The sequence below is a fragment of the Diceros bicornis genome, chromosome 7, assembly GCF_020826845.1.
Source record: "Diceros bicornis minor isolate mBicDic1 chromosome 7, mDicBic1.mat.cur, whole genome shotgun sequence".
NCBI lineage: Eukaryota > Metazoa > Chordata > Mammalia > Perissodactyla > Rhinocerotidae > Diceros > Diceros bicornis.
Genome location: NC_080746.1, coordinates 12,300,368 through 12,372,456, shown reverse-complemented (window position 1 = coordinate 12,372,456; position 72,089 = coordinate 12,300,368). Strand labels below are relative to the sequence as shown.

The window sequence follows — 72,089 nt, the reverse complement described above, 5'->3', positions numbered from 1 at the left end:
TCTTCAATTCTATGAAGGCTGAGAGAGGTGGAGAAGCTGCAGAAGAAAAGTTTGAAGCTAGCAGAGGTTGGTTCATGAGGCTTAAGGAAAGAAGTTGTCTCCATAACACAGAAGTGCAAGACAAAGCAGCAAGTACTGATGTAGAAGCTGCAGCAAGTTATCCAGAAGATCTAGCTAAGATAATTAATGAATCTGGCTACACTAAGCAACGGATGTTCAATGTAGATGAAACAGCCTTAAATTGGAAAAAGATGCCATATAGGAATTTCGTAGCTAGAGAGGAGAAGTCAATGCCTGGCTTCAAAGGATAGGCTGACTCTCTTATTAGGGTCTAAGGCAGCTGATGACTTTAAATTGAAGTCAATGCTCATTTACCATTCCAAAAATCTTAAGGCCCTTAGGAATTATGCTAAATCTACTCTGCCTATGCTCTATAAATGGAACAAGAAAGACTGGATGACAGCACAACTGTTTACAACATGGTTTACCGAATATTTTAAGCCCATTGTTGAGACCTACTGCTCGGAGAAAAAGATTCCTTTCAAAGCATGACTGCTCATTGGCAATACACCTTATCACCCAAGAGCTCTGATGGAGATGTACAATGAAATTAATGTTGTTTTCATGCCTGCTAATACAACATCTATTCTGTAGCACATGGATCAAGGAGTAATTTTGACTTTAAGTCTTATTATTTAAGAAATACATTTCATAAGGCAATAGCTGCCATAGATAGTGATTCTTTTGATTGATCTAGGCTAAGTAAATTGAAAATCCTTACCAAGAAAGGATTCACCATTCTAGATGCCATTAAGAACATTTGTGATTCATGAGAGGAGGTCAAAATATCAACATTAACAAAAGTTTAGAAGAAGTTGATTTCAGATCTCATAGATGACTTTGGGTGGTGCAAGACTTCAGTGGAGGAAGTAACTGAAGGTGTGGTGGAAATAGCAGGAGAACTAGAATTAGAAGTGGAGCCTGAAAACGTGACCGAATTTCTGTAATCTCATGTTAAAACTTTAATGAATGAGGATTTGCTTCTTATAGATGAGCAAAAAAAGTGGTTTCTTGAGATGGAATCTACTCCTGGTGAAGATGCTGTGAAGATTGTTGAGATGACAACAAAGGATTTAGAATATCACATAAACTTAGTTGATAAAGCAGCAGCAGGGTTTGAGAGGACTGACTCCAATTTTGAAAGAAGTTCTACTGTGGGTAAAATGCTATCAAACAGCATCACATGCTACAAAGAAATCGTTTGTGAAAGGAAGAGTCAAGCAATGCAGCAAACTTCATTGTTGTCTTATATTAAGAAATTATCACAGCCACGCAGCCTTCAGCATCCATCACCTTGATCAGTCAGCAGCCATCAACAGTGAGGCAAGGTCCTCCATGAGCAAAAAAATTACAACTTGATGAAGCCTCAGATGATGGTTAGTATTTTTTCGCAAAAAAGTATATTTTGATTAAGGTATGGATATTCTCTTTTTTTAGACATAATGCTATTGCACACTTAATAAACTATAGGTTAGTATAAACATAACTTTTATATGCACTGGGAAACCAAAAAATTTCTGTGACACACCTTATTGAAATATTTGCTTTATTGTGGTGGTCTAGAACCGAATCCACAGTATCTGCAAGATATGCCTGTATTGCATTTTTATTGTGGAAAAATACACGTTTATAACAATGTAAGGTGCATAATTCAGTGACATTTATTATATTCACAAATTTGTGCAACCATCACCACTATTTCCAGAACATTTTCATCCCTCCAAAAGGACGCTCCATGAGGTAGTTACTCCCAATTTACCTCTTTCTGCAGCCCCTGTAAACCACTAATCTGTTTTCTGTCTCTATGGATTTACCTATTCTGGATATTTTTATAAATGGAATCATAAATATATGGCCTTCTGTGGTAGCTTCTTTCACTTGGCATAATATTTTTAAGATATATGTATGTTATAGCATGTATCAATATTGTACTTTTTATCATTAAACAAAAACTTGGAGCTCAAAGGAACTTAATATATCTCCTAGTATTTTTTACCTCAAAAAATATGATAAAAGAGGCCCTACCTATTCTCATTGACTGCACTAAAAGGGCACGCTATTCTAGGAGTTCCAGGCCAGTCTGAGTTGCGAGATTTAGAAGGAAAAATAGAGGATGCTAAGTTAAATTTGAATTTCAGATAAACAATAAATAATTTTTAGTGTAAGTGTGCCTCAAATACTGTTTATTTAAAATTCAAATTTAACAAGTTTCCTCATTCCACTAGTTAAAGATGAAGATCAAGAGGAAGAATAAAACGAGACCATCACCACCGTTAAGGTGATAAACATATCCATCACCTCCAAAAGTTTCTCCTTCCTTCTATTTTGTGTGTGTGTGTGTGTGTGTGTGTGTGTGTGTGTGGTAAGAGCAGTAGCTGACAGGACTCTGCGAGATTGCAAGAAGGCACAGATCCTGAGGCTGATCTCCTTGGAGGAAGGCAGAAAAGTGCAGCAAATGTCCCATATCCCTGGCCTTTCATGCACCACCTGAGGAGCAGGTTTCTATCTCGCCCCACACAGAGCACTGACAGAACCGTGTCTCTCTGAAAAGGACATATGATAGCATTTAGGGTCCACTGGAATGATCCAGGGTATTCTCCTCACCTCATCATCCTTAACTTAATTACATCTGTGAAGATCCTTTTTCCAACTAAGGTAATATTTACAAGTTCAAAGGATTAGGACTTGATACATTTGGGTAGCCATTATTCAACCTACTACATCATGGGACAGCAAATGACTTTATGACCCAAATTGCACAGCATAAGCATGATGTCACTTGATCCATCAAACCATCAAATTAGATGAACACAGTCATATTCCATTATCTAATACCAGGCTGAGCAGTCCAGAAAACATAAGTATACTGTATAAGCAGGTAGCTTAGATTCCCAATGTAGTTAATTCTATAGTTTCACTGCCCCTGCCATAGGCCTGGTTTACTGATGGATCTATATGATGTAACAGTACCAACTAGAAATGGCCAGCTGTTGCAGTATAGACTTACTTAGGGATGGCTATGAAAGACGGTGGTAAAAAAAAATCATCCCCGCAAGCAGAACTTCAGGCAGTATGGGAGAGATGCCTTGAAGGACAGATCAACATTGATATGCAGCCCACAATATTCACATGCTTAACAGAATGTGCAATGCATTGCCATAATATCCAATAAAATATTGCACTAATCACAGGGCACTTTTTACAGGAAAGGAAGTAGAGTGATGGACACCTACCCGTGCATTTGCCATGTCCGTGCCTAGGAGTAGCTGGTGTGATAGTCCCAGTGACGAGAGGCCTCAGGATACTACACCTGAGGACTTTCCTCTTTAAGGATACATGTGAGGTTACAGAAGCCTCGTATACAGGTGTCATCTTGGAGAATTGCCATGATGGAAGGGGACTTGGGAAAAGACTGAGCAGTATGAAAAACTAAATTTTTTTCCCCAAGAGAAGGTTTGTTTAAGTCAGAGGTCAGTAATAGTTTACTGAGGGCCATGTAGTAAATATTTTACACTTTGTGGGTCATTCAGTCTCTGTTGCAATTACTCAATCTTGCCATTATAGTGGGAAAGCAACGGTCTACAATATGTTAAGGAATGGGTGTGTCTGTGTTCATTAAAACTGTGTTTACAAAAATAGGTGGCAGGCCAGATTCAGCCTGCAGGACATGGTATGCTGATTCCTGGTCCAAATGACTGGCCAAAGGTTCAAATAGAGTTCCATTAAATGTACTAGTTTTTTTTTTTTTTTTTTTTTTCCCAGTTAAGTAGCATATGGAAATTCTCGAGAATGATCAGATCAATTATAAAGAATTTAAATAACTTCCATTTTCTCTCCACATATGAATTCGATTTGAGTAAATATATGATCTCACTATATTTTCATTTTGAGGTCACGAAAAGGTCAGAAAATTATGCAAGAAATTATGATAGATTCTGTGTTTGGAGGACTGAGTGTGTAATTGATGTTATCCAAGCTAAAATAAAGTATACACAACAAAATATTACCATCTTTTGTGTTTTTACTTATGCTGTAGAAGCTGTCAGGATCTCCCCTGGCAGTTATATTCCCTCATCACCCAACATCGTCCTACTGCAAGCACCTTTGTCTCTCTGCCTGAGGACTTTCTCTTGACCTGTGCAAAGGGTGGGGTGGAAGTGGCTGAGAGTTAATGTTCCTGGGAGAAGCCCAGAACCACTGACAGGTGTGAGGTGGAAATAAATACCCCAGTTCCCTCAGCCATGGTGTGGAAAGATTGCATGAAAGCCAGAAGTATGTGGGTATTTTCCACAACAGTAACCTGCTCATTAATACACCCATATTGTCTTCCTTCCCTGTGCTGTTTCACATTCCTGCTCCCCTATTAGTACTTCCCTACTTTCTGATGATAACTTCTGGCCCTGGAATCCTTGCCTCAAGATCTGTTTGTGGGGGAACTCAGCCTGAGATTCTTTGTTCATTAGTTTCTCTAAGTGCTACTATATTTATTCTCTAAGTGCTATATTTATGCTCTCTCTCTCTCTCTCTCTCTCTCTCTCTCTTTCTTTTTTAATTGCATAGCTGTTTGCAGTCATTAGGGCTGTTCATGAATTTCTGGGTGTCCTTTTTCTGAGTTCTTGGTAGTATTGCAATTCCCACCCTTGAAGTTAGGAATGGCCACATGTAACATATTCGTTCTCCCTGCTATAGAGTGACATTTCAAGATGAAGACTCTCCGTTATGGCCCCTGACTATGATTTCCAAAATTTTCCTGCCCTTCCCTTGTTGGACATGCAGTAAGAGTTAGGGGAAAAATCTTCCTTTTAAACCCTTGATAATTGGAGTTGTTTCCTCAGTATAAACTAGCTTTTTCTGATTGAATAAAAATCATCATGTTTTTACCAAGAATTGTAAGATGTACCAATAGCAGAGGTATTGGAAAATGGATTTAGGGAAACTGAAGTTTCAGAAAAGGTCATCCCCACTTAGTCAAAAGAAATAAGGCACTGTAATTCTCAGTTTAATGTCCAGTCTTTCTTAGACTGAAGATCTTTCGGTTAAGAATTTGAAATTATACTTTTATATTTTGTGACTACCTAAAAATTAATATAGTCCTTTTAGAGGTATTTCAGATAACTAACTAGTAATTGAATATTGCTACTTAATTTTAGTGCCTATGTTTAGGTTTTTGCTGAAAACTCTTGTCCCACTGGGTAATGCAAATGACATCACATCATGATACATGAAGGAAGTTTACTCAGTAGTCAAATGGAGAAAACTGATGAACAAATCGAGTTGTCACATTACATGTACTAGTATAGAATTTCCATACTCAAAGAATCTGTGCTAGAGCATTAACTAAATATTAATAATTTGCAAATCCCACCATTGTGGATGCAAACTTTAAAAGATTTATTGCCATTAAGTGAAATATTGATATGCAGTGAAGAATCTTTTGGTGACTATTATAAGTTAATTGTTATTATATTTGTGTATATACAATTAATTGTTCAGTCAAAATAATGCATTGGGAGGAGCTAAATGGTGCACAAAAAATATTTGTTTAACACAAAAAGAAGGGAGTGAAGGAGAAACAAAGGAACAAATGAGACATGAGCCATGTAGAAAACAAATAGCAAAATGTCAGAGATGAATCAAATCATGTCAATAATTATATTAAATGTGAATTGAGTACTCCAAGCAAAATGTAAAGGAATTCGGACAGGATTAGAAAAAACAAGGTCCAACTATATACTATCTACAAGAGACACACTTTAGATGTAAAGGTACAAATAGGTTGAAAGTAAAATTTTTCAAAAGGATTTACAATGCAAACAATTACCATAACAGAGCTGATTTGTCTATATTGACATAAGACAAAAGAATTCTTTCATTCCACCTAAGTCATCAAATGTATGAGGATAGAGTTGTTCATGCTATTTCCTTATTACCCTTTTAACTTTTGTAATCTTTATACTAATATTTTCTTTTTCCTGATTTGGAATTTGTGTCTTCATTTTTTCTTAATTATTCTGGCCAGAGGTTTATCAAATTTATTATTTTTTTTTCAAATAACTTATTTTTAGTATGTTTTTTTTTTGCTGGTGTTTTTATATCTGAATTTCCTTGATTTTGTTCTTTTTTTATTGCTATTTCCTTCCTTGTGCTTACTTTAGCTTTAATTTGGTCTCTCTCTCTTTTTGAGTTTTATAGTGGAAGCTTAGATCATTGATTTGAGAGCTTTATTCTTTCTTTGTATGAGCATTTAATGCTATAAGTTTCTCTCTTAGAACTGTTTTCACTGCATCCCATAAAATTTGGAATTTTGTACTTTCATTTTCAACCAATTTAAAATATTTTCTAATGTTCCTTGTGATTCTTTCTTTCCCTGTGCACTGATTAGACACGAGTTGCTCAATTTCCAAATATACGGGAATTTTCCATGTATCTTTCCATTATTTATTTCTATTTTAATCTGTGTATATTCTGAGAATATATTTTGCATAATTTTAACTCTTTTAAATTTATGAAGTTTATTTTCATGGCCCTGACTACAGTCTATCTTTGTGAATATTCTATGTGCTTCTGAAAATAACATGTATCCAGTTATGTGATTTGTTCTATTGATGTCCATTAGGACAGGTTTATTTGATACTGTTTTTCAAGTCTTCTATCTTTACTGATTTTTCTATCTACCGTTCTATCAATTACTGAATGTGGAGTGTTGACGTCTCTAATTGTACTTGCAGATTTGTATATTTCTCCTTTTATTTCTACCAGTTTTATATTTTGATAATTTGCTAAGTGCACAATACTTTTACGTATTTAAATTTTCTTGGATAATTGACTCCTTTATCACCGTGCAATGCCCCCTTGATTCCTCGTAATGGTTCCCATTCTGAAATCTATTTTGTCTGATATTAATACAGCCACTCCAGCTCGTCTGATATGAATAGAGGCACTCCAGCTTTACTTTCAAGCTACTTGTGTCTTTGAATCTAAACTCTTTCTTGTAGACAGCGTATGGTTGCATCTTGTTTTATACAATTTTACAATTTCTGTCTTATTTGCCTACTTACATTTTCTACTTTTTATCATTAGTTTCTCTTAAATGTCAAGTGAAATATCAATGTAATCTGTAAGCCTTTGAGACTCAAAGTAAATTCCAAGTGATCTGGCCTCTACCAACACCATTCTGTTAATACCTGATGCACAACTTATGTGCCATTTCTGGTTAGGTGTTGGAGCCTATTGGCATGATCTGAGGATCAGTGGGACCTAATGCAGTAGGTAAGACTAGAAAGATGGAAACACTGTAAATCTATTAGCTCTAAGGCCAAGTTAAACTGTAGGAGGTAACCCAGAACATCATCTATAAGTGGCACCAGGAAAGCACAAGAGAATAAGACTTTATTTGTCGTTGACTTTATACATTGTATCCATGAAGGGTGTAAGAAGAGCTTTATTACATACATTGCTTTTCTTTCATCTCTCCTACCCTTCTCTTTCCCTCTCTTCTTGCATCTCTCTTCTATTTCTTTCTTCTGGTCTTTTCTATTTATGAGTTTCACATTTCATTGCTCACATCTACTTTAGAAAAACTTAAAACAGTTATGCTTTAAGCTTTCACTCTATCATGCTGAATTTTAAAGTTCATGATATTTTTTCTTCAACTCATTCTATAAAAAATGGCCCCTATTCATTTTGGTTGTCACAAATGCCTTAAATAATACAATGAACATAAGTGGACCCTTTCCCAGATGTAAAGACATTGATATATATACTTTTTAGAAAAGGGTAATTTAATTTTAAAAACTTTTTGTAGCCACCGATTCAGAATCCTTATGAGAGACATATGAATTTTAAATGAAGTAAACTGATTCTACAGGTTATGTCATTGTTAGCATAGAAGACTCAAAGTAATTAACAACAACAACAGTAATTGAGTTTAGCATTGTTTCAGGATACAAGGTCAATATACAAAAATCAACTCTATATTCTGGCAGTGAATAACTTAAAAATAAATTTAAAAAATAATATTTTATAATAATTTCAAAGAACATTACAAAAATAGAAATAAAATGTGTGTAAATTCTCTACACTGAAACCTAAAAATCATTGCTGAAAGAGAAAGTTGATTTCAAGAATTACCATAAAGCTGTAGAAATAAAAATAGTGTGGTTTTGGTACAAAGTTTGATGGATTTATCAGTGGAATAAATTAGTATCCAGAAATATGTGCAGTTATAACTCAATTAATTTTGACAAATGTCCAGAAGTAATTCAATGGAAAAAGAAATGTCTTTTTTGAGAAATGGTGCTAGAACAAGATATATGCATGGAACATTAAGGATAGACATATATTAGTCCACCCTTCCCCTGAGAGGAGCACCTATTCCCTTCCTTGAATCTGGTGAATTCTGTAACTGACATGGCCAATAGAATGTGGTGGAAAGACACTGTGCTTGTTTCCAGGTCAAGGCTGTAGGGAATTGGCAGCTACCACTTCCTCTGCCTTGAAACAATTACTCTTAGGGAATTAAGGCTCCATGTTAGAATTCTAACAATTTTGTGGTGAGGAAGCCAAAGACAGCCAATTGAGAGACTATCTGAAAAAATAGATGCCTACCCTTTGCTCAGAAATCTCCAGATGTTCCAGTCATCTCAGCTTGGCTATGATGCGTGTTGGGGAAGGAGAGGAAGCATCCTGGACACTTCAGCCCCAGCAGATGCAATTTAGAAAAGAACTGAGAAAGTAAGGTTCTAGACATATGGAACCAGCCACACTGAGATACCACTACAAAACATAAGAATGGCAAAAATTAAAGTCCGGCAACTCTGGAAATTAAAGAGATTGTGGAACAGTGGAAACATTCATATGTTGCTAGTGGGAATGTAAATTATGTAAAACTATATTGGAAGTTTTAATTGTTTTATAAAGCTAAACAAAAGCCTATCATTTTCTCCTCAATTCCACCCCTAGGTATTTTTCCCAAGAGAAATTAAAATATGTTGACAGAAAGACTTCTACAAGAATGTTCATAGCAGCTTTATTCATAATAGCCAAAAAGTGGAAATGACCTAAATACCCATCACCTGCTGGATGGATAAACAAATTTGAGGTGTTCCTGCCATAAAATATAATAATACATATTTTATAATAATAATATATAATTTATATATAATTATAATTATATTATATTATATATAAAATGTATAATAATATAATATATTATATGATTATACTATATAATTATATAAATTTATATAACTTTAATTATATGAAATATATTTAAATATATAATTACATTATATAATTATATAAATTTATATCTTTGATATTGTAACATATATAAGTTAAATTATATAATTATAATTACACAATTGCATAATTATATGTAACTGCATAATTATAATTATAACATTATATATTATATAATTATAGTAATGTAATATTATAATATATCTATATAATATAATTACAATATGCATTTATTACATATTTAATGCAATAATTATATATATTTATATATAATTTAAATATTATATATATAAAATATATACTATAGATATATATTAATCAATGAAAAAAATGAGCTAGTGTCACACACAGCAACATAAATAAATCTCACAGACGTTACGCCGAGTTAAAGAAGCTGAGCACAAAAGAATATTTCCTACATGAGCACATTTATATTGAAGTGCCTGAACAGGCAAAACTCATCTAAGGTGAAACAATGAGAACAGACGTTTTAGAGGAGCGAGACTGACTGAGAAAGGGCATGAGGGAACCTTTCGGAGAGAGAAATATTCAATATGGTGACAGTTTGTGATTTACACCAGTGCATCTGTTTCTCAACACTTTACAGCCCAGATTTGTGCATGTTCTCATATGGAAAGTTTACTTTTAAAAACTTTAAGATGTTCTATAGTTGGAACTCACAAAAGGTACTTTCTCAAAGTCCTGAGATAGAAAGGAAGAAAGATCAGTGGTTGATGACTCTGGGGACCAGGCTGTTCCTTATGCAACCATCCGCTTAAGAATGTTGCCTCCTTCTATCCTCATTTACCCCGTAAGAAATCCTTGCTTATTCTGGGCTTAAGACAGCCAAAGCAAAAGTTGACAATGGAGTTCAAAAAAATTCTCATCAGGCGAGATGGTAGAGGAAAAAGGAGGTAAAATTTGAATGGTGGGAGGCATGGATACAGTTAGATTGTGCCCACCTTTTTATGGTATGCAAAGCTCTTCTATGTATACAGTATTTAATTGATTTTCAAAGTAACTTTGCTAAATTGATAAGGCAGGTAATATTATTCATCTTAGAAGATAGGAATCAAAGCAAGACTTCCACCAATAACTTAGGAATCAGCAAATTACATTCCCTTCTAAGAGTTAAAATTCTATATCAATTCATGTATTATCACAGAAAAGACACAAAGTTACCTTCATGAACACAATGACTCTTAGGACAGTATTAATTCATTATAATGTATTGAATATACTAACATCTTAAAAATAATCAGTCTGCAATGGTGAATCGGAGGTGCGAGTTGATCAGTCACAGAATTTTAGAAAAACAAAAGTCATGGAGACAAATGCTGGAATCTAAGGAAAGAAAGGAAGCTTAATCAATAAACTTGCATTATCCTAGTCTCTGTCAAGACCACCTTTCACAGAAAAGGAATGTAGGAATTTAGAGGTACTGTATTCCAAGTATTCTTCTATTGCCAAATGATTCATAATGTAAAATATCGGCATCAGACAATCAAGTTATTGAACTTGATCATTTCCCAGCTCTGGTTCCTGCCTGCTACGAGTCTGCAGTGACATTTTCACCAGTCTGTGGTGAAAATGTGGTTGAATGTTACTTCTATCCCTTCATGGGCATGGGCTTTTAGAATGAAAGTGTATGCTCCCCAAGTGTTTAACGTTTAAATATCTTTTTTTGTGATTGTAGTTACTTTTAAAAAAACGATTTCTGTGTTTTTTAATGCAATAACTTTGAAAAATAAGAATAGTTAATCCTACGCCTGCTCCCAATTCTCTTCCTCCTCCTTCTTCAAATTACTGATCCATAAAACCCCAAAGTTTGAGAATAGGGGATTTTTTCACTTTGCTCCATTTTCCAACCTAATCAATTGTACTTATTTGACTTCAAACTCAGGCCTCTCTACAGGGAAAGAATAAGTCATGCAGACTGCATTATGCAAGTTCTTGTAAAATAGAGTTCTATTTTTAAATTAATGTATTGACCTTCAGGTTGTGGATCAATCTCCCAGTAGCGTGACTGCATCAGGAGACTGATAATACCTTCAAGTGTCCTGATTTTGTTATAATTTAAAAAACAGCCTTCTGCTTGCGCGCATCAGCTTATCGAGCTTCGTTATTGTGAGATCCATTTCCAAAGAACAATTTCCTGTCTCCGTGCAGACAAAATTAGGTTTCTAATCTTGCAGGGACTGAGGGCAGATTCTAGCCCATGACTAATATTCCAGGGTTGCAACTGTCATTCAGTGGAGCCTCTTGGAACAGCCTGTCAGGCTTCTTGTGAGGACACATGTCTATATTACAGAATCTCTACAGATTCTATCGGCAGAACTGTGGAAGGCAAAGCTTAAGGCATTTTGTGGTGGACGCATTTCAAATGTAAGTCTTCTAAGTCTTGGTCCTATGCTTTTTTGATAATTCTTAAATTTTCCCTAAAGTAGCTCCGCTGGCACACAAGAGAGGATATTAGGTACAGGTTATGAGAAGGGGAAGACTGTTAAGTTTGCTGCAATTTTTAAAAGCCTCCTATTTTATATTCTGTTTGCTAGTATATCTACAATTTTCAATATAAAAATTGCTGTTTTTTCATCATCACATTTTTAAGTAAAGTTAGGTTTTTAAGAAAATGAGCCCTATTGATTCTTTACGTGAAGCTTTCCCAAACCTACTTTTAATTGCACCCTGTTCACAATTTGAGAAGCACTGTATTTTTTCCCTCTGGCTTTTTAAAAAGAAACCTGTGCATATTTGTGAGGGATTTGTGTGTGTGGATAATGTTATCATTCCTATATAGATTGTAAACCTACGGGCAAAAATATTTATGTATATTTTATATATATTTGGTGTGATATTCTGTTACAAATGACTCTGCTTTTAAACGGACCATATATTGAGACTCTTATGTAACTAAGGAGTTATAGTGATTAAACAAATACCTTCCTGAGAGAGGAACACACACTTTGTTTGTATCCATTTTAGAGAAGAATATCCAAGCCCTAAAGAGAAAAGTGTTTCATAATGCTCAAGTCAGAGAAATAATAACAATGATGTGTCAAATTTGCAGCGATTTGCAGTTTAATTTTTTCAAAACTTTAACTCCTCTTACTCTCACAATGATCCTATAACATAGGAAGGGTTGGAGTAGTGCGATATTTTCATTGATGAGGACATTCAGGGAAATCATTTCACAAGTGAATCTGGAGCCAGATTTTCCTGTCTCCCAACTTACTTAGAGCATTTTTCCTAAGAAAGAAGTGGGAGACCAACACTATGGCCAGTGTAGCACTGAGTCCTTGAAATTTGGTATCCTGAGCACTCATGTCAGGCTGATTCCATGAAGTTTAATTCTCTCCACTTATTTAGTGACCACTGGGTTTCCTGTTCTGAGAAATGGCTGCTTGTACCCTTTGCCTATTGTTATATTTGGCTGTTTGCCCTTGTCAATTTGTGGAGGTTCTTTATAATTCCAGATATCAATTCTTTCCTGGTTATATGTGTATCAATTATTTTTTCCCAGTTAGTAGCTTGTCCTTTAATTTTATGCATGACACCTTCTGTTGTGCAGATTTTTATGTGGCTGTATTTATGAGTCATTTTCTTTAAAAATTATGCTCACTTGAGGATATATAGTCTTCTTTTTTATTTTTATATTATAATCATTTTTAGATAATTATATATAGTAAAATGAACATGCATTAAGGATATAGTTCAATGAGTTTTGATGAACATAGTCACTCAAGTAACTAGAACACCTATCAAGATACAGAGCAGAGGTTGGCAAACTGGTCCATGGGCCAAATCCAGCCCACAACCAGATTTAGTACTGTTCATGAGCTAAGATCTTTTTTTTTTTACATTTTCAAATAGTTGAAAATATCAAAAGAAAATTACATAAAATCCAAATTCTGGTAGCCACAAATAAAGTTTTATTGGACATGCCCATCGTTAACATGGCTGCTTTCTCTAGAGAGAAAGAGTTGAGCAGTTGCAACAAAGATCCTGTGGTTCACAAAGGATGAAATATTTGCTATGTGGTTCTTTACAGAAAAAGGTTGTCAATCTCTAATGTAGACTGTTACTATCGTCCCAGAAAGTTGTCTTGTGTTTATTTTTCCTATATATATATTTACTCCACAGAGACAACCATCACTATGATTTTTATCTTCATAGATCAGTATTGCATATTTATTGTACTTTAAATAAATTGAATCATACTGAATGTGCCCTTTTGTGTATGGCTTCTTTTGTGTATGTTTATTTGTCTTAATGCATGCACAGATAGATTGTTCCTTTTTATTACTAAGTAGTATTCCATCATGTGTATCCATCATAATTTATCTATCTCGTCACCAGATGGTGGGCATTTTCCTGATTTTTTTTGTTATAATAAGTAAAGTTGCAATAGCATTCCTGTATGTTTTTATTTAAACAGTGTTTGTAACATTTTATACTCCAATGTGTATACTTGAGAGATACTATTGCTCTGAATCCTCTCCAATATTTGGTATTTTTAGTCTTTCTAATTTTAACCCTTTTAGTGGGTGTGTAATGGTATCTCCTTGTGATTTTAATTTGTATTTCTGTTGATATGGAGAATGTTTTCACGTGTTTGCTAATCCTTGTATGCCCTTTATTGTAAAGTATCTGTCTTTTACTCATTTTTACTGTGTTTTATTAATTTTTATAATTGGTTATAGAAATTATTTACAAAAGTTGATTATAAGTCCTTTGTTGGACACGTGTGTTTTTTGTTTGTTTATGTGTGCTTTATTTTCTTCCAGCCTGTGGTGCACGTTTTTTTTTTCTTTTTATAATGGTGTCTTGATGATCAGAAATTTTTAATTTTGATGAAGTCATATTTACTATTTTTTTTTACTGTTATTGTTCTTTGTATTCTATCTAAAAAATTTTTGCCTACTTTCCAGTCACAAAGATATGCTTCTATGCTTTTTTCTGTAACCTTTCTCTAGTGAGTATGTGTGTATGGAGTGAGGTATAAAACCAGGTTCAGTTTCTGTATGCAGATATCCAGTCAATAAGCATCAATGTCGAAAAGATTTTCTTTCCCCTATTAAATTGAGTTGGTGCCTATATCAGAAATTATTTCTACTAAGCAATTAAGGATTTATTTCTAAATACTCTATTTTGTTTAATTGATGTATTCGTCTACACTTATGCCAGTTCTACACTGTCATGTATATGGTAGCATTATAGTAAGTCTTAAAGTAAGGCAGTCTAAATCTCCCTATTTTGTTCTTTGAGATTGTGTTAGCTATTCTGGGTCCTTTCTGTCTTATATAAATTTTAGAACCAGCCTGTCAAAAAGGCTGAGGAGATTTATATTACTTCTTCATTTGAATTCATAAATCAATTAAGGAGGATTTACATCTTAAAACAGTGAGTCTTCCAAATCATAAGCATGGTATATCTCTCCATTTATGTCTTCTTTATTTATTCTCAACAAGGTTTTGAAATTTTCAGTGAAGATATCTTTTATATATTTTGTGAAATTTATTTCTGAACTCTTTCTGGTTTTGATGCGATTGTATTGAGATGTAATTTCATTTTCCTATTATTTGCAGAAAATAAATAGAGCTATAATTATTTTTTGTATGTTGACTTTTAAACTGAGACCTTGGTGAATTCATTCATTAGATTTAGAAGCAGTGAGTATATATTTATGATAGCTGTGAAAAAAGAGAGTTTTGTTTCTTCTTTTCCAATACTTATTCCTTTTGTTTCTTTGCTCTTTATGTCATTGTTTTGGACCTAGGACCTCCAATACAAAATGGAATGTAAGTGGTAAAAGTACATATCTTTGCCTTGTCCCTAATTTTCAGCGTAATACCTTCAATATTTCCACATTAAATATAATGTTAGCACTTGGTTTTTCATAAGTACCTTTTATTATATCAAGGAAATCCCCTTCTTATCATGATTTACTTAGTGTTTTTGCCATGAATGAGGGAAGCTAATTTTGTCGACCACTTTTTCTGTGTCTATTGACATGGATAGATGATTTTTTCTCATTTAATGTGTTAAGATAGTGACTACAGTGTTTGTTTTCAAATGTTAAACTGAACGTGCATTCCTGGCATAAACTCACTGGGTCATTATATATTATATCTTTTAGATAGTGATGGATTCAGTTTCTAATATTTTGTAAAGAACTTTCACATCTATATCCATAGTACACTGAACTGTAATACTCTTTTTTGAAATGTCCTTTTCTGGTTCTGGACTGGGTAACATGGGTCTCATAAATTGAGCTGGAAAATGTTCTTTATCTACTATTTTCTTAAATAATTACCTTAAGTTTTAACACAATTTCTTCTTCAAATATTTGAAATTATTCACAAACAAAATCATGTAGTGTAGGATATTTTTTTGAGAGAAGATTTGTAATTACAAATTTAAATTGTTTATGAGAATAAGACTATAAGTTGGAAAAAAAATAAGTGAAACAATACAGAAATCTCAGAAAAAAATATATTTATGTTACCTCACTTTTACTCTTAAGATTCCTGTTTTTCTCAATTTTGGGAAATTATCATCAACTATCTTGTCAAATACAATATTGTTTACAGACCTTCCCTCCATTCTCTTCTTCTGGAACACCTATTAGATTAAAAGTGGTGGTTCTCAGTCTACCTTCTCTGTCCCTTAACTGCTTTTTAGCTTTTTAAAATTCTTTTTTCCTCTCCTTGATACATTCTGAGTAAATCCTCAAGACTCATTTTTCTGATTCTCTAATTCTTCAGTGATAAATTCTAGTCCTCTAACTATGTCCAGTCTAGAGTTTAAGCCAGATATTAATTAATTTTTATTTCAATAACTATATTTCATCCTTAAGTATATAATTGGCTCTTGTTTTATTTCTTCTAGCTTTTATTTATTTTATTTTTTCCTTTTTTAATGGAAGTTTGTTCTTTTTACATTTTAATAGAGACTATGTTTACTTTAAAATCACATTCACTATAAATAAATTAAAATGAAATTTTAAGAAATATCAAGCAACCCACAGGAAGTAAAGAAAGTGAATCAGAGAAAAGAGAAACAGAGAAAAATAAAAGAGAGAGAAAAAAATAATAAAATGGCAGACTTAAGCCCTAACATTCCCAATAATCAATTTAATTGCAAATGATCTAAATTTGCCAATTATTTACTTAGCTAAAAAATAACTCAACTATATGCTGTCTACAAGAAACTCACTTCAAATAGATTGAAGTAAGTAGGTGAAAGTAAAAAGATGAAAAAATATATACCAAAGTATATGTATCTTACAAACATCAACTTCAAAAAATTAGGAGTGGATATATTAGTATTAGGTAGACTTCAGAAAATAAAGCAAAATGTCAACAACAACAGACTAATAACGTTCATGTCATCCAGAAAGAAACAAGTAAAACTTTTCAACGATACATGATTGTCTATGTATAAAACCCTATGGAATCTACAAGAAAAGCTCCTGTAAATAGCAACTAAGTTTAGCCAAATTGTAGGAAACAAAATCAATATACAAAAATCCATCATTTTCAGTAAATCACCAATGAACAATAGAAAATTAAATTTAAAAATACCATTTGCATCAAACATAAGAAATCCTTAGTGATAAATCTAGCAAAACATGCAAGATCTTTATAAGCAAAACCTTGTTGAGAGAAATTAAAGAAAACCTAAATATACTGTCTGCATCAGAAGATTCATTATTAAGATATCAGTTTTCCTCAAATTTATTCATAGATTCAATATAATCCCATTCAAAATTCCAGCAGGCACTTTGTAAAGATTGATAAGCTGGGCCGGCCCCCTGGCTTAGTGGTTCAGTGCACGCACTCCACTACTGGCGGCTCAGGTTCGGATCCCGGGTGCGCACCGCTGCACCGCTTCTCTGGCTGTGCTGAGGCCACGTCCCACATACAGCAACTAGAAGGATGTGCAACTATGACGTACAACTATCTACTGGGGCTTAGGGGGAAAAAAAAAAAAAGGAGGAGGATTGTCAATAGATGTTAGCTCAGAGCTGGTCTTCCTCAGCAAAAAGAGGAGGATTAGCATGGATGTTAGCTTAGGGCTGATTTTCCCCATTAAAAAAAAAAAAAAAAAAAGGATTGATAAGCTGTTTCTAAAATTCAAAAGGAAATGCAAAAGGCCTAGAATTGAAAAAACAACTTTGATGAAGAACAATGCTGGATGATTTACATTATAAACTTCAAAAGATTATGAAGCTACAATTAACAAGACAGTGTGATATAGGCATCAAGACAGACAAATAGATCAATGGAATAGAATAGAGTCCAAAAATAGACCCACCCATAGATGGTCAACTGCTCTCAATAAAATGAAATGCCAAGGCAATCACATGGTGCTAGAAAAATTAGACATCCTTATGCCAAAAAAAGAAAGAAAACTATGGACACAAATAAAACCATAAATGAATCTCATAATAATTATACTCAATAAAAGAAGTGAAGCAAAGAGTATATACTGTACAATTCTATATGAACAAAATTCTCAAAAATGCAAACTAATCTACAGTGACATAAAGTGAATTCATGGTTGCCTGAAAATGGGTGGAAGAAAGTCGAGAGGGAGGGATTACAAAGGGGAGTGGATATGTTCATTTACATTTTTGGTGATAGTTTCATGGGTAAATACGTCAAATTTACCTAATTATACACTTTAAACATGTGCAATTTATTGTATGTCAATTAAACCTCGAAAAAGCTCTGAAAACTTCAAAAAAGAAATGAACAGACATTTCAAGATAGTTTAGATTGACAAAAAGTCACATTTTTGAAATTAGGACTGACTTGGAAAATTGTGTGGACATATGCTTTCCATGGACATATGACACTGTAAGAAAATGCCTTGGAGCCCAGGTTACACTTTTTGAAATCACAGAAAGGAAACAGGTCACTTATTCTTTTCCTTCATGTATAATCCTCCAAAAGATGTAGATAAGTTAAGAATAAAAAAGTTTTTCTATGTTTGGAGATGATGGAATGGGTTTGGCTGAATTACAGAAAATTAAAAATGCTAAGAAAAAATTTAATACTATACTGTGGTTTTGATAAAGCAATTTAATTTTTAACATGGTGTCAAAAATTTGATATTTACTATGGAATCATTATTAATCTTAACACTCAGGAAAAATATTCGATGTTTGTTTTATATACCCCAAGGATCAATAGGAATGCCACTATAATACCAACAAATACATACTTTGTAATTTTTTCTTCCCTATAGAGTGCACCCACTGGGATGACAAGCCCATAAGGGGAACTTTTGCTTGCCATTGTCTCCTTCCGGTCCAAATAGATCCAAATAGAATTTTCCTTCAATAATAGAGGACTTAAAAGTTGGTAGCATTACATTTCTTGCTCTGCTTAGTTGGTCTGAAACCGTTACTCTTCATCAGTACTTCTTGAATTCTTACGCAGAATCAACCCAATGATTTTGCCAAACTCGGAAAGATTCTGGATCATTTTGGTTTGTTGATAAAATGATTTTATAAGTGTGTGTGTGTGCATGCATGCACATGCACGCACAATGTGAGACCAAAGATAAAAACTCCTGTAGGAGCAGCAGGTGATAATATTCAGGTAGGTCATAAAATTATATCTACCTTTGATAAGATATTGTAGTTGCAATTCAATTTTGGAAGGCAGTTAAAAATTCTTGTTACCCATCCCATATGGACAAGACTCAACAGGCAGGCAGTGTCTGCTTCATGGCAGGTGGGCATAAAGAATGCAATGCAATGCCTAGAGATCATTTCTTCTTCCGGTAGTTCTATATCTGTTCTTCCGTATTCAAACTCTTGGCCTTCTTCCCAGTGAAAGCCCAGTGATATTAATAACGTCTCTCATTTATTTTGAACTTTGAAGTTTACAGAGCATTCACACTTGTATTAATAACACGATATTATAAGATTTAGGTCAGGAATTCCTCTTTTACTAAACAGACACTGACATTCACCTACTATGCCATATCTCTGAGTTAACAATGGGTCAATCTATGAATTAAAAACTCAAGTTCCTGATTCCTAACACCCCTCACAAACTGCTATATTCAAGGTCAGAAATGATGTCTTTCCCCACTTTATGCTTTTCCAACAGTGGATTCACAAGAGTCCCCAAAGCTAAACTTAGAAACGAAAGGGAGGAACTCCTGGCATGGTCTCTGACACCTCTATTCATTTTTTCTGCCTGCTCTTCTCTCCTGGTTGTAAGTCTAGGATTAAAATCTTATTCCAAGATTTTAACTAAATAAAATGTTTCTAATGAAAAATATTAAATTTTTTTGAGGTGTAAACATCCCAATATTTAAACTTCTTCAAGCACCCAAACTCCTCAGAAACACCATCACCCAGAGTTCCCATTATGTTAGGAGTTGTTTAAAAATCTGTGTATCTAATACTTTGTCAAGGAAAAAAAGATCAAACTGGTTTTTTGTTAATGTCACAATCCACAGAGATATATGCTTTCAATATTTATCTGAAGTATGCCAACTTTGGAATAGCACTGAATTAAATCTTGTCTCTATTTCTGGTACTCATTATTTAGATTTGTCTAAGAAAGGATAGAAATGTAAAGAACGTAAATACAACTGAAGCACAGACAAAGAATGAAAATAAATATAGGTACTTTTATGTATATACAGCATACTCTCTAGATGTGTTGCTTTATTTGAAGATTGTGAAAAACTGAGGAACAGAAAGCATGCAGAAGTCAGTTTGTAGGTAGAATTTGAAAGAAGAGGGAAAATAACAAATAGGTACAGGATCTCTACTAGGACCTAGATGAGTTTCCAACTCATTATGACAGATGCTCTGTTGGACTATTGCTCTGGATATATCGCAGTTGGCAGTAAGTCAAGAAGATGAGAGATGAAAATGAATAGAAAAAGCATGGAGAAGAGGCTGTAAAAATCCTTAATGTCTAGCTTGATACCTGGTAATAACAGTAAAAATGACCAAGCCAAAATATATTGATAACTTTCTACATGCAAGCATTGTTGTAAAGTGTGTGCACACATCATACCTGATTGATCTCATCCAGTCCCCTGACTTTAAATATCGTGTATGCACTGATTTCTCAAAAAATGATGTCCAAGCCAGACCTCTCCTCTAAACTCCAAACTCATATAATCAATTTCTTACTTAACATATCTATTTGGTGGTATAATAGACATCAAACTTGAAATGTACAAAGGAGAAAAATACCTCCCAAACCTGCTCTTCTACCACCATTGATACAATCTCAGGCCCATACCCTTGATCTCTACCTGCTACTGTTTCTCAGATGCACAGATCCAATTTGTAAATTAACGTCATGCATCCTAGATTTTTCTGACTTCTTCTTACTGTCTCCATTGTTTACAGTCTGGCCCTCGCTGGACTATCATCTCTCAACTGGACCACATTTTGTCTCCTATCTGATTTCCCTGAATCTACGTCTTTATTCCTTAATAAATGTTCCTGACAGAGTAACCAGAGCCTGAGCAATCCTTTTAAAAATACATCAGAACATATAACACTCTACTTTCTGCAAACTCGCCAACAGTGTCCCATGATAACTAAAAAAAATTCACAGTTTTTACCAAGGCCTGCATCTGGCATGTAGCTTCATCTACATTCCACTTATCATTCTCTTCCCTGCTCTCTCTGGTCTAGTCACACTGGCTTCCTGCCTGTTCCTCCAACATGCCAGGCATGCTCTCTCTCAGAGCCTTTATGCTTAATTTTCCCTTTGCTGAGAACAATCTTTTTTTTTCCAGTGTTATTTAGATGTAATTGGCATACAACATTGTATTAGTTTTAGGTGTTACAAAATGATGATTTGATATATGTATATATTGAGAAATGATTACCACAATAAATTTAGTTAACATTTGTCACTTCACAGTTACAATTGTTTTTTTCTCATGATGAGAACTTTTAACATTTACTCTCTCAGCAACCAGCAAATGTGTGATACAGTATTGTTAACTATAGTCACCATGCTGCACATTATATCCCCAGGAGTTATTTATCTTATAACTGGAAATTTGTACCTTTTGACCTTCTTCACCCATTTTGCCCAGGACAGTCTTTTATCCGGATACTGAAATGGGTGCCCCTTTATTGGTTCACAAACTGGTCCCCATACATGGAGGGTAAGGAGAGACTGAAGAAACAGGCAGACCACTCCAGATTGGTAGATGACAGTTTAATAAGTAAAGGAACTTACTTAGAAGGCTTGTCCTGGGTGACCAAAAGATGAGTAGATCTCTACACCTGCCTGCCAGAATCTTAAAGGTTTATAGGGAGGAGTTTACCGGGTTCAGTCACATATTCAGTTCAGATGGTCTCAACACCTTACTCTCTCATGGCTCCATCCCTGAAAATGGATCCACTGTGGGAATGGTGGACAGAGTATACATTCCGATGAGAGGGGAGGAGGTAAGGGGCCTCCAATTGCCCCGGTCCAGCTCGAGGGTCACCCAGCGGTCACATCCTCTTGATGATCTCCTCTAACACCCTCTCCGTCATTCAGGACTCAGTTCAAATGTCACCTCTTTAGAGAGTCTTCCCTTGACTACCCTCTCTAATTACCAGCTTCTGCCCTTATACTGCTTTATTTTCTTCATATTTCTCATTACGTGACTCTAAATTCTACATTTATTTCTTTGTTGATTTATCAACCTCCCCCATTAGAATGTAAAGTTTATGAGAGCAGGAATTTGTCTCATTCAATATTGTATCTTGAGCACGTAGAAGACTCTCAATAGATAGCTGCTGGGTGAATAAATGAATGAACCATTTCAAAATATGTATGTGTAGTAGGAATTACTATCTCTGCTTTATAGGTGAAGAAACTGGAGTATATATTAGAGAAGTCACTTATTCAGGGTCACATAGCTAGGAGATGACCATGCCTGAAAACTAATCCAGTTTCAGATGACTTAATAAATGAAAACCTTTACCAGCTCACAATGAGTAAAGTAAAACTATAATATAAGAAATTATATGACCTAAGAGAGTCACAAAGTGCCTTTGGGGAGGAAGAAGTTTCATGGAAGATGATACTTTTAAATTGGTTTTGAGAAGAGATGGGTTTTCATCTTTTAATATTCATAGGAATATGAACGAAATTACACATGAAAGTGGGGAAGTCTGTGAAACACTGATAAATCTTATCTGACCAGAGAGAGCTACTTTTTGGTTTTGGAAAGAGTACTGAGACAATCTGCTCACATACTATCCAAGCAACCTAGAAACAATGTGTTATTTTTCAGAGTCCCTTTACTCACTTGCTACATTGTTTCACTGGTGCCCACCTAGTCTTGTGATCCTTGGCCTTGTTTCATCCCTGCCTTTGTAACTGGAGGCGTGTTTTATTACTATTTTTTCTTACTCTCTTCAAAGAGGAAATATTTTTATTTCACATCGTATCCCCAAATTGAAAAGCTAAATGGAAGAGTTTGCAAGATCAGCTGTTTCTTCTTGTTGCTGTTGTTATCTAACCAGTATATAGTGTAGGAATTGGGCATTGGAGTCATTTTTCCACAGAATTGTGTGTGTGTGTAAGAGTGCACATGCAAATATTTCTGTTTTTTCACCTTAAAGCTATTGAAGAGACAACACAATCTTACCTAAACATGAGAACAAATGGTTTAAATGCTTATCAAAATCTACAATAGACTACTCTAATCTCTTGCTAACGACAGGAAGAAAATACTAGAGAAAGTGATTTAACGATAATAATAATAAAAGTAACATAATAACTAAAACTGCACAGAAGTTACAGTAATGGGGTCAGGTTCAGAAAATAAAAAGCTGGTTAACAGGGCACATTGGTTTTTGTTGCTGTTTTTTAATAAAATAAACAAAGATATGAGTTCTGGCTCTAACAATTACTGGCTGTGTGAGCTTGGAATATTTACATAAACTCATTTGTAAAATAGTGAAAATAATATTTCTTTCAAGTTCTGTGACCATAGGGCAAGTATTTACTTAACCTCTTTGTCTCTTAGTCAATTTATAAAATAGAGATAATAGCAGTATCTATTTCATGGGGTTATAATGAAGATTAAGTGAGATCATAAACAAAATGTTCTTATTGTGCCTGGCACATGATAGGTGCTCAATAAATGCAAGCAGCTCTTTCTACTGTTACTACTCTTCCTTTTCAGTTTCCTTCGGCGCATGACAACAGCTTCCCGTGTAGTATTGACCTCTTCCAACTGTCTCCAGCCTGCCTTAATCCCTCTCCTATCTGTGTAATAACACAGGTAGAAGAAAGAAAAGGCAGAGTAAAAACCAGTAACTCAGAGGGGAGATGGAAAGCTTGGAGAAACTAAAGCTCTTTGTGATTGGAGTCAGGGACAGAATGAGCAAATTAAATGCCAAGTTAGATGCCAAAGCCAAAAGGGGAAACTCAAGAGATACCAGTAAGAGTGAGATTAAGTTCTGAGACGTCAGAAGAGAGCACAGACTGTTACAGATTGAAAACCAACAAAACAGGGCAGCAGCTCTGTACAGTTTCTCTAAAGGTGACTGACTAACAGAAGGGTTATGTTTCATTTATAGGAGAATCTAAATCTCAATTTGTGGAGACAAAATGATTTTCACTTCTAAATGTCACATGGGAGTAATAAAAACTGAAGCCAAATGAAGCATCAACATCTCAATAAAGTCTTCAATTATAAGTAGATTTTAGTCTCTTGGTTTCCCGATATTCTGTATCAGTCAAAAATTATGTCATTTATCAGATCTTGGATCACTAAATCCTGTTGGATGACAATGTTTGTCTAATGAGAACCTCTTCCCCAAACCACTCAGCCTATCACAACTGGAAGAAGAATGGGTAGAGGAAATCATTCTTTGGTAACTGAGTTCATCCTTGAGGGGTTAACAGACCAGCCAGGACTCCAGCTGCCTCTCTTCTTCCTGTTTCTATTGATCTACATGGTCTCCATGGTGGGAAACTTGGGCTTGGTCTTTTTAATCAGGATCAGTTCTCAGCTTCACACGCCCATGTATTATTTCCTCAGTAATTTGTCCTTCATAGATCTCTGCTTCTCCTCTGTCATAATTCCCAAGATGTTGGTGAACTTCATCACAGAGAGGAATTTCACCTCTTTTCCCCACTGCATGGCACAGCTCTTTTTCTTCTGCTTCTTTGGTATTGACGACTCCTACATGCTGACAGCCATGGCGTATGATCGTTATGCTGCCATCTGTAACCCCTTGCTCTACAATGTCATCATGTCCCACAGAGTCTGTTTTCTACTGGTCATGAGTGTGTATATAGTGGGGGCCATTGGAGCCTTGGTTCACACCAGCTACATATCTAGTTGCTCTTTCTTTTTTTTTTTTTTTTTTTTTTTTTTTTTTTGTGAGGAGATCAGCCCTGAGCTAACATCCACCAATCCTCCTCCTTTTTTGCTGAGGAAGACGGCCCTGGGCTAACATCGGTGCCTATCTTCCTCCACTTTATATGGGACGCCGCCACAGCATGGCTTACCAAGCAGTGCGTCGGTGCGCGCCCGGGATCCGAACCAGCGAACCCTGGGCCGCCGCAGCGGAGCGCGCGCACTTAACCGCTTGCGCCACCGGGCCGGCCCCTCTAGTTGCTCTTTCTGTGGAACCAATGTCATTCACCACTACTTCTGTGACATCCTTCCACTTCTGAATACATCTTGCTCAAGAGACTACACAAAGGAACTTCTGGTGGTGATTTTGGTTGGATTCAATGTATTTGCGTGTGCTTTAGCCATCTTCATCTCTTACACTCTCATCCTTTCCAGCATCTTGTGCATACGGTCAGCCGAAGGCAGGTCCAAAGCTTTCAGTACCTGCAGCTCCCACCTTGCAGCTGTTGGGGTCTTCTATGGCTCCATCATCTTTATGTATTTTAAACCATCTACTAGTGACATAACGCAGGAGAAGGTGGCCTCTGTGTTTTATACCACAGTGATTCCCATGCTTAACCCCTTTATCTATAGCCTTAGGAACAAGGATGTCAAAGAATCTCTAACAAGCATCCTGAATAGTGGGATACTTTCTGAGTCTCTGTAGAAAACCCACTGATTTTAGTTTCCATTGATGATTCTTACTTAAATCAATTATTAGTATGGTAATTGCAACATGATGAGTTTCTAATTTTATCATTCCTTTTACATTTATTAGTTGATGTTGTTCTGTAAAAAAAGAGCTTTCCCTTTTCTACTACTTTTTTATTTTATTATTGTCATTATTATTTTTATATTAGTAAGGACTCATGATTCTCATAAGCCATCCATTTTGGTGTTCAAATTGTCCTAAATTTGTCCAGTATGAGCCCCATTTATGCTGACTCGTCCTTTTTGGTTTAGCAAATTATATATTATTATATTCAGTTTTTTGCATGTGGGTATCCAGTTGAAAAGACTATTCTTTCTCCAATGAATTCTCTTTGTTTCTTTGTCAAAGATCAGTTGACTGTATTTTTGTGGGTTTATTTCAGGGCTCTGTATTCTGTTTTGTTTATTCTTTTACCAATATCATACTGTGTTGATTATTGTGGCTTTATAGCAATATTGAAGTCTGGTAGTATCAGTCCTCTGACTGTGTTTTTCTCTTTCAATAGTACTTGGTTATCTTGGTCTTATGCTTTTCCATATGAACTTTCCAATCAGTTTGTAGATATCCACAAAATAACTTGATGGACTTTTGATTGATATTGCATTGCCTCTACAGATCAAGTTGGGAAGAACTGACATCTTAACAATATTGACTCCTTCTATACATATTAATGGAATATCTCTCCATTTATTTAGATTTTGTTTGATTTCTTTCAGCAGAGTTTTGTAGATTTCCTCATATGTATCTTGTGCATATTTTGACAGATTTGTACCAAATATTTCATTTTTTATTGGTGATAATGTGATGATATTGTTGTTTTAAATTTCAAATTCCAATTGTTTACTTCTGGAATATAGGAAATAAATTGATTTTTGTATATTAACCTTGTATCCTCCAACTTTTCTATAATCACTTATTAGATCCAGGAAGATTTCTTTTGTTGGTTTTTGGAATTTTCAACATAGAGCATCATGCCATCTCTGAATAGAGACAGTTTTATTTCTGCCCTCCAATTTACATATTTTTATTTCATTTTCTTGTCTTATTGCATTAGAATTACCCATACAATGTTTAATTAGAGTGGAAAGAACAGATAATCTTGCCTTGTTCCTAACCTTAGCAATAAAAACATCTAGTTTCTCAACATTAAGTAAGATGGGGCCCTGTAAGTAAGTAAGGAGGCTCTGATAAACTCTGTTGGGAACCTCCCTATATAAATACATGAAAACCTGTAGGGAATATATTTAAGAGGGATCCTATCTGAATTTAATATAGTTAAGAGGGCTTCCTCTCTGGATCAGCTTTCTGTTACTAGGATGTTTATTCACTAATCCAGGAGAATAGATCTTATTTGACCTAAAAAGTTAAAAATCTAAAAACAAGCATTACTATACTGTGTTTTTGGAGCACAGGGATGAGAGTTAGGACCTCTGCTCACTGAAGAGAGTGAATGACCTTACCAAACTGCTGCATATCTGTTTGTAATAATCCTATAATCATTCCACATGGGATTCATTCCCATCATCTGCAAAAAGTTTTCTCCTTCCAAAAAGCAAGGTCAAAACTTTCATTTTGTACATTGGTAACGCTAAAATTCTGTGTATGCCATTATTCTGTGTGCAAATATCACTTATTCATTGCTTTTCTTCGTCTCAGGAGAATTTCACGTCTGAGAATCTCCTTTAGATCTTGTGGTCCTGGAAGAAGACTGTATTCATCCATCTCTTTGGAGGTCAAAGACCTGCAAACAACCAGTCAAAGTATTCTCTTTCTTAGGAAGGGCTGCTCAGGATATATGGGTGCAGAGGGATCTTTTTATTGCTCACTCAGTGTCACTAAATGTTAGAGCTATAATAAACCTTAGAGGTCATCCACCAAAGTCCATCTTTTTGTGGAAGAGGAAAGGTGAGGTGCCTTTCCCAAAATTACACAGTGAATTTAGTGACACAGCAGGAGTAGGACCCTGGCTTTAGTGATGGTAAGAATGGGGCTTATTTCTTTTTCATTTCTAATAGTTGTCATTCTAAACAAGATCAACAAGGCTCTGGACAGGTAATGCCTGCCATGCAGCTAACTGTGTGAATTTATCTCACATTATAAGAGTGAAAACATAAACTCTTAACAGCATTCAAGTAAGTACACAAACTCTGAGCATCTTTTTCCTAAAGCATTCACTGAGAAGCATAATTACTTAGGGAGAATTTCATATTTATATTCCAATGAAACTACAGTTTGGCCCAAATATATGTGGCTATCATGTAACCCAATGCAACTGAGGTTGGAGAAAAAGAGTATTCTAGTGCCTGTGGGTGTGCTGTTGGTGGAGCGATAGGAAAAGGTCTTTTTCTCTTTATTTCATTGATTTCCTAAGACGTACCCACAATATATTCCAAAGCTCTTCCCAGAAAGAAAAATATATAGCAAAGTGTTCCTTCATTTGAATCACAGAACTCAAGAATTAAGTTAAAGTCTTCTTGAATTTGGATCATCAAGTCCTCTGAGCTCCCCTCTGTTACTATGAACTTTGGTCCTAAGATATACGTTCCCTCCCAGTTTCCGCTCAAGGAGTACTCTGTATTTCATGGTAGATACCAGCCCAGTGCACATGAAAGACACGATACTCACCTTGAAATTACTTTCTTTTTTCTTTTTTGTGAGGAAGATCAGCCCTGAGCTAACATCCATGCCAATCCTCCTCCTTTTGCTGAGGAAGACTGGCCCTGGGCTAACATCTATTGCCAATCCTCTTCCTTTTTTTTCCCTTTTTCTCCCCAAGGCCTGAGTAAATAGTTGTATGTCATAGTTGCACATCCTTCTAGTTGCTGTATGTGGGATGCCGCCTCAGCATGACCTGACAAGCGGTGCGTCAGTGCGTGCCCGGGGTCCGAACCCAGGCCGCCAGTAGCAGAGCGCGCACACTTAACCACTAAGCCATGGGGCGAGCCCCTGAAATTATTTTCTTAATACTTAATAAAAACTGCACGTCACCAGTACTAAGGATTCTAGCTCTGTAAGATGTTTTCCCAGTTCAATCCATAATTGGTGATTGCCTGTTTGTTCCTGACACCAATGTAATCTTCAAAGGTACAAAAATTATTGACAGTTTTGACCTACTCAGATATTCTCCAATAATTTTTAAGATTACATTGTATTGGCTTTTTGTTTCTGTGTGCTTTATGATGCTCTTTGGCTACATACGATTCTGACATGAAAAATATAATCATCAGTGTAATTAAATTATAATATAATTATAATTCATCAGCTTAAAACAAACAACTTGTTTTAATTTAATGATCGATTGTTTATTTTTTCTGTCACAACAGTAATAGTACAATTACCAATCAGGGAAACATAGCTTTCTTACTTCCTATGATGTTTCTTTTTCCTTGTTTCATATCCCCTGTTTCCTGAAGGAAACGACCACATGCAATTATTTCACCCTGACTGAGTTTGTCCTCAAAAGATTAGTAGACCAATCAGAACCCAAGCTGCCCCTCTTGCTCCTGTTTCTAGGGATCTCTGGGGTCTCTGTACTGGGAAACCTGGGTATGAGCCTCCTAATCACTTTCAATTCCAAGATCCAATCTCCCATGTACTTTTTTCTTGGCAATTTCTCATTTCTAGATCTTTATTCCTCAATTGTTACCCCCTAACTCCTGGGAAACCTTGTATGGGAGCAAAATGTTATCTGCTATCCTGGAAGTAGGACACAACTTTTTTTCTTTCGTGTTTTTGCTATTGCTGAGTGCTTTATGGCGTTTGCTATGGCATGTGATAGATATGTAGCTACCTGTAGTCGATTGTTCTATAATGTCACCGCGTCCCAAAATGTATGCAGTGTGTTGAGGACTTGGGTCTATACCATGGCAACATTTGGAGTTGTAGCCCACACGATCTTCATGATCAGGCTTTCCTTCTGTGGGGACAATATCATCCACCATTACTTTTATGACATATTTTTTCTCCTAATGCTCTTCTGCTGCAAAACCTACCTAAATGAGCTTCTGGTGATATTTGTAGATGGATTCAGTCTGCTGGCAACAACTACGGCCATCATCATCTCTTATGCCTTCATACTCGCTAACATTCTTCAAATACCTTCAGCTGAGAACACATCTAAAGCTTTTAGCACCTGGGGCTCTTATTTTACAGCTATTGGGGTCTTTTATGGATCCATCATATTTATGTATTTTAAGTCGACATCCAGCAGCAGCAACATGGCCCAGGAGAAGGTAGCCTCTGTATTTTACACCTCAGTGATCCTCAAACTGAACCCTTTGATCTATAGCTTGAGAAATAAAGTTGGAAAGAATGTGCTGAGAGAAGTCAGGGGGAAGAGGTATGGACCACTCCAGACTAGTAGTCAGAGTCACTAAAGGTCATGGTAATAGTGTGTTCCTTTCTTTTTCTTAAAACTGTCTTTGCTTTCTGTTTTTCAAAAGTAACAGTTCATTCTCATTCCCTCTATCATAGCTGCTAGATGTTATTGCTTTTACTGAAGTTTGTGCAAGCACACACACACCTATCCCTTAAGCAAACTATCACATGATGTCATGATTCAGTGGGTCCTTGATAAATTTTGATGGGGTTTATTTTGAAAAATTCCTCTCAAGTGAATTTTCATCGTCCTTCTTCCTTCTCTACTGAGAACAATTGGAGTAGAATATTTTTTCCTTGAGGTAGGCTGCAATGACATTCACCTCCTTCTGCCTCACACAAGTAACTGCACAACCTTCAAGATAGGTAGTATCAGACTAGGCTGTGAGCAAAAAATAATAATCTTAACCATTTATTATGGGGTGAGTTAAAAAAAATTGTGTACTTAGCTGATTTGATGGTCTCTTTATAGGTTCTCCTTTTTCATTCTGTCATATATCTTTCTTCTGAAAAGCATAGTTCCTAAATTAATGAACCTTCACAAAAATGAATGAAGAGATCATTAATAGTAAAACGTCTAGCACATAGTAAGCCAGTGAAACTGTTTTCTGAAAGGACACTTCATCCTAGCAAAATCCATAGACAACTGACAATTCTGCCCTTCAGAAGTTCAGCTTCAGATGTCATCATCATGGTGGTGTGAGAGGATCCCTTTCCTTCTCCCCTTCAACTTACAGAAAGCAAAATATCCATAACCCAACAAAGCCTACATTGCCCAACACACCAGGATGCCAGAGAGATCCACACATCAGTACATAGGAAGGTGGGCAGATTGCAGCACTTACAGGAGGTGAAACGGGAAAATAGTGGAGGCAGTTCCCAGGATCCTGGCCCACTGACCACAGCAGCTGAGCCAGCTAGCCTTTGCCCCAGAGAACCTGGTGGGCAGCAACAGAGGCACATGTGCAACTCCAGCCTTCCAGTCATAATGGCACCTGTGGCCACAGGGAGTAGAGCAGCAGCAGTGGTGGAGCTCCACGACCCTCTGTCCCTGGCCGTGACTCAGAGCCTGGTAACCGCAGTGCGTGTGTGTACTAGACTCTGATCTCCCAACCGCAATGGTGCCTGTGGCCACAAGGTAACAAGCAACTGCAGAGGCAGTGCCCAGCAAACCCAGTTCCTCCCCACCCTGCCTTCCCCTTCCACGGCAACAGAGCTTTCCACGCAGGTAATTCCAGATGCAATGGAGATGTCAGCCATCCCTGACCCCTGGTGGCAAAGCCAGTGACTGTAGTGACACCAGCAACAGCAAGGTATCAGTGACCCCTAGAGGTGGAGGCAGTGACAGTGACAGTACCAGCGACACTCCTAATAGAGACAGTGGAAGATGGAGTGTGCAGCAGCTCAAATATAGCCAGAGGAGCACAGGTAGGAAAAACCAAAAACAAGCACTATGGTGCCATCTACTGAAAAACAAAAGAAAAGCCCCTAATCTCCAACAGGTTGAACGGTTTCTATCAAAACAAACTAAGCCATAACTAAATAAGAAAAATGTTTGCTACAACAAATATGCTGGGAGAGAAATAACTCAGCAAGAACCGTGAAAAGCCATGGTAATACGGTATCACAAAAAGAAAATAAAAATTCTCCAGAAACCAAATACATAGTCATGGAAGATTACAATCTAACTGATAAGGAATTCAAAATAGCTATCATGAAGAAACTCAATGAGCTACAAGAAAACTAAGGATGGCAGTTCAATGAGCCCAGGAAAGAAATCTATTATCAGAAAGAATACTTTACCAAAGAGATTGAAACTCTAAAAAGAAACCAAACAGAAATTCTGGAGCCAAAGAGTTCAATAATTGAGATGAAGAATGCATTAGAAAGCATTGGATAGAGCAGACAGTACGAAAGAGAGAATTGGTAAGCTCAAAGATAGAAATCTAGAAATGATGCAGGTAGAAGAGGAGAGAGAACTAAAATTTTTTAAAAATGTAGAAATTCTATGAGAATTATTCAACTCCACCAGAAAGGGCAACATAAGGACAATTAGTATCCCAGAAAGAAAAGGAGAGAAAAAGGAGAAGAGAGACTTTTTAAAGAAATAATAGCTGAGAACTTCCCAAATCTGGGGAAGGAAATAGATATATAAAATTCATGAAGCTAATAGAACACCCAGTTATCTCAACACAAAAAGAACTTCTCCAAGACATATGGTAATAAAACTGTCAAAAGTCAATAACAAAGAAAAAGCTAACATCTGTGCCACTCTTCCTCTATTTTATATGTGGGTCACCATCACAGCATGGCTGATGAGTGATGTATGTCCACGCCCGGGATCTGAACCCCTGAACCCAGGCCACCAAAGCAGAGCATGCCAAACTTAACCACTACACCACAGGGCCGGCCCCATAGGAATTTTTACTTTAATGAAGTCCAATTTATCAATGTATGTTCTTTTTTCCCCCAGCTTTATTGAGATATAATTGATATATATATAACAAAGTCTAAGTTTAAGGTATACAATGTGATGATTTGATACATGTATATATTGTGGAATGTTTACCAAAATAAGATTAGTTAACACATTCTTTACCTCACATAACAACCTTACCGTGGTTGTTATTATGGTGAGAACATTAAAGCTCTACTCTCATAGCAACTTTCAAGTATACAATACAGTATTATTAACTATCATCGCCATGCTGTGCATTAGGTCCTTGTAACTTATTTATCTTATAACTGAAAGTTTGTAACCTTTGATCAACATGTCCCCATTTCCCCCACCCCTCAACCCCTGGCAACTACCATTCTACTCTCTGTGTATTTTCTTTTGTGGATCATGCCTTCATTGTTAAATCTAAGACAGCTTTGCCTAAACCAAGGTCACAAAAATTCTCTTGAATGTTTTCTTCTAGAGGTTTCACAGGTTAAGGTTTTACATTTAGGTCTATGATCCATTGTGTATATGGTATGAGATATGTATCAAAGTTCATTTTTTTGCACATTTACATACAATTTTTTCAACACTATTTGTTTAAAAGACTTTTTTTTCTTTGGCCCTGAGTTGCCTTTGCACTGTTGTCAAAAATCAGTTGTCCATGTACATGTGGGTCTATTTCTGGACTTTCTATTTTATTCCATTTGTTTACTTGTTAATCTTGATGCCAATATCACACTGTCTTTATTACAGTAACTTTATAATTTGTCTTGATATTAAGTAGTGTTAATTCTCTAACTTTGTTTATTTTCAATGTTGCTATGGTTATTTAGCATATTCTTTTGTATATCTACACAAATTTTATAATCAAGTTGTCAATTTTTACACACACACAAAGTGTATGATACTTTTGGGGGGATATATTGAATATAAAGACCAATTTAAGGAGTATTGCCATCCTAATTCTGAGATTATCAACCCAGGAACATGGTATACAATACCATATATTTAAGTGTTCTCTTAGCAATATTTTGCAGTGTTCAGTGTAGAAGTTTTGCACATTTTTTGTCAGATTTAACCCTAAGTATTTCCTACTTGTTTGATGCTATATTAAGTAGTTTTTTTTAATTTCAATTTCTGATTGCAAACTGTTAATGTAGAAATGCAACTGATTTTTGTGTATTGGTATTTTACCCTGCAACCTTGCTGAATACACATACTAGTTAGAGTAGCTGTTTTGAGGATCTCATTAGATCTTTCTACAATTTTACTTCTTCCTTTTCAAAGTTGATGTCTTTTATGTGTTTTTCTTATTTAGTGAAATGCCTGGAACTTTCAGTAAAATATTGAATAGAAGTGATGAGAGCAGATGTCGTTGCCTTATTACTGATCTTAGGAGAAAATCATTCAGTCTTATACAAGTAAGTATGATGTTAGCTGTAGGTTATTCATAGATGTCTTTTGTCAGGTTGAGGAATTTTTCTTTTATTCCTGTTTTGCTTGTCAGAAAATAGCTGTCGGATTTTGTCAAAGCTTTTTCTAAAACTATTGAAAATATAATATGATTTTTATTTGTAGATTTTTTAAATATCATTAATCATATATATTGATTATCAAGTGTTAAATCAATCTTGAATATCTGGACTAAATTTCACTTTTACATGATATATTTAATGATTGTGGTATATCCATACAATGGAATACAACTCAGCAATAAAAATGAGTGACCTGAGGGTACATGCATGGATGAATTTCTTATTTATTTGTTTTACTGAGGTCACATTGATTTATAATATTATGTAAATTTCAGGTGCACATCATTATATTTCAGCTTCTGTATAGACTGAGTCATGTTCACTACCACAAGTCTAGTTTCCATCCATCACCTTTTGTAAAAATATGGAACACTTCCTGAATTTGCACGCCAACCTTGCGCAGAAGCCATGATAATCTTCTCTGTATCATTCCAATTTTAATATATGTGCTATCAAAGTGAACACTGGATGAATCTCTAAATCATTATTTTGAGTGCAGAAGAGCAAGGTAGAAATAAATACATATTGTATGATTCCACTTACATGAAACTATAGAAATTGCCAGCAATCTACAGTAACAAGATGCCAATCAGTTGTTGCCTGAGAACAGAGGTCAAAAGACCACTTGACAGTGAAAGAAATGTTTGTTATCTTAAGAGTGGTGATAATTTTGCAGATGTATACATGTGTCAAAACTAATCAAATTGTACATTTTGCATATTTGGAGTGTAGCGCATTTCAATTATACTTCAATCAATGATGTACACTTATACTTCAGTAAAGTTGATAAAATTGTCAAGAACCATTAAAAAATCATACTTTGTGATATTATATTGTGGTTGCATTAAATGTTTTAATTAATTAGAGACAATTGATATCTTGAAATGTGGAGTTTTCCTATCGAAGAACAATAAATGTCTTGTCATTTATTCAAGTCTACTTTTGTATCTTTTAGGAGTATTTAAATGTTTCTCTCATGTAAGTTTTGCACATTTTTTGGTAAATTCATTCATATGTATTTTATCTTCTTGTTGCTATTATAAATAAGATTTTCTATATTATTATATTCTGTAACTGGTCATTGTTGTATTGATTTTTAATGTTAATTTACTTCCCATTACCTTACTGAATTCTTTTTATTGTTAGTTTTATCATTGATTCTTTTGGATTTTCCAGGTGTGCTATCATATCATCTGCGAATTAAGATAATTTTGTTCTTTTTTCCTCTATTTTTATACTGCTGGTTGATTTTTCATGTCTAATTGCAATAACAATTTTAGTATAATAATAAATTACAAGGGATAGTGGGCACACTTCCCTTGTTCTGGATCTTAGGAGAAAGACTTTGAGTGTTTTCCAATAAATAAGACGCTAGTAGGGCCGGCCCCCGTGGCTTAGCGGTTAAGTGCGTGCGCTCCGCTGCTGGCGGCCCAGGTTCGGATCCCAGGTGCGCACCATCGCACCACTTCTCTGGCCATGCTGAGGCCTCATACAGCAACTAGAAGGATGTGCAACTATGACATGCAACTATCTACTGGGGCTTTGGGGAGAAAAAGGAGGAGGATTGGCAATAGATGTTAGCTCAAAGCCAGTCTTCCTCAGCAAAAGAGGAGGATTAGCATGGATGTTAGCTCAGGGCTGACCTTCCTCGCAAAAAAAATAATAAAAAATAAAAATTAATAAAAAATAAAAGAAAGGAGTGCTTTAAAAAAAAGATAAGATGCTAGTAATAGAATCAACATATATTTATTTTATTATGTTAAAGAAGTGTCCCTTTCTATTTTATAGGATGTTTTTACCAGAATTAATAGAATTTGAATTTTGTCAATGACTTTTTCAGCATTTATAGAGATTTTCATAACTTTTTTCTTTTCTTACATTTCTTTATTAACATTAAGTATTATATTATAGGACCTTATTGAAAAACCTTTCATTTTCTGTAATAAGTTCTATTTAGTCAGGGCACATTATCTTTTTGTTCTGGTGCTGAATTCTGTTTACTAACATTGCATTTAGTATTTTTGCTTTGATATTCTTAAATGTTATTGGTAAATATCTATTTTGCTCTCATCAGTTTCAGGTATCATGTTATACTTTCTTCATGAAAGGAATTTGGAAATTTTTTCTTATTTTTATTCTCTGGATTTTTTTTTTTTTTTTTTTTAAGCATTGGGACTATTTCTTGAATTTCCCTTTGAAACAATCCAGGCTTGTTGTTTTTCTGTGGGGTAGCTCCTTGATAACTTTAACCTTTAATGGAAATTGATCCGTTTAGTCTTTCCATCTCTGGTAATACAATTTTGGTAAACTATTTTTCTAGAAAACTATCCTCTTTGAGTTTTAAAGTTTACTTGCCTAGGGATCTCAAAAAATTTTCTCATGGTTTACTTTAATTTCTTCATATCAATAGTTTATTTTGTTTCTCATTTCTTACTTTACATATTATATATTCTCTTTTATCTTGATTAATTTAGCCATAGATTTATATTTTTTTATTTTTTCTAAAAAAATAGGATTTTGATTTTTAAATTATGTCTGTTTTTCTACTCTCAATTTCTATTTTGTATATATTCTGTTTGCTTTTTTTTCTGTTTACTTTGTTCATTTCTGTCTAGGTTTTGGAGTTAAGAAATTTATTAATTTCCATTCTTGTATTTATTATTGAGGTATCATTTACATGCAGTGAAATAAACAGATATCAAGTGTGCAGAAGGATCAGTTCGATAAATGAACACACTGTGTAACCCACACTCCTAGCAAGATGTAAAACATTTCCACCACTGAGAATGTTCCTTCTTGCCCATTGCTAGTCAACACCCTCCACCTCCCAATCACCACTGCTCTTATTTCTGTTACCATAGATGAGTTTTGCCTATGATGGATCTTCAAACGCATTTTGTGGACAAGGTTTACTCTCTGAGATAGTTTCCAGTAATCTTAGTTCATTCATGCTTTGTTGGTATAGGAGCATGCATTTTCTTCAATGGAAGTCTATATTTTTGCAAGAGAGGCAAAGGGGAAGAGATTGTGTGCACTTATTCTTTTTTTTATTTTTTTACTTTCTTTTATATTTATTTCATGATTTTACATTTCCTTGCTTGCTTTTCTTTTCCCCTTTCCATCCAGTTTTCAAAAGCTTCCTCTCCCTTCATTTAATCCTCTTCTCCCTTAGGAGTGTTACTTTTCTAAGATTTCATCCTTGCATATTGTATGCATTTTTCAGATTTCTTTCCTATAGTCAATGTTATGGTCTACCGGGACTATTTTTTCAGCATTTTTATGTTTTAAAATGGACCTTTTAATTCTTGAGGCTCAATCCATTTGCTGGAAACTAGTGTTATTTTTCTACTTAGTGATAATTTGAAATTGTTAGTGATGTCTATAATCTAACTATACTGAAGGTGCAGTGATTATGTGGTTTCACATGTTCTTCTAGTTGATGTATATAGTTTTTAGGAGGATGTATGGAGAAATTTCAATGTAAGCAGGTAGAGTCACATCAGCTACCTCAACATTCTGGAAAAAATACTTTGCAATAAAAATAGTATAGCCAAATACCCAAATTATATATAGTGAGATTTTCAACATTAGACATCAGGGAATTGCATACAATAAGATACTATAACATATTTACCAAAAAGGCTAAAATTAAAAAGGCTCACAGTACAGTGTTGGCAAGAATCCGGAGTAGCTGGAACTCATACATTCCTGGTGGCAGTATAGCATTACCAACCTACCTTAGAAAGCAGTTTGGCATTATTTTCTAAAGCTAAATATTAACTTACTTTACAAACCAATAGACATATACCCAGGAGTGGGTACATACCCAAGACGAATGAGGATATGTAGCAACCAAAAAACAGGTAAAAGTATATGTTCATAGAAGTTTTAATCATAATAGCGCCAAACTTAACACATTCCCAAGTGTCCATCGAACAGGAGAATAGATGAATAAAATGTGTTATATTCATACAATGGAGACTATACAAACATATAACAACATGGATAAGTCTTATAGACAAATTTTTGAATAATATCAGCTAGACACAGAAGAGTATATGGAATCATTTATATAAGTTCAAAATAAGTCCAAACTATCCAATTGTACAAGTGCTCCTCTTGGAGTGAGTATTGACTGGGAGGGAGCATGAGAAAGCCTTCTGGTACCTATCTATATCTTTATCTGGATAGTCCAAAATAGGTATAAACATAATTAAAAATTTAAAGAGCTATATTCTTAGTGTATTTTGTCTGTATACATATATAGAAATTCATTGAAGGGCCAGCCCAGTGACATAGCAGTTAAGTTCACTTGTTCTGCTTCAGCGGTCTGAGGTTAACCAGTTGGGAGCCTGGGCGTGGAACTACTCACTGCTCATCAAGCTGTGCTGAGGCAGCGTCCCAAATAGACAAACTAGAAGGACGTACGACTAGGATATATAACTATGTACTGGGGCTTTGGGGAGGAAAAAAAACAGGAAGATTGGCAACAGATGTTAGCTCAGGGCCAACCTTCCTCAAAAAAAAAAAAAATTCATTGAGATGCAGTGGAAGAATGTCTTGAAGAATGCCTAAAGTAGAAAATAAGACTCCTTCATTCTTCCTGCACTCAACACAGACACACACAAAAATGACTTTTAAATCATCCCCATAATATTATCCTCATTCATTTCCATGCTATATGATTAATGCAGTTGGAAAAGGAAACGGAAGAATGTCTGTTAATGTACTAGATATTTTTCATCCTAGTGAGTCATATGTGTGTGTAGGTCACTTGCCATGTATATCTTTCTAAAGATATTTGTATATACTTTGCATACTGTTTGTATATACTTTGGATATATTCCCTGTCACTAAGTATTATTTCACAAAATTATTTTAATGACTATTTTATTCTATTGTATATCTGTACCATATTTTATTTAAGCTTATATTTTTGAGGGGCATTTAATTCAATTCACTTTTGCAATTATCAATAGCACTGTAATAAACATCATTGTAGCTCTTTACCAATATCTCTTTTATTTCTTAAGTATACATGCTTAAAAATATAGTAACTGGTAAAAGCTCATATAGAATTTACAATACAATACATTTAATATATATTCTCAAACTGTCTTACAGAAATTAATATAAAATATGCATATCACTATTATTTTGTTTGAATTTTTATTTTTAATAGAGTTAGACAAGTTTAATGTGCTAATTTCCATTATATTATTTTTATATTTGTCTACTGAATGATTTTTGGCTACTTTTCTATGGTGTATTAATCTTTTTTATATTAATTTATAAGGAATTTTACATATTTTTGTTTTGGTCAGCTAAAATTCTTTTCCTCTTCTCCATTGGTTCTGACTTTTCCTTCTGGGTTAAGACAAAATAGTCCTAATAAGATTACTAATGAATGTTTTTAAGCATAAAGAGGGTCTTGTGTCACTTTTCATATGATTTACTTAAAATTTCTCAGTCATAATTTTAATTTTGAATCTTCTATCTTTCTCGATTCTACTTTTATTTAGCATAGACTTGTTTTTTTTTTTTCTGAATTGACTGGAATGTGTTTTTCCAAATTCTAGAAGTCTATGAAGGGGAAATGAGACGCCTCTCCCTAATTCCTAATGTTCTCTTCCATGTAGAGGAACATCTATTATTCCAACACTCCAGCCTCTGCTTTATACCCTTAGTTACTCCTCCTGGGAAGGTGGAATGACTTATCTGATTGATGAGTTTCAAAATGCAGTCCTACCTCCACTGCTATAGAGATGTGCAGGAATCCAGCACTTTCTGTGATTAGAGTGTCAAGTTTGACAAATTCTAGAGGTTGGCATTAAAATGTTCATTTGCTCCAAAATATACCTTTACCAATAATAAAGATGTAATGAAGATATTTTGGTCATCACTTGATAGATTGTTTATTTACTTTCTCTATTAGTGCAGAACAAAGGCTCTGTATTTTGCCTCCTCAAACAACGGATACCTTGTGCATTGGACCAAGTTATGAAGAAGTTAACAGGAGAAGAAGATTTAGGAGCGAAAGTGCACCCAAGAGTTTTGGGCTTTTGATGGGGAGTGGGGATTTTGACCTAAGCGGCATGAAGTGACACTTACTTTGCCATACTTTTACAGTTTATACTTTATGCATAACTTTTAACTAATGAGACTCCAACAAGTAGCTATGAGTCTAAACCTCTGACAATGTGGAATTTTAACCTCCATAGGTGCAATATACAGGTGAGTGAATAATTTTACGTGGGTGCACATTCATTTCTCCAGATGTGCACATTCATTTCTCCAGAGGCCATACTGCTAGCGCTGGGCCTTAAGCAAAGGAGAATGCTTCAGCAGAGGCTAAGTCCCTTGAAAAACGAGAGCTAAGTGAGCCTCCGCCGAGCCATGTGTCCTATGGTCCTCCACAAATGTAGGTTGGGTAAATTGAGCCAACCTCGGCAATTCCATGAGCAACTATTGCTGGAGTTTAAACTTGGACATGTAGAGGAAGATTTTCCTAAGCAGGTAATGATTTGATTATAAGAAAAAGAAAATCTTTTCATATAAATGTTTTTTAGACAATAAGGGATGAAAAATCATTTGTTGTTATCACTTTATTTTTCAGCCATGTCTTCAAGAAATATTTAGCTCCGAGACCAGTAGAGTGGGATGGTTAGGCTGCTCTAAATTGTGTCACTCTTTTATGTTGCTGTAAACTACCTTTGTGACCCAGACATGGAACTGTGGAGAATTCTTGAATTCTTGTCGCTTGTGCACAGGCTCAAGAGTTAGCTCTCACCAAGTGGGCTCAACTTGTCCCTGGATTTGGCTTCAGAGTTCCCTCTTGTAGTCAGGAACTTCCCTTTAAATGGGTGGTAGATTTCATTAATGAACAATAAAAATAGGTGGCTTAACAGAAAAAGAATATTGTTTCTTGTTATAGTGAGAAAGGAAAAAACTCAGTGAAATTATTGCAAACCTAGAGACTAAGAAGGTAGTTTAAAGATCTGGACTTGAAACACTCTGTTTCCAGGAATCATGTCTGCTTAGGAAATCAAGTGACTTATAAAGGTTGCTTCCATTTTCTAATCATAACAGGAGCAGTAGGAAAAAGAAGATAAAGTAAAGCAAAACAAGTTAATTAAACTGGAACGAGAGAGAGAGAGAGAAAAGAGAACAGTTTACAAACCCATGTAATTGAAAATGATAAGTTGAAAGCCAGGAACCTGGATCCCCGAAACTATTCATTGCAATATTAAAGCCACTGAAAAGAGTAAATAGCATGTGTTCCCCTTAAAGTCTGAAAGATCTTAAAGAATGGGAGACCTTGAAAAGATACAGGCATTACCTGGACCCTGAGAAAACGTATGAAAGAACTATATGGAACAAGGCATAGAAAAGAGAAGACATATTAAGGGACAGGTGTGCAAGGTGATGATAAAAGTCCAGGACCTGGTTAAATAAACTGATAGGAAGATGTATTCTTGACGGGATTATTGAAAGGAGGGAACTAAAGATAGATAAGCTTTGTCAGAACAGTGGGACTTTGGCAGACCCAGACCTACTGACTTCATATTTCTCAATTAGAATAATTTCCCAAGGTAAAATCTGGAGAATAATGTTGTAGAAACATTGGCAACAGCGTAATATAGAAATATTGGCAAAAGCAAAAAAAAAAAATGTAAAAGGAGAAAGGCATCCAATTTCAACAAACGCTGCTGGTTTAAAATGTGTCATTGAATGAAGAGAAGGAAATGGCAATGAAAGTTAAAATTCTAAAAATTCAACAGAACATTTCTTGGAGGAAGAGGAAAACAGCTGAGGGATGCAAAACAGTAGACACATATTTCATTGCAACCTACCCCCAAAACAACATCAGACAAGTAAACAAAAACAAAAACAAAATGTTATGTGAGACCTGGAATGTGTGAAAACCCAGGAAAGACGTTGTCTACAGAGTGCATGGTTACTTACTTACTTATACTATGAGATCACATGTTCAGAAACATCAACCACACCTCAGTTCAGGATCTGCTGAGAGCAATCTCCACCTGCAACAAATGTGGGCATTGTACCTCCCCTGGAAGGCAGGCTTCCCAAACCTCACTGCAAACTTAGTGGAAACCCCAACTGTGAACATAGTCCTGAAAATGCCTGCTCATAGGTCTCTTAGCTCAGAACCATTGTGTTTAAAAAAAAAAAAAAAAAAGTGAAGGTCACTCAGGAAATGGAAATGAAGAGATTTTGAATATGCTGAATAGGAAAAAAAGAAGAGTAAAAGCATTTCGAGTAAGACCTACTAACTACAATTGCCATACTTCTTCTGTAAGTGTTTTTCCTTCCTTTTTTGCTATATTTTTCCTCTGTATTTTCCTCATTCCCTCAAGAATTGATGGAGAACTGGAATTGAGTTACATATCTCTTAGCACTCATATCAGTGGTCAACTCAGTACCTCCTACGTAGCAGGCATCCAATAGCAGGCATCCAATAAACTAACACAGGATATTAGCAAAAGAAGAATAACATTGGAGAAAATATGAATTCTCATTTTTCTTCTATCATAATAAGTAGAAAAAAATAAAACTATCTAAACCTCAGTTTTCCTATCAAAAATAAGAGCACTAATACCTGCTTTACTAAATGCCTTTTTATTTCATTGAGAAAATTGAATCAATTATAGATGGGGAAATATTTTTTAAAGCCAGATATTATGTACTTTAGATCAGAATAACAAGGAATAATGAACAAAAATATGTTTTCATTGTTACCATTCATTTCTCCCATCTGTAAATTTTCAAAAGCAAGACTCATTTCCTCACCAAAACCTTCCTCAATGCGTTCTTCACATCTTTGTTCCTCAGACTGTATGTTAAAGGGTTCAGCATAGGAATTACAGTTGTGTAAAACACTGAGGACACCTTCTCCTGTTCCAGGGAGTTACTGGAAGGGGACTTGAAATACATAAATGTGATAGACCCAAAGAAGTTCCCCATAGCCATGAGATGAGAGCTGCAAGTTCCAAAAGCTTTGGACCGGCCCTCGGAGGATCGGATGTGAAGGATGCTGTAGAAGATGAAAGCATAGGAAATGAAGACAGCTAGGGTGGGCACCAAGGTATTAAATCCTGCAATGATAAAAAGCAGAAGCTCATTGAGGTGTGTATTGGAGCAGGAGAGGTTGAGGAGAGGAAGGACATCACAGAAGTAACGGTTGATGATGTGGGATTTGCAAAAGGACAGTTTCATCATGGCGTTCGTGTGGACCAGGGCAGAGAGGAAGCCCAGGATGAAGGCAACCAGCACAAGCAGTGAGCAGACCGGAGAGGACATGATCACATTATAAAGCAGTAGGCTACAGATAGCAATGTAGCGATCATATGCCATCACAGTCGGGAGGTAACCCTCAGCCACCACAAAGACCACAAAGAAAAAGAGCTGTACCATGCACTCAGAATAAAGGATCATATTCTTCTCCCCTAGGAAGTTCACCAGCATTTTGGGGGTAATAACAGAGGAGTAGCAGAGATCAATGAAGGACAAGCTGCTGAGGAAATAGTACATGGGAGTGTGCAGCAGAGAGCTGACTGCAATCAGGAGAATCAAGCCCAAGGTCCCCACCACTGTCACCACATAGATTCCCAGGAACAGGAGGAAGAGAGGTCGCTGGAGCTCTGGCTGCTGAGTTAAACCCACTAAGACAAACTTGGTTGCTGTGGAATGATTTCCTGTGACCATTCTTCTTCAGAGGTTTCTGTGGAAATGGAAAATAAGAATTATTTTAAAATAGATCTTCAATCTCTTTCCACAAAACCAGATCTGCATAAGGGAGGTGGACAGAAATAAAGAGACTAAATCATAGCTCTCATGATCTCTGGTCCTATCTCCCTAAAGCACACTGAGCCCCCTCTAAGTTGGTCCCAGCATTTCATGACAAAAAAAGTGCTCCTTGCCTGACTTAGAAATATTCACCACCTGAATTTGACAGCAAAACCAAAGCCCCTTTTATGGTGAGAATTGCTAACAGTCATTTGCTGATAGTTAAATAGAAGAAAAGATTCTAATTACTCTTTCAATTTCCCCAGATTTCTCACACTCTAAGGCCTGCAGGTATCTCCTACAGCATCTGCAAATAAGAAAAAAATGATGTCTGGGTGCTGACAATGGCTACTTATTTCCATTGGAATGGTGGTTGGCCTGCAATTGGATATAAGGCAACTAATCATTGTTCTACGAAGAAAAATGTGTCTAATAGTAAAGGGTAACAGCTCTGCAGAAGCAGAATTATTCATCTAACACCCTCTGGCCCTCCACTAAACTGGGCAAGGATGGGAGAGGCAGAAGAATTCACTACTGGAATCACTGACAAAGGACCATTTCTTGTAACCCAGGTGCCCACTAGCTGTAAAAGTTCATAATGACAGTCTCCTCATGCCTCAAGCATTCCCAGAAGTGCCGGCTGGCTTGAACCCTAAGATTGAACCAAGATCTCCTTACTTCTGAGACCTGAAACCCCACTGAACAGCCCTTGCTGTGGAAGGAAGAGCTGTTTCTGAGGAAGTCTGAAATGAATGTTGCTATTGGTGTAAACATTGAACTTTCTGAGGCTCAGTGTCCTTGGTGGTTTGGCCTCTGGTTCTGAAGAAGTAAAAGAGAGGGCTATATTTTCCCCAGAAGAAGTGGTGATATCTGATTAGTCCAACCTCTTGCAACATAAACTGGATCCCAGATGGAGCCATCTTAGGTGGATGTGTATTTTGGTAGTATTCTAGTTATTCTATTCTTCCATTTAGAAACATTCAATGGTTCCTCATTGCTTTCATGAAAAACTCCAAATTCTTTACTAAACATTTAAGACCTACAGTAATGAGCCCCCAGCTTAACTTGTAAGCTTCTATTTCCTGACCCAATGCATCCACCCAAGCATGCTGTATTCCATTCACATAGGACAGTTTGCGTATGGCAAACACTGGACAGTTTTCATGCTTCTCTACCATTTAAATTCTGTTGCCTCTGCCTCTTTCTGTATATCATCTACAGTATTAACAGTCATCTTTCTTAGCTCAACTGAAACGCCACCTCCTTTTGAAATCCCCGGCCCCCTTTGAGTCCCCATAACATTCCACATATACCTTCATTTTAACATGCAGTGTATGTGACGGCTGTCTCTTTTATTCTCAAACTCCCTGCACTAGGCTTTAAGCTCTTCAAGGACAGGGACTGTTTCTACCCATCTTTGTGCCCCTAATGCCTAAGGCACAGTGGACATTCCATATACATTTGTTGGAGAAATGTATTATGTTCATGGTCATTCCTCAAAGATGATGGGGCTACTGGAGGGAGGGGGGAAAATTACCAATTGCATAATTTTGCACAACTTCACTGTCCCCCATCTTTTAATCAAGTTAAGATCCAATTAAATTAATGTTTTTTCTCTTTTTTTAGATGCTAGTCTTTTAAATTACTATATATCAAATATGTCTATAACTACACATAAATGAATAAATATAAAGTGTACTATTTTTATTTTAGTATTGCCTTTTCTTTTCCTTTGTTTCTTGACCTCCCATTCATAGAACCTTTAATTAACTTCCCCCTAGTTAATTTTCTTTCTTTTTTTTTTTTTTTGTGAGGAAGATCAGCCCTGAGCTAACATCCATGCTAATCCTCCTCTTTTTGCTGAGGAAGACCAGCTCTGAGCTAACATCTATTGCCAATCCTCCTCCTTTTTTTTTCCCCCCAAAGCCCCAGTAGATAGTTTAAGGTCATAGTTGCACATCCTTCTAGTTGCTGTATGTGGGACGCGGCCTCAGCATGGCCGGAGAAGTGGTGAGTCCGTGCGCGCCCGGGATCCGAACCCAGGCCGCCATTAGCAGAGCACGTGCACTTAACCGCTAAGCCACCGGGCCAGCCGAACCCCCTAGTTAATTTTCTACGTGCTCATATAAGTTTACACACACATAGAGTTTTGTCTTTTGCTTAGAATGTAGGACAATATTATTACACACAATTTATTTTTGCATCTTCTCTTCTCATTCAAAGATATCTTTAGAATATTCCTCCAAGGCAAAGTGGTAGCTCTAATACATTGTTTTAAATAGCGACATATTTTAAATAGTGACAAATTCAGTGATATAGATATACCATGGTATATTTACATCTTCTTATTGATAAGCATTAATGTTTTTCTAGATTTAAAAAAAAATTTGCTACTATTAAATATAATGTCATTAAAAAATACACACATACACATATTAGTTTTTTATTTTTTTTAAATAATTTCCCAGGAGAGATATTTATGAGTCAGAGTTTTTAAATATTTTCTTTATATAAATGGCACAGCCTTGATGTCCAAAAAATACTGTAATACATATATTTTTGGTATCAATATGTGAGTGCCCTTTTTCCTGCATCCCCACTAGCAGTACATATTATCTGTTTTTGCCAGTTTGTTGGGTTTTACATGATAGATCATTGTTACATAATTTGCCTTTTCGTCTTCTAATGAATGTGAGCACTTTTTCATATGTTTTTGGCCATTTTGATTTGTTCTTAAATTGTCTATTGTATTGTTTATCACTTTCTTTTTAATTTGTAAATACTCTTTGTCTGTTATAGAAATTAACCTTCTGTCTATCCTCTGCACTGCAATATTTTTTCCACTCTATTGTTTATTTATAGTTTTATTTATGGTATCTTTGCTAGAAAGATTTTTAAATATTTAAATAGCTGAATATATTTGGCTGTTTAATTAATAGCTTCTAGATTTTTGGTCCTGGTTAAAAAGGTTTCTTTAAATAATTTTTTTTCTAAATATTTATTTAGAGAAATTTTTCACAGAAAATGAAGTCTCAAGTGTAGCTTAAGGATGTGCAAATGTGGAAGAGATTTACTTCAGATACTAGGACGGTTAGAGCCCAAGTATAGGCATAAAATCAGCATATATCTCTAGTGCTCTTGATGAAACCACCAACAACATAGACTTAAATCATTTTGGGTATAGTAAGAAAATCAAATCCAAAAACTTAAATAAGAAATATTATCTTGCTAATATTTTCTCTGGAACATAGTAGGTACTCAGTAAATGCAATCGTTCTTCATGAAAAAAATCTCTTCAAAAATATTACCCTATTGACTTCCCTCCCCAACTTGAGGACCAGAAATTATTCTTTGGGGGTCAAGAAAGGAGTACAGCCTTGGGTAAAGTGGAAGCAAGACAAAGTGATCTGAGAGCCAAAGAATGTGAATGTTTCAATAGGAAAAGTAGGGAAAGAGCCCAGGCTTGGGGTTAAAGGTTTATTGGTGGGAGATTTCCAAGTGAAGCTTGAAATGGGCTCAGGCGGGTGTTCACTAGTCATTCCTGAACAGCAAGGCATGATTGTGCTTACTTACAAGGCAAGACAGAAAATGACTGTTTTGAAATGCTTTACTGCCACTTCTCCAAGGAGAATAAAGTAGACTTCCTACTGAAACCTTCTAAGGATGCACATTTTAATTTTGTTAATGCACTTATAACACCTAGAGGAGGTAGTCTGCCTGTATTGAAAAGGTGACCAGAGACCAAAATGATTCTTCTTCTTCTTCATTGATTGCATATTACTTCTAAGTGCTTTACATATATCATCTTATTTAATTCTTCAAAAACCCTTGAAATAGTAGGTACTATTTTTATCCCTATTTTACACATGCAGAAACTGAGGCACAGAGAATTTAAGTGTACTGTCAGTATTTGATCCTAGGGAGTCTAGCTTCAGAGTCCTTGTTCTTTTCCACTAATCTCTTCTGCTTTTACTTAAATGATGGATTAATATCTATTATTGACATCTCTTCCCTTCTAACTCATTACACAACCCTCAGAGACTGAAAGACTACAAAGTAATTTGATCATTATAGAATGGTTCAGATTTGAAAATGTTTCAAGGAAAGGACAAACCTAGGACAACAACGGGAGCAGGGAACTCATGCATTGTGAGCAAACTGGTGACATTGCACATCCTGAAGTGGTTTAAAATAGGCCTAATAGAGATCCAACACAAATTTCTTGATCTCTGAATATTACCTAATGCTGACTGTGGCTTGGAAGAAATACAGAAAAGAAAAAGATGTGTTTTTGGCATTTGAATAGTCTGTTACCTAAGACAATATTAAATGCCCACAAATTACTTAAAGAACATTTTCCATAGCACCCTTAAAGGAGCACACTGAGGCACTGTGTGCTCATAGCTTAGAGTAGCATTTCCCAGACAATGCTCTTGATGTTCTGTGAAGAAAAAGAACAAAATAAAACAGACGTGCTTCTATTTCCAAGTAAGTGTTTCCATTTGCCTTTCTTGGAAGTCTACAGTGAACTTTTGTGCATTAAAGGCTTTAAATTGTCCAGCTAGAAAGAAATCTGCTCAACTTTGTGAACTCAGTGCTTCTTATATTTAGTTGGTAACGAAAATGTTAAATAAATTTAACAAGGGAGAGAGAAATGATAGCCTACTCAGCAAACCAATGGAAAAGCTTTAATGCAAAGGAGCTTAATTCAAGGGCTGACTCCACTGCAGATGAGTTTGCAACATGGCCTAGTCATTTAATGTAAACCTCAGTGTTCTATTCTGTGAAGTAGAAGCAAAATACCTGCTTCAAAGTTTTATTGTGATCAACTAAAATAATGAATTTGTCCTCAATTTAATTCAATGAATTGAATGCAAAAATGCTAATCAAAATTTAAGGTGTTTTTTATATGATTGAATACAGAAAGGAACAAAATATGGGAAAACGGAAATACGTTACCTCAGTATGAAGACAAGACAGACATGTTTCTTCTTCATCTTAGATCCTTCGTCTTGGTTTGCAGGGTAAAAATATTTTAAGCATTTAGGGTAGTCTTGTTTTTAAACATTTGTGTCTCTAGATTTGGAAATTTTGAGAGGGGTTGGAATTATTGAGTCTTTTTTGGAACAGTTGGGGCGAAGAAGATTCTTTATCCCAAAGGGCGTGCCTTTGCCAAGTGCTTCTGAGGCCAGGAGGAAACAGAGCAGGGCTAAGCAGGCTTAATGGAGTCTTAATCTATCTCCTATTGGCCTGATAATATTCTTCCAAGATAGATGAGTGGTGGGAATCTATGTTTGGTATTCTGTCCAATAATTAATAGTCTATCTGAGATTGTATCTGCCCTCGTATCTTTCTCTCTTCAGGGCTGGTTTATGTAGGCTGGTGTACAAGAAGGTAAGGAAAACTAATAATACGTTAACCAGAAGAACTTTAGGGAAGCAAAAGCTTCAGAGTCATATGGAAACCCCAGTGACACTCTCTGCACCAGAGCTGGGTGAACTTAGACTGGGAATCACTCCTCTAGGAAGTTGTGACCCAAGCTATGAAGAAGTGACAAGGCAAGATTAATAGAAGAGGAAAAAGGAAAACACAACCAAGTGGAAAAAATAATGGGGCAAGTGGTCCTGGGTAAAGCTAAAACATTACACATGGTTAGCATTGTTGCTAATTACCAGCTGTCCTTCTGTTAGATGGGGTACGATGACCATAAACGAAACTGGACACTTACCCTGATCCTGCACAGAGATTGAAGTTCTTAGGAACTGCTTATTTTGCTCATGTCTCAGGTTCTTATTACAGCCGAGAATAAACAAATCCTCTTCTACTGCCTGATGTGCACGTCTGTATGTCAATGATTGAATTATTTGGTTGGCTAAAATTAAACATCAAGATTCATCTGATAGTACAAACTCTCTGGATCTTGAAGCAAATCACGATATTAAGCTTCCCCAATCTTAAAGCAAGAGGGTGACATGATATGTAACTTTTACATGAGGCTTATTGAGCTTAGAGAGATCATTAGAAATACTTGACTCCTCTGCACACACAGGTCCCACAAGACCTATTGAGCCTAGAGATTACTGGAGTGCTCAGTGTTTAATAACCCTTTGCAAAAATAATCATATCATCCTCTGGGCTCCCCTATTGCGCTATTTCCCAAGAGTAGTAAATGTCTTGAAAGGAGTTTCTTATTTTATATTTTCATGTTACCGATGAGGATTCTGAAACACACAGAAATTAGATCAATAATTCCCAAGAGTGAGTCTGCAGTCAGTTGCTGGTTCTTGACTACAATTTCATCTATCAGTACAAAAAAAAGAGCAGAGAAAAATATGGAAATGTAAATTTTTTCTAAAGCTGTGTTTATTCAATGTAAAGGCTGTCCTTTATTTTTCTTTTTTTATTGTAGTAAAATATACATAATGTAAAATTTTACATTTTAAGTGTACAGTTCTGTGGCATGAAGTACATTCTTATTGCTATTCAATCATCATCACCAGCCATCTCCAGAACTTTTTCATCTCCCTCAACTGAAACTCTGTACTCATTAAACAATAATTCCCTTCTCCCTCTCCCCAGCCCTGGCAACCACCTTTCTACTTTCTGTCCCTATGAATTTGACTACTCTGGGTACCACATAAGAATGAAATCATACAATATTTCTCTTTTTATGTATGGCTTATGTCACTTAGCGTGATATCTTCAAGATTCATCCATGTTATAGCAAGTGTCAGAATTTCCTTCTTTTTAAAGGCTAAATAATTTTCCTTTGAATGTACATATCACATTCTGTTTATCCATTTACCTGTCAGTGAAACTTGAGTTGCTTCCCACTTTTTGGCTCTTGTGACTAACGTTGCTATGAGCATCAGTGTAAAGATTTACCTTTTTTTTGAAGTTATTATCCCCACTTTATTTTTATTTTTATTTTTATTTTCTTGTGAGGAAGATCAGCCCTGAGCTAACATCCGATGCCAATCCTCCTCTTTTTGTGAGGGAAGATTGACCCTGGGCTAACATCTGTGCCCATCTTTCTCTACTTTATATGGGACGCCGCCACAGCATGGCTTGATAAGCAGTGCATCGGTGAATGCCTGGGATCTGAACCTGCCAACCCCAGGCCGCCAAAACGGAGCCTGTGCACTTAACCACTACGCCACCGGGCTGGGTCCCCCCGGCCCGGCTTATTTTTAATGCTGTTGGGATTCAAAATACCCTTTCATTTTATGAAATTGTGCTGATAGCAGATGATAGTTATATTTCTTGATTGGTTGCTTATTTGCTTATTTGAATGTCTTTACTTGGCAAACTAAAATTTTGGCAACTCTATCGTGGTCCTTCATTGGAATTTTAGTGTCCCGGGAAATCCAAACCCTGAGAACTGTAGAGTTTGGTAATATAGACAGAAGTCTTGTTTGCCCTTCCTCAGAGCTTTTAACAGGTCAGAAATCTGCTGGGACCCGGAGACAAATTCTCCATGTACTTTTTCCACTGAACCAATCTTCAATTACCAGAATTCAGAGATTATTCTACATCTGCTCCTATACTGTTTCCTGTGACAGCAGTTTATGTCATTCAGTGGCTCGAGCAGCCTCAATCCACTTTTTGTTATTACACCTTTCCACAGTACTACCCACTCCAGGATAGCTAAGGAGTGTGTTCTCCTGACTTAGAGCCACTGTCAAAGGGAAAGCTAGCACTTAAGGGCCACCTCAGCTTTCCTATGCTGAGCCTGCTAGAAATACCAGGTTTCCCCAGTGAACTCCCTTCTTTAAAGAAGTCAATTTGTAAAGCACCCAAGCATCTCTAGCGAAGTTTACACACAAATAATATATTAGTACAGTTGATTCAGAGCTGGATTAGCTCAGTAGTGTGTTTTAGTTCCAAACCTGCTTCAATAATCAAAAAATAAAAAATAGCACTGACTATTCTTCGTACTACTACAATTAGTAATACCATTTATAGATAAGTATCGTATAGTGATATAGGAATAAGCATTTTACATATATAATGTTCTTCCAATCAAAATAACTGTGTCACTCTGAGAAAGTCATTGAAACTCTCTGAGATTCAGTTTCCTATCTATAAAATAACAGAACTCAAATTATTTTCCAAATTTCTTCGTGGTGTAACACTTATAATAAGGAAGATTCAAAGCAGGAGGGCAATTTTTGTGGTCCAGCTAGTTTTTAATTCCGAAGTCATGTTAAAAATTCTTTTGATTTCATCCCAAAAATTGTTCATGATGAGGAGTAGAAAGAGCCCTGTGTTGACATTCAGGAGACTCCAGCTCCAGTTTTGGCTCATTATCTGTGTCTGTGTTCAAGTCACTTTAAAGTTGCTGAACTTTAATTTTCTTATCTGTAAAATAGCCCCATCTGCTTCACAGGTAAGTCATAAATGAGATAATACATAATACAAAATAGTTTTGTGAATTATGAAGCACTATAAGAAGTAAGAGACTGATAAACTCTACAGCCCACCTCAAAGGCAGTCCAGGAAGTACGAATAATTAATGTTCTGCCATTCACGTATGTTTTCTTTTCTCATCCATGCAGATATCTTCCTGGGAAATATTATGCTGTAGGAAGGGCAGTGGTGGCGGTAGATTTGTTGGCTAAGTATGACATATAGGACCTATTCCTGCCAGCTTAGAAAATATCTGAATGAAATAGAGAAGGTCAGATAAAGTGTAAGAGATTCTACTTTTAATCAACCCAAGGAATTAAACAGTTTCATGAGAAAAAGAAGTGAGATCATTGTGACTGGCTAGAGTACTGGTGCTTGTTGTTAAGAACCTACAAATGCTTCTAATGAGCTTCCAGGATGTAGAATATAAAACAAAATATATAAATTTTTTATATATTGACTGACTTTGATAATAACTTGGACTAAATGAATAACCTTTTTCCAAACATGTAACACATATCCTAAAAGAATTACAGTACGATTTTGTGGTTTTATGACTAATATGGTTTCAGAGTAATTTTTTCTATGCTATTGCCTCAATCAGTCTTCTAAGAATCTCAGAGAGAATACACAATTTTAAAATAGTCTCGTAGGTCCTTGTTTCCCTGGGAGCCAGTGGTAGGCTGAAAAATGTCTCCCAAAGGCTGTTTACTTCCCAATCCCTGGAATCTGTGCAAGCTGCCTTGTACGGCAGAAAACACTTTGCAGATGTGACTAAGTTAAGGATCTTGAGATGAAGAAAGTATCCAGGATTATACTGGTGGGCCCCAAATGCAATCAAATATATGCTTATGAGAGCAAAGCAGAGGGATATTTCACACAGAAGAGGAGGAGGCAATGTGACCACGGAGGTATAGATTGGAGTGATGTGGTCACAAGACAAGGAATGTCACCAGAAGCTAGAAGCAAGGAGCAGATTCTCCCTTAGAGCCTCCAGAAGGAACTAGGCTCTGTCAACACCTTGATTTTGGTCCATTGACACTATTTTTAGATGTCTGACCCCCAGAACTATGAGAGAATAAATTTCTGTTATGGGAATCTGTTATAACTGCCACAGAAAATTAATATAGGGCTCAAGACAAAGGTTCGTTATTAGCTTTTTGCAAGAAGGATTTTCACACACATTTCACATCCCTAGTTTTAAGCTGTGTGAAGCCCAAGAAATTAGCAAACTGAGCCTGGAGACAGTATAGGATCTCATCCCACATACAAATGGTGAAGGTATAGAAATGTAAATTTGAGAAAAAGTCTGTCTTAATTTGAGAAAAATATGCCTCTTTATTAGTTTCTCCATTTAACCTTGTTATGCTCTGTGGCAAAAACTACTATAAGTTCCACAATTAAGCTTTAGTCCTTCTATTTGAAAGCTAACCATCCTCCCATACATATTATCCAGCTCTATCCTCTTATCTTGCTTTATTTCTTTATAAAGTATTTTGTGACTTGACTTTATATTATATATTTGTCTCCTTGTTTACTGTCTTTTTTTGGAACTAAAACCTAAATCTAATGAAGGCATGGACTTTGTGGTTTTTTGTTCATCTTTTTATCACCAGTATGAGGAATATTGCCAGACATTGACTGGGCTTTCAAAAGTATTTGTTAAATGAATGAACAAGAGAATGACTGAATGTATGATTTCAAGTCCCTTCTTCATGGCCATACTCCTCAGAATATACAAGGGGCCAATGGCCTTGAAAAATTACATCCACTGAATAAATCACTTTCAAATGGAAGTTGTCTAATCACTATAGCACAAATGATGAGTAGAAATTTTCTCATTCTAAATACTAAAATGTAGCTAATGTAGACATGTAGCATTAACTTTTTAAGCAGTTATACTATTTACTGATATTGACTCTAGTGTCAACAAAAGTCCTTAATTCTCTGCAATTACCCAGTGTCTCTCCCACTGTCTCCATTTTTGTAGCACTATAGGCTCATATTACTCATGTATATTTTAATCTCTTTAACTATGTCCATCACTCCAGCTTCTAGAGGTCTTTGTGAATCGTAATCCCGTCATCCATTAAATTAACTGTTCTCACAACTTCACATCATCTGCAAATCTGATAAAAAATTCTTTGATATTATCATTCCAGTCATTGATAAAAACCAAAACTGCTAAATTATATACTAGATTCTGAGCTACTTCATGCTCATACCTCTATAGAGCTCTCTAGTTCTACACCTAATAGTGGAAAGATCTAGAGGTTATGCACTGATGTCTAGACTGATGTCCCAGTGCAAGGAACCACCGATGAGATTGTGTTTCTGTTCTCTGAGAGGGTTAGGTCTCTGCACCAAAGGGAAATGATGGATATAGGCAACATAACAGGGTGATCAAAAACTGGAACTCAGACAGAGAGTAAGAAAGAACTATAGAATTCAGGGAGAAAAGAAACATCATTGCCATCATTAAAATGATTATTCTCATACAAAAAAAAGTTAAATTCATTCCTCAAATTGGAGCCACACTCCAATAGACTTTGTCCTGGATAGTCATAGCCTAAGTGATGGCTTCCAAAGAGAGGCAATGCGGTTATGCAGGACAGTTATTATTGATCTTAACTGAATGTATATAAGTTGTTGGTAAGATGAGGCTAACCTAGACATATCTTATTTTACCCCTCACAGTAAACCTAGTCTCCTCTCTCTCTCACTCTCTCTCTCTGTCACACACACACACACACACACACACACACACACCAAAATCAACCTACAAGTTGTTCTTCACTGTCACCTTCCAGAGCTCTGTCTTGATATTCTCAATATCTCAATTATAAAGGCTTTGGGACTGAAAACAACCCCTTTTCTCAGTAAATTTAAAGACACCTCTCTTCCTGCTCTCCAGGAATTTTGAATCAGTTAACATCTTCCCTTTTCAAACACAACTGTTAACTCACTCTCTAGCTATCAAGCACTTTTAAAATTAACATCTTCAAGATATTGCTTTTTATGTTTATTTGTCTTCCCTCTCCTGATAACTCCTGTTCCTCTAATACATGTAAAATTTCCAAAGATTATATTGACTATCAGAAAATTTTATTGTTTGATAATCTCCCAAAATGTCTCGATTATTTTTAAGTAAAAAGTATATATTTTATACATAATGATGAATTTTATCTCTTAGAGAGAGAAAGAAATTACACAGAGCTCGTGACAACTTTTGATTTGGTTCATTTTCTTTTTCTCCTTATGAGAATCCCCTTTGTGAGGATGACTGCCTTCCCCCAATCACCTTCCCCAGTGCATTCTTCACATCTTTGTTCCTCAGGCTGTAGACCAGGGGATTCAGCATGGGGATCACTGTGGTATAGAATACTGAGGATACCTTGTCTTGTTCCATAATATTGTTAGAAGGGGGCTTGAAGTATGAATGTTATTGACCCAAAAAAGGTACCCACGGCCATGATATGAGAGCTACAAGTGCCAAAGGCTTTGGACTTTCCCTCTGTGGAGCAAATACGAAGGATGCTAGAAAAGATCAAAGCATAAGAAATGAATATAGCCAGCGTAGGTGCTAAAGTATTAACTCCTCCAATAATAAATAACAGTATCTCATTGATGTGGGTGCTGGAGCAAGAGAGAGTCAACAAGGGGAGAATATCACAAAAATAATGACTGACAATATGAGACCCACAGAAGGACAGCACTGACATGCAGGTAGTATGGACTGTGGCCCCAAATAAACCCAGTGAATATACCACAGCCATCATTATGGAACAGACCCTATGGGACATGATAGTTTTGTAATGCAGTGGGTTACAGATTGCAACATAACGGTCATATGCCATAGCGGTCAGAAGGTAGCCTTCTGCAATTACAAAAATTAGGAAGAAATAAAGCTGGGTCATGCACTCCAGAAAGGAGATAATGTTCTTCTCTGACAAAAAGTTCACCAGCATCTTTGGAGTAGTGACAGAGGAGTAGCAGACATCAATGAATGACAAATGACTCAGAAAATAATACATTGGAGAGTGAAGTTGAGAACTGATGGCAATTAAGAGGATCATGCCCAGGTTCCCCAGCACTGTGACTACATATATTCCAAGGAACAGGAGGAAGAGTGGCAGTTGAAGCTCTGGGCGTTTTGTTAACCCTTCAAGGATGAACTCAGTCACTGAGGAATGACTTGAATTAGCCATTTCTTACAGGATATTACCTGTAGACCGAAATAAGTGAAAATAGGTGTATTAGAGTTATTTTCTAATTCCCAAAGCAGAATGAAATGCCCTGTGTTGATTGGTTCCACCCCTCAGCTGTCCTATGACTCAATCCTTTCCAGGGACCTCTTAAAAACTCAAGGAAAAAGACCAAGAGTGTAACCCAGAGGCTTGGTTTCCCCTAACACTCTCAAATGCTCCTCTAAGTCAGAGCCCTTTCATTTCGCTCACAGGCTTAAGCCACTAACTATCTCACTTTGAAAGAAAGACAAACTTTCAAGCCTTAATTGGTTTTTCATTAATATAATTAAAGGAATTTTAACGCCCTTTTTCTCTGGGCATATACCAATAAAACCTTCAGACTTGGTTGCAGCATGGCTTTAAATCTAGCTCTGATGATATAAAAGTAGTCCATTTCAATTTCTCAACCCATTTACACGAGTCAGCACAATTAATATTCTGTAAAACTAGGAACTGAGAAACAGAAACGACTTCTATAAAGAGACTGTGAGTACAAAAAGAAATTATAGAAATGACTACTCAGTTCAGGTCTTCATTCTCCCACTTTCATCCTCTGGATAGGTCAGGAAGTTCTTCTCTTCAATATAGATGTGGTTGCCAGAAATGTGGTGCAAAAAGCTATTTTTTGACTATGTTTTAAACTTTTCCTGTTCAAGAAACAGCATAGAGGTAAGATTGGCTTTCATGTGTAAAACCTGAACCATCAGCAAGTCAGTACTTCCCTCCCTGATTCTTCCCTGCTGTCTATAATAAGGGCAAATGCTCACTGGCTTTTCTCTCTCAAAGCTGTTAGATCAAAACTGGGGAATTTCTCCTTTAGTGACTTAGTTTCCCCTAAAGTCCATCCAGAGTATTCAGGGACAAGAGTGTCCTGCTTTCAAATATATATTATCTAAAGAATCAAGTTTGATAATTTTTCACTGAGTCACGTTGAATAGTACAAAATGTTCCTTTGATTCAAGATGCTCAGGAGAGAACACTGGAGGATCTAGACCTTGATTCACTTTAAATTCCATCTTCCAAAATGAGAAAAAATATCAATGGAAAAAAATTTCGTACACTGAGTGATGCAGAGTTTGCTTTTATCTTGCCTGAAAAATATACCTGTGATCATTTTTCAGGATCACAAACACAATTTCATGAAACTTTACTGTAATCTATTTTCTCTCTATACCTTCCACAACATGGCGCTGTTAAAAAAAGAAAAAACAGGCCCAAGGTGGAGTCTCTGCCCCCAGGACAGCAAACCAAGACTCAATTGCAGTTTCAGCCCCTCCCAGGAATGTGGCATTAAACCAATCAGTCCAGAAATTCCTAATCAACACAGTGAACTAATCTACCTCATTAGACCCCTGCTGGCCTTCCCATAAAGAAAGATTTTGCTTGAAACTACCTTTTTTTTTTTTTTCTATTTTTCTAATAACTTTATTATCCCACCCAGTTTCTGCCTATAAACACCCTTCATCCTGTACAACTCCTTGGAGTGCCTTTCTATTTACCAGAAGGGATATTTCTATAAATATTCTACTTACTAGCCAGGATGCCACTCTAAGAAGCCCAATTAGCAATGATCATGACATTAGACCATGCTCTGAACTTGTCCAATGATTCATGGGAAGAAAACTGACATCTGACATTTTCATTATTCACACAGAAGCCAACACTCCATGAAAGTCAGCAGGGAGAGAGGTGGAGAAGTTTTTATTGAGACCTACTTAGGGGGTACCATTGTTTTTTAATAGGCTCACACCTAAACTCACTAAAGTTCCTTTTATAATCCCAAATAATATTGAAGTTATTACCACTAGGAAGGGTTGTTCAGAAGTCAGAATCAGAACAGATCCATCTCTCTGTGACTGCAGAGATATTCCTGCTGCTTTTGAGACTAAAATTGCCGATCTGTCCGAGTAAACAGAGTCCATTAGGCTATGCTTTGATGGAGCCAAATAGTTTGAGGAAAGCAACAGACGTAGAGTAACACTTCATTTATCTGGAGATATTTATCTAGTGACTTAAAATTTTCAAAATTATGAAGAAACTGAATGTAAGTAAAAACACCTTTAAGACATCAATATAAAGGTCAGAATATCCATATACTAAAGTTATTCACTTATCAGTCCACACTGGTCCTGACTTAGTGCCATGTCATTCTTTTTATTAAGTGGTAATTTTAACAAACCTGGAGAGATCAGAATGGAGGCAGTAAATTTAAAAGAGGTGGGGAGACATGAGAAAGCTGTTAAAGAAAGTTGAGGACAGCAAGAAGAGCAGTTTAACAGCAAGAAAAGAGGTTTCCAGAAACCTATTTTGAAAAAAATGAAAGTTAAAAAAAAGAATTCCTCAAACTGCATAGTTACCTAGGACTCCAGAAAATGTGAACATATGAAAATAAGATACATACACAAAATAGCTCCAAATAGTGCTAAAAAATGATTGCCCTGAATCACCAAAAGAATATTTATTTATTTTCAATATTTTCAACTCAAAAAGGCAGGGAAACGTGAAATGCAAAATTTAAATTTCCCATCAAAGTAATTCAGTAAATGAAGCACTAAAGTTAAGTGAGAATAATAAGCTATTTACATATGTGATATTTCACTGAAAATGAAATGTTATTACACCAAATGACAGTGAAAATGAGCAACTACTGTTTGTGTAGGTAATATGCTTCTCTGTGGGGAGACAAAGACTCTAATTTGTTTCCCTCCCAATTTTTCTCGCCCATGGCTAGTGGCCTACAATGCTGCTGTTTTTAAAGCTTTCTAATACAACTGTAATGTAGACAGAAAAGTGCCAGCTCCCACCTTTGGGAAGCATAAATGGATATCTAAGAAAAGTTGCTGGTTGTTTGCGCCCTCAGCTACTCAAGGATGTAAGGATACTGCTCACCAGATCCTACATCAAGGTAACCAGAAAACATCCAAAATTAAAATTTAAATATATATGCATGTGTGTGTCAGTATGTTTGTTTGCGTGTGTCTGTGTGCCTAATTAAAATAAAAAAAATTCTAGAGTTTTGTTTTTTTTATTGAACAGAGATACACAAACCTAAGATAATTTTTCTTGCGAACTCCTACTTACAAATGTAGGACTATCCAAGATAGATATTGATCTGTTATTTTCTTCTACTAGAAAGATGACATTTAATAAAATTTACCTAATTTATTGTAGGCTCTAGAATATAGAGTGATAGCTATTGGAAAAGTCCCATTGTTACTCTTCTTTTCACCATGTAACTTCATTCAAGAGACAAGAATAAAATTGGTTAGATATCAGAATCTCAAATATTGTTGGGAATGTAGCTGTCCCTTTGGCCTCTGATAAAATGGGTATTTTTGTGAAGAAAATAGAATTCATAAAGTTCAGTCTTCCAGGTAGAGAATGAAGTTTTATTTTTCATGGGATTCAAACACTGTGGAAAGGAGATATCCCTGTGTTTGTTACTTTATCCTGAGCAAAAGTTACAAAACATCTGTATGACTTTCATCAGAACAATTCTTTGTTAATTTGAGTTCTTATACCCTACAGTTGTATAATGGCATAGAAAGACATCTTATTTGGAGTCAGAAGAACCGGCAAAAATCACTTGGTGTAGAGTCTATGTGACTAGAGCAAGTTATTTACCATCTCTGAATCTTTGTTTCCTCATTTATATAAAGACTAGTTATGAAGATAGAAAGATCTATACTGAGCTTTGAAAACTTTAAACCACTAGGCAGTTATCAGTTACTACTTTTTATTATTTTTTTACATTTATAAAATACTTTCTGAGTTTACTTTGTATTACTCCAAAGATCCTGCAAAGCAGCAGGTACCCTTACCCCGGGGGCATGAATGGGAAAGTGGATGAGCTTTCCACTTTCCCATTCGGCTATAATTTAAGAAGCTAAGAGGTCAGGAGATTCCTGGGATTCCTACAGTGACTTGAAGAATTGTCCAGAGTTAGATGCATGTAAGAGGCTATGAATTAAAGGATGTTATGATTGAGATTTAAGAAGGAGCTATATTGTCAACTATGCCAACTCGGATTGCTCTCTTAGGAGGGGCTATTGCAGTAAACTGCCCAGACAAGCTGTTGGAGAAACAGGAGGATAAGGTCGTTAGATGCTCTCAATATAACAGATCACATCTAAATATTCTCAACAATTTCTTAAACTTTAACAACGGTAATTAACAGCTCAGAAGCTTAAGTTTGACAACTTTACTGCTGCATTTGCCAATTGTGCTTTTGATTGGACAACACTAACATAGCAAAAGCCATCTGCATAAGAAAGATCTTCCAGTTAAGCCGATGGAGCAGATTTCAGAACAAGAGGGCGTTAAAATACAGGGGTCTGTGGAAATTGTTTGGCTCATTGCAGGTTCTGATAGGAACTACCAAAACTGAAATGTAGATGATGGGAAATGAAATCAAGGAAATTAAGTCATCCAGTGTAGACAGGGACATACAGTAAATAAGCACTGTAAATAAGTGCTTTTTTTATTTTATAAGTAAATAAGTGAAATTCAGGATTATTTTCTCCAGGCAAAGTTTTCAGAGAAGTTGGCCTGTCTTGCAATGCATGTTTTTTGCCGTTGTTTAAAAAATAAATGAATACAATCTCAAAAAATAAATGAAAACAATAGCATAGTGATTAGAGCTTTTATGCCACTCTTGAACCAGTCTACCTAAGATCAAGTCTTTGCTTTGCAACTGACAGTTGTGTGATTCGGACAAATCGTATCACCTATGACTCACTGTTCTCATTCGTAAACCTATCTCATGGGAATTTTTTTAGTTAACAGAGGTTATAAAAGAAAATTGGTACATATTAAGTGCTATGTAACTGTTTGACATTATTAATCTAATATCTTGAAGAAGAAATGATTAATTAGAGCGCTTAAATAGAACCAATGCAAATATCATACAGAGCCTTTTCCATGACCTGCTGAGAAGTTGATATCCGCTTACCTTGAGACATTTACCTTCAAAAACTGGATCCTGATCTTATTTGCAAATGTTGAGGAGGGGCTTAGAATTATACAATTAATTCCCAAAGGTTTACAAATCTCTCAGGATTTGGCTCTATGTGCATTACACAATTAATGAAAAAAATAATTAGAGCTCTGCATGATTTCGAAAAGATCTCCTCACCCAAGAGATTGGTCTCTGTTAGTAAAAATTAATAATAAAATATATTTTGTCCTCTGTAACACCTTAGAATTTATAAAGTGTTTTGCCAAGCAGTACTCTCACCAGCAAAATTTTTGTCTGAATATTTACCCTAGTTGTTCTCAACTAGCCCCAAAAAGATTTGCTATCTGGAATAGCTTCTGAATTTTCTCTATTTAGTAGTTCATCTGGGGCCGGCCCGTGGCTTAGTGGTTAAGTGTGCAGGCTCTGCCACTGGCGGCCCAGGTTGGGATCCGGGCGCTCACCGACACACGGCTTTTCCCACCATGCTGAGGCCGCATCCCAGAAGGATGTGCAACTATGACATACAACTATCTACTGGGGCTTTGTGGCCAGGGTGGAGGGGGGTGGATTGGCAATAGATGTTAGCTCAGAGCCGGTCTTCCTCAGCAAAAAGAGGAGGATTAGCACAGATGTTAGCTCAGGGCTGATCCTCCTCAAAAAAAAAAAAAAAAAAGAGTTCATCTGTTTTCCGTCACGAAATCCATATGGGAATTTAGGGTCTCAAATACAGTTGTTTCTAAAACAAATCTAATTAAAATATTCTTTCCTATAATTAATCTCTTCAATATTTTCATTAGACCACCTGTTCAAATCTCAACTTCCTGCTTTGTGACATAATGCCAGATAATTTAAATATTTCAGTAGCATAAGAATGAGAGTAAATTTTCGACCTTTTCAAACGTGAGATTGCTCTATTAATATTCCTTTTTCAAACTCTTCTCCTTTGGTTGAGATAACAACGTTACTGTGACAATTCAAGAGACCTATTTCTGTTCTACAAAAATGTTCACATAAGTTAGAGATCATCTATTTTTTGTAGTTATGTTTGTAGTTTTGTTAGGATTTGCATGTAAAACCATCTCAGCATTTTGGCAGAATGGAGATTTCACTCTACTGATTTGATTTCTTTATTGATTAAAAGTTTATTCAGACAATTTTTTCAAATGAGGTTTGATAAGCTGTGTTTTTACACAAAGTTATTCTTTGCATCTAAGTTTTCAAATTTCTTACGTAAAATTATTAATCGTATTTTCAGCATGTTTTTTATTGTATCTGATGTTTTAAGTTATTCCCTTTTTCCATTCCTAATATTTGTTTGCATCTTCTCATTTATTGATTGATTGATCTTGCCAGAAATTCTATTAGTCATTTAAATAGCTAGCTTTTGATTTTGTAGTTCCTCTCTGTTCTCATTTCTTATTATATTTTTCTCTTTTCTAATATTTATTATTAAAGTATTATACTTTTATACTATATTACTAATATTATATTTTTATTAAAGTGCTATTATTCTTTGTGTATACCTTAATGTTTACATTCTAACCTTAGTGCATTCATTGCAAAATGACTTCCTAAAACAAGATTAGTTTAAGGCTATCATGTCCCTCTAACTCTAGCTGTTATCTTAGAGGTATTGATATATGTGTTTTAATTTACATTCAGTTCTAAATATTTTCCAATTTTAATTTTTAACTTTTTTGCCCTATGAAATATTTGGATGTGCGTCATAAAATTCCAAATGTAAGAGAGGTGAATACCTTTTTGTTTATTATTTTAAATTTTATTACATTTTAATGAGAGAATATGATCTTAATGATATCAGTTTATTTGTATTTGAACTTGAATCTGAGGACCACTCCTTCAGCAAATTTTGATATGTATTCTACATTTGCTTAAAAAGATAATGTATGCTCCATTGTTGAATGCAAGGTCTTAAGCATAATGTCTACAGGTTCAGGTTATTAATTTTTTGTCTCCAATTGGCTATTTTCTTTTTAGACTTTGTCTGTTTGACCTACTAATATTTGAGAGAAGCATGTTAAAAGCTCACACTGTGATTCTGGGGATTTGTTAATTTCATTTTCAGTTGTTTATTTTCAATTTTTCTTTGTCCTTCAATTTGACAATTGTCCCTTCTAAACAGCACATAGCTATACTGTGGTAAGGGTTGGGAATTGTGTAAGTTTTTGCCCTCTATTCTAAAGGTCTCACTTTTTTTAAATAACAGGCTTATTTAATTTACATTTATTATTGTTACTTATATATTTAAACTGATTTCTACTATTATTTTGTGATTTTCATTTGCTATACTTTTGTTCTGCTCCTTTTTTCCCTTTCCTTCCTTTTATTGCATTAAACATGTTTTTTATTCTCCTTTTCCTCTTCTCATTGGAAAATTACAGATTTTGTTTCTACTCATTGAGAATTTGCTCTCAGATTATAGCATGTGTCCTTGAATTACCAATGTCTGGAATAAGCAGTATACATATCTTCCAATCAAACAGTTAAAAGAAAAGAAACTATTTTAACTCTAATTTTCCCCTCCCATTTTGGATGTTATTTTTGTTTGGTAAGTTAGTTTTGCCTTATTTTTAAATACTCCCAATGTAGCTACCATCATCTTATTTGTATATAGTCGCCTATTTAAATCTGTTGATATATTTACCAATTTCTTCCCACACTTGTCTTCTGTATTGTATCCCTTTATTCTTGAGTCCATATCCTTCATCCTAAAGTGTACTTGTTGATTGTTCTTTCAGTGAGAATCTATTAATAATAAAATTTCTCCAGTCTGCCTGAAATTGTCATTATTTCACTATCACTCATAACGAAAGCTTGACTGCATATAGAATTCTAGGTTGACGTTTTTTTCTCCCTCATCATTGGGAATATATTACTCTATTGACTGTGGACTCTATATTCGCTGATGAGAATTTGCTATCACTTATTATTTTTTTCTTTCTATGTAGGTAGCTAATCTCTCTCTCTCTCTTTCTGTTTTCTCTTTGAAATTTTCAAATTCTACTACAATATTTCCAGGTTTTCACTCAAGTTTATTTATTCTGTGTGTGAGAGTTCATGTCTTTTTTTCAATTCTGAATAATTCTCAGCCATTATATATTCAGATATGGCCTCTTTCTGGAGTTCCTATTGGACTTTTATCAGACTTCTCTCTTATTTGTGTCATTTAGATTTCTTTTATATTGTTTGTCTTTATCTTCTGCTGCATATTGCATAATTTACTCAGAGCAAATTTCTATTTACCAATTATCTCTTCAGCTATGTTTAATCTGCCACTTTATTCATACATCTACTTTTTAATTTCAGTGATTGCATATTTCTTTCTAGAAGTTCCATTTAGTTCTAATTCAAATCTATGTGTTACTTTTTTATAATATCTTGGTCTTTTTAGTGTTTCATTTTCTTCTTTTATGGCTTTAATCATTTTAAACAAATGTCTTTGTATTCTCTAGCAGAAATTCAAGAACATAATATATAACATCATTTTTCTCCATTGAGTCCTGAAATAGTAAAAAAATAACATATATTGGAGACAAAATATCACCTTTTCAACCATAAATTTGGTGTTCAAGACACTAACATATCTTAAAACAGATGAACTTTGTAACACTTTCTAATACATGGTTAAATAGTTACTAATCTGGTCACCAGGCTCACCTCTTCCTACAGTGTCAGAGCCTGATGTTTGGAATAGAGAATCCCAATAGAGCACATACTACCTGTAGGCTGTCTAGCTTTCTAGGAGAAAAGGGAGAGGAAGGGAAATGTTATCCCCTATCAGGTAAGGGCTAGAGACTGGCCAAGTGATTGCACTAATGTCCCTCCACATGAAGGAAACTTCAAGAGCAGAGGATAAGTATACCCTCCATACTCAATAATCTTTTACAGATTAATATTCTACTAACAGAAATTGTTGAGATCCTAATGCTTCTATTGTTTGTGTATGCTACTTTGCACTGATAACGGATTATTTCTCTTTCCATTTGTGAAGTATTTATTTTTCCCTGAGGAAATCTCCTGCAGCCTGACTCATGAGAAATTTCTACCTAGAGCAGTTTTGCCTTTTTTTTAGTTCTGGGATGAAGGAACAAAAGAATTGCCAAGAAGAGGAAGACATTAAGCAAATATACAAAGATATGAGATACTGGGAATATTAAGGAATAAAAGGGTTTTAGGGGAATAGAAGGAGATAGTATACCAGAAGAAAATGCTGGAGTTTTGATACAGGCCAAATTATGAAAGACAGTATTCATCATGGTATTTATTTCACAGATACATACACATTCGCTGCCATTTAAAATTTTTTACATATTATCTTATGAACCTTTACAAAGTACATTAGGTGATTTGCTTTTGAACAAATGTATGACTTAGATTTAGCAAAAATTTTAAAAAGTCAGTATTCTGGATGATGAAGTTAGAAGTGTTGGGACATCTGAGATATTTTTTCAAAATAATTTTCTTTTATTTAGTGAAATATAGCTTATGTTGTAAAGGAAGCTGCTACCTTTACCCTAGAGATATCTCTCTTGGAAATTGCTACCAGTATCAATAAAACATCTCTTGCTGTTTTCACACTCTTTTAATTTCTTTCTACTTTTTCATTTTTCCTCAGTAAAGTTCCTCGCTTTCTATTCCCCTATACGATTTCTCTTGGGAATGAGAAAAACAATATGCTTACCATGTGTTAATATTTGAAAATCTACTTTTTATTTCAAACCAATCTCTAAGACAAATATCATTCACTTAATACATTGCCAAAGTAAATGGAGTTGTTTGTTGTCAGAAATTGACCCATACTTTCATATATTTTATTTGTGCCTTAAGATATGAAACTGTAGCAACTTTAAAATTATTTCTAATGAATTCATGCTCTAAATCCACAACAATAAAATATATACTCATGATTTATTTTTCTTTCTGAAAATTTAAAATAAAACATTACTAAAATTAGATGCAAGGATAGACATTACAGGAATTATGTAAGCATTTTAATTATTTCTTAAACTTTTATATTAAGCAATTTGGGCATCTTCATCTTACTGCATTTTGCAAAGATTAAAACATCAACATTTATCCTTTGGAAATGAGCAGTATTACAACTTCTTTTACACTACAAAATTAAAAGCATCTAATATGGAATGACTTAAAAATAAAAACTATGTCAAACACCAGAAATACAAAGCTGAAAAGATAGAGTCTGTACTCCCCAGACAAATAATTCTTATTCAAGAATAATTATGTCAAATGGTATAATAGAATTAACAAAAAAAAAAATACTTAAAATTTGAATGAAGAATAGATTAATACTAGAGAAGGTGATAGAGACCAAAGTGTGAAAAGCAGTACCCACCATAGTATTTACCTTCAGTACACTTATATGTTGGCTGCCATTTTATGTTTTTCTCTCTAACAATTCCTAAAGGCTAATACAAGTTGCAAAATGGAATTTTGTAACTGTTAACAAAACCAGGAAAGAATAAAAGAAATAAGTTACAAAAACATATGTTCATTGTTTTTGCTTTTGTGAGCAAAGTTTTTTTCCAGTTTTATTGAGATATAATTAACATACATCACTGTGTAGGTTTACAGTGTACAGCATAATGGTTTGACTTACAGATATTGTGAAATTATTACCACAATAAGTTTAGTTAGTGTCTATCATCTCATATACATACAAGGAAAAGAGAAAGCAAAAAAATAAAAATAAATGTGTTTTTCTTGTGATGAGAACTCTTAGGATTAACTCTTTCAACTTTCATACGTGTTATACCACAATGTTGACTGTAGTCATCATGCTGTACATTACATCTCTAGTACTAATTACCTTGTAATGTGATATTTGTACCTTTTGACCACCTTTCTCCAATTCTCCCTCCTGCCACCTCTCACCACTGCTAACCACAATGTAATCTTTTTTTCTATGAGTTTTTTTTTTTTAGATTCCACATATAAGTGAGCTCATACAGTGTTTGTCTTTTTCTGCCTGACTTATTTAACTTAACATAATGCCCTCAAAGTCCATCCATGATGTCACAAATGTTAGGCTTTCCTCAATTTTTATGGCTGAATAATATTCCATTGTATACATAAACCACAACTTCTTTATTCATGCATCCATCGATAGACACTTAGGTTGTTTCCATGACTTAGCTAGTGTAAATAATGCTGCTATTAACGTGGAGGTTCAGATATCTTTTTGAGTTAGTGTTTTTTATTACTTTTGGATATATTTCCAGAAGTGGAATTGCTGGATCATATGGTAGATCTACTGTTAATTTTTTTGAAGATGCTCCATACTGTTTTCCATAGTGACTGGACCTGTTTACTATCCCATCAGCAGTGCACAAGTGTTCACTTTTCTCCACATCCTCGCCAGCAATTGTTATGTCTTGCTTTTTGATGATGGCCATTCTACAGGCATAAAGTGATATTGTGAGCAAATCTGGAACTATGTCTGTCTCATGTGAACTCCAGTACTAACACCAAAGACATATTTACCAAAGCAGAGTCCTCAGGTTATTAGACACATTGCTTTGTTGTGTAGATATTTTGTGACGTCATTCAGTTAATCAATTATAGAACCTACAGCATTTGTCCCAGAGGTACATATCATTCCATATAGTAAAGGACAAGGTAACACAATTTCTTTTTCTCCTTAATGTTATAATTACATAATACACTTGTAAAAGCTAAGAGGAGAAAGGAGAGGAAGAGTTGAGAAACTGCTTAAGGAAAGAAAGAAAAAAAGAAAGGGTTTCGATTACGGTAGAAAGGGATTCCATTTGATTAAGGTGAGGATCCAACCATGAAGTATCCCAAGAAAATCAGCAGAATAATCTAGTTCTAAAAATTTCTCATATGAATTCCTTTGTTGCTCAAGAAAATACTTTTCTTCTCAGAATTTTCTTCAGAGCAAGTTTGATATCCTTATTACTCGAGGTATAGATTAAAAGGTTCAGCATGGGCCCAACATTTGTACGAAATGCCCTTGGTTCCTAGACTCTGCATTAGACGGTTGGAGGAACATGAATCCTGCTGCCCCAAAGAAGAGTGAAACATTCATTATATGGGAACCGCGGATGCTGAATGAATGCTTTAGGCCTGTCCTCTGTATAGCTGATATGGAGGATCTGGAGATGTTATAAGTATACAGATGAAAGAAGTGTTGGTGAATACCAAAATGTTCATGCCAATTAGAAAAGACCACAATCTCATTGTTATAGGTGCTGGTGCAGGAAAGCTAGAGCACAAGGAGTTTGTCACACAGATAATGATTGACAATATTGGCATAACTAAAGGTCAGTCTTAACATGCAGAGAGTGTGGTCTAGGGAACCCTTGCATCCTATCACATATGACCCAAACACAAACAGAGAACAGATCCAAGGGGACAACGTACACTTATATAACAGTGGACTGCAGATGGCAACATACTGATTGTATATCATTGCTGTCAATATAAAACATTTGGCAATAATAAAACAAACAAACAAGCAAGTAAACAAAAAGAAGAAATAGAGCTGAACCAGGCACCCTGTATAGGAGATGATGTTTTTCTCCAATATAAAGTTCATTAGAATTTGGGGGGCAAGACAGAAGGGTAACAGATATTTCTTAAAAATAGATTAAAGAGGAAATATTATATGGGTGTGTGAAGGTGTGAATTTAGTGAAATTAATGTAATCAAGTCCAGATTGGCCACCACAGCAACCAGATAGATCCCTAGGAATGAGAAGAAGAGGGGGAACTGGAGGTCTGGCCTATCAGTTAAACCTTTGAGGATAAACTCTGTCACCAAAAAGTAATTTCCACATATCGTTCTTCTGTAGGAGTCAATCTATGGAGATGAAAGAAGAGCGAGTTGGAGGAAAATTGAGCTTTTCTGAACCATTTCTCACCCATAAAATGGCACACAGACTCGCATTCTCTGGAACCTTGGGGCGACTGTTCAGACCCAAGATATGTAGAAACATCTTCTGCCTTATAAAAGGCTAATGTCAGGGCTGGCCGGTGGCACAAGCGGTTAAGTGCACTCGCTCTGCTGCGGCGGCCCGGGGTTCACCAGTTCGGATCCCGGGCGTACACCGACACACCGCTTGTCAAGCCATGCTGTGGCGGCGTCCCCTATAAAGTAGAGGAAGATGGGCATGGATGTTAGCCCAGGGCCAGTCTTCCTCAGCAAAAAGAGGAGGATTGGCAGATGTTAGCACAAGGCTGATCTTCCTTACAGAAAAAAAAAAAGGGCTAATGTCAGGTGTTCTTCCAGGATGTCTGAAGAAAGAAAACTGCAGCAGCTGGAGCCTATGTAGAGCTGCTAGTAGTTTTAAGATACAGGAGAGATGAAGACTTGAAGTACATGATAATCTGGCAGAAGATTTTTAATAGAATTGATATTTTGGCATATACTTCTGTTTCCTGATGCTAAAATATTAAACTTTCAGCTTTTTTAAACCACATGTTGTGTCCCATGTCACTGAATGTGATCCAATCCCTAGGCTTCACTCAGAGGGATGAGTGGACATCAGAGATGGTGTGGGGCAGATTCTCAGGATGAGTAAGGGTCAGCACTGCGTGAGGTACATGGGTGAAGTGAGAAAATAAGTGAGGTTCAAGGATGGAGCAAGTCTAATTGATGTGGTGATAGACAGAATGAGGTCCAAAGATGGAGAGAAGGTCAACCATGCAGAAAGGCTTAAAATAAACAGAGTGAGGCATAGAGTGAAGCTCAAATATTATCTGAGGTTCAGGGGATGGGTTAACATTCAGAGGTGAAGTAAGGAATGAGGGGAGACCTTGAGAATGGTTAAGGGTTCAACAAAAGTCAGGAAGATGGACGGGGTGAGAAAGGGTTAGAATCTGGAATGTGGTAAGGATTAGAGGTGAAATAAAAATTAGGAGTAGAGTGAGGGATAAGGAGAAGCTAAGGAATGAAGTGAAATACAAGGGACAAAATCAGGGTTAAGGTGAGGGACTGAGACAAATTCATTAAAGGGGAGTCAGAAGTCAGGTGGAATTCAGGGATGGATAAAATTTCAGGGGCCAGCAGAGGTTCAGGAATGAAATGGGAGATAAGTTAAGACTCATTCATGAAATAAGGGTCAGGGATGCGACAGTATGTACGCAATTAATTATTTAGTATCTTCTCTCCTGCTAGATGGTGACTTTGTTCATGAAGACCAAGACCTTGTCTGCCTTATTAATTGTGTATACATTCTATATAGTACAGTACTGAGAAATAATAGGTACTCAACGTATATTTAATGCTAGTTGTGCAATAAAAGCCAACTCAATCTTTCTTTGGGTTTTGGTCATGTGTGACTCCTATTTATGCTCTTAGTGTTTTCGTCTTTGCTCCTCCCTTGACAGTCTGGATTCTGCAAGGTGACTGTTGTTCCCATTTCAGAGATGGCTACGTATTATTTTAGCATAGAAACTGGACCTTGCCCAAGACCAAATAGCTAGAAGATCATGGAGTTTAGATCATCTCGTTGAGGGAAGTCTAAAGAGACTAAGAGTCTATTTGGCTTCACAGTGACTCCCATTTTCTCTGCACTGTCTACATTCTCCCTTCCAGATTATGCAACCAGTAGACACTCATGTTCAGAGTTTTCTCCAGTAAAGAGACAGATGGTTTTCACAGAGGCCTTGGCTCCATTGGCTATGTGTTAAGAGGATGAAAAGATTCTTCAAAGAGGTATTAGATTAGGATACTAAGATTTTCTTCCTGAGAACTCAATGCTGGTCCTAATTTTCTCTCTTCCACAATTATTTTGGGTGAAAATAGTTCCAATCATAAAGGTGCAAAGAGCCCTGTCATAGATGTCTTAGCTGCTACAATGCTGAGGGCATCAGTGCAGACCTCAACCTCAGAATGGCCCTGGGACTCCTCCAGAGCTAAAAGTAAAGCATCCATTTCTTGACCTTCTGCCAACAAGTCTATTTCGGTTGTAGCAGAGGAAAGCATCCTCTTTAGTATCAGATGAACAACCTAGTGATATAGCACAAAAGATTTTATTTTGTGTTTGGAGATCTTAGATAACTGATTAGTACCCAGAGACAGAATGTCTCCCAGAAAACTATGACATTTCTGTATTTACATCGTGAGCATCATAGCTCCTTAGAGACATGGTATCCTACTCAAATTGTAACTCTACAGGAGCCAGACAGAAACTTAATCTCTTAAGACTTCCTTCAGGAAGATGATCTAAACACCCTGATTTCTAGCTATTTGTTCTTGGGCAAGGTCCAATTTCTAGAGATTTCCTATTCTTGGGTTCAGTAGAGGGTATAACCTTCTGTGTACGCACTCCCTAGGTTTTACTAGCCTCTGACCTGAGGGTTAATTAATAACCCTCTGCTCCAAGGCTAGTCACTTACTCAGTGATCACCTCTAGTGTTTTACAATAAGGTGAAAAACTGTGAGGTCACGTGTATAGGAACTACAGTTTCCTAAACATAGGTGCACACAGATCAGGCCAAGGCAGGTCAGGGGTTGTTCCCTTATAACAACATCCCGTAGGTAGAGTCTCTGTGGATTTCACTGGAATGAAAATTTCTGTTCCCCATGCTTTTATAGGTTGTAGCCTCAATATTTCAGATATTGCCCCATTTATGACAAAGTCCTCCAAAACCAAGATTTTCTAAAATCTCTTCCTCGGCAACTAACTTCAATAAGGATCATAAAATTCTTTTCCAGTTTCTGAGCATTCTTATTTGAAAGAGGTTGCAAATGTTTCCTCGATGTGAATAAACTATGTGTGGTTCAAATGGAAGGAACATATCAAAGAACTGTTTTCTCCTATTCAGTGCTCCCTAGAGCAGTACTGTCCAATACAAATACAATATGAGCCCCAGATGCAAGCCGCATAGGTAAT

The 72,089-nt window shown here is 35.7% G+C and overlaps 3 protein-coding genes and 1 non-coding gene across 4 annotated transcripts; 1 reads left to right on the top strand and 3 right to left on the bottom strand.

The window, feature by feature from the left end:
* The first annotated feature begins 24,154 nt into the window (after positions 1 to 24,154).
* LOC131408175 (olfactory receptor 8D1-like) lies at positions 24,155 to 25,372 on the top strand. The gene is made up of 2 exons (XM_058544724.1): positions 24,155 to 24,642; positions 24,919 to 25,372. The coding sequence occupies exons 1-2, from the start codon at positions 24,155 to 24,157 to the stop codon at positions 25,370 to 25,372; spliced, it is 942 nt and encodes a 313-aa protein (XP_058400707.1).
* An 8,758-nt stretch (positions 25,373 to 34,130) lies between these two features.
* Positions 34,131 to 34,237, bottom strand: LOC131409210 (U6 spliceosomal RNA). The gene has a single exon (XR_009220888.1). It is a non-coding gene; the product is annotated as a U6 spliceosomal RNA (small nuclear RNA).
* Positions 34,238 to 42,571: 8,334 nt separating this feature from the next.
* Positions 42,572 to 43,498, bottom strand: LOC131407848 (olfactory receptor 8D1). Its single transcript, XM_058544451.1, has one exon. It carries the CDS (start codon positions 43,496 to 43,498, stop codon positions 42,572 to 42,574), a length of 927 nt encoding a protein of 308 aa, XP_058400434.1.
* Positions 43,499 to 55,244: 11,746 nt separating this feature from the next.
* Positions 55,245 to 56,196, bottom strand: LOC131408174 (olfactory receptor 8D2-like). Its single transcript, XM_058544722.1, is given in 2 exon segments — positions 55,245 to 55,425; positions 55,427 to 56,196. Coding segments are annotated over 2 exon segments (951 nt in total).
* Positions 56,197 to 72,089: the final 15,893 nt, after the last annotated feature.

What these genes read in the sequence shown, in the direction of transcription:
- LOC131407848 (XM_058544451.1), bottom strand. Translation starts at nt 43,498, where the DNA reads ATGGTCACAGGAAATCATTCCACAGCAACCAAGTTTGTCTTAGTGGGT.
- LOC131408175 (XM_058544724.1), top strand. Translation starts at nt 24,155, where the DNA reads ATGGGTAGAGGAAATCATTCTTTGGTAACTGAGTTCATCCTTGAGGGG. An exon ending in TTGGTTCACACCAGCTACAT is followed by an intron (nt 24,643 to 24,918) that starts ATCTAGTTGCTC and finishes CCGGGCCGGCCC; the next exon opens with CTCTAGTTGCTCTTTCTGTG.